At 47.6% G+C, this 60,888-nt stretch overlaps 6 protein-coding genes and 1 pseudogene across 8 annotated transcripts; 4 read left to right on the forward strand and 3 right to left on the reverse strand.

Moving 5' to 3' along the window:
* Positions 1-25,297: 25,297 nt before the first annotated feature.
* Positions 25,298-26,877, reverse strand: LOC136505768 (fatty acid elongase 3-like; annotated as a pseudogene).
* A 7,291-nt stretch (positions 26,878-34,168) lies between these two features.
* LOC136505228 (uncharacterized) lies at positions 34,169-36,589 on the forward strand. Its single transcript, XM_066500375.1, has 4 exons — positions 34,169-34,395; positions 35,284-35,373; positions 35,464-35,667; positions 36,297-36,589. Exons 1-4 carry the CDS (start codon positions 34,221-34,223, stop codon positions 36,383-36,385), a joined length of 558 nt encoding a protein of 185 aa, XP_066356472.1. The 5' UTR covers positions 34,169-34,220; the 3' UTR covers positions 36,386-36,589.
* Positions 36,590-37,127: 538 nt separating this feature from the next.
* On the reverse strand, positions 37,128-37,727 carry LOC136503937 (uncharacterized). Its single transcript, XM_066498855.1, has one exon. The coding sequence runs from the start codon at positions 37,725-37,727 to the stop codon at positions 37,128-37,130; it is 600 nt and encodes a 199-aa protein (XP_066354952.1).
* Positions 37,728-38,069: 342 nt separating this feature from the next.
* Positions 38,070-47,451, forward strand: LOC136505064 (uncharacterized). Of its 2 annotated transcripts, none has more exons than XM_066500155.1 (2): positions 38,070-38,184; positions 46,407-47,451. In XM_066500155.1, the coding sequence occupies exon 2, from the start codon at positions 46,438-46,440 to the stop codon at positions 47,143-47,145; it is 708 nt and encodes a 235-aa protein (XP_066356252.1). In that variant the 5' UTR covers positions 38,070-38,184; positions 46,407-46,437; the 3' UTR covers positions 47,146-47,451. The 2 variants fall into 2 exon arrangements, with proteins under 2 accessions (XP_066356252.1, XP_066356253.1); XM_066500156.1 differs by lacking the exon at positions 38,070-38,184 and adding an exon at positions 38,197-39,060.
* On the forward strand, positions 44,344-44,802 carry LOC136503938 (secreted RxLR effector protein 161-like). Its single transcript, XM_066498856.1, has one exon. It carries the CDS (start codon positions 44,344-44,346, stop codon positions 44,800-44,802), a length of 459 nt encoding a protein of 152 aa, XP_066354953.1.
* An 870-nt stretch (positions 47,452-48,321) lies between the features above and the next one.
* On the forward strand, positions 48,322-54,155 carry LOC136505873 (uncharacterized). Its single transcript, XM_066501008.1, has 11 exons — positions 48,322-48,476; positions 48,601-48,672; positions 49,667-49,969; positions 50,468-50,607; positions 51,100-51,186; positions 51,323-51,445; positions 52,089-52,241; positions 52,723-52,824; positions 53,289-53,459; positions 53,548-53,627; positions 53,795-54,155. Exons 1-11 carry the CDS (start codon positions 48,422-48,424, stop codon positions 53,820-53,822), a joined length of 1,314 nt encoding a protein of 437 aa, XP_066357105.1. The 5' UTR covers positions 48,322-48,421; the 3' UTR covers positions 53,823-54,155.
* Positions 54,156-54,878: 723 nt separating this feature from the next.
* LOC136505872 (BEL1-like homeodomain protein 7) lies at positions 54,879-59,706 on the reverse strand. 2 transcript variants are annotated; one of them, XM_066501006.1, is made up of 6 exons: positions 59,182-59,706; positions 58,193-58,261; positions 56,648-57,646; positions 56,057-56,433; positions 55,905-55,965; positions 54,879-55,599 (listed from the first exon to the last, which is right to left on the reverse strand). In XM_066501006.1, the coding sequence occupies exons 3-6, from the start codon at positions 57,521-57,523 to the stop codon at positions 54,943-54,945; spliced, it is 1,971 nt and encodes a 656-aa protein (XP_066357103.1). In that variant the 5' UTR covers positions 57,524-57,646; positions 58,193-58,261; positions 59,182-59,706; the 3' UTR covers positions 54,879-54,942. The 2 variants fall into 2 exon arrangements, with proteins under 2 accessions (XP_066357103.1, XP_066357104.1); XM_066501007.1 differs by lacking the exon at positions 58,193-58,261.
* Positions 59,707-60,888: the final 1,182 nt, after the last annotated feature.

Consider the following 60,888-nt stretch of genomic DNA (forward strand, 5'->3'; position numbering starts at 1 on the left):
ACCGATCGCCTACCTAAGTATCGGGGTAACAAATATGGTCTTGTTATTATTGATGACTATTCCCATTTCACTTGGGTATTTTTCTTGCATGACAAGTACCAAGTTCAAGAGAAGGTGAAGATATTTGTTAGAAGAGCTCAAAAGGAGTTCGGTCTTCCCATCAAGAAAGTAAGAAGTGACAATGGGACCAAATTCAAGAATACTCTAGTTGAGGAGTTTCTTGATGAAGAGGGCATCAAGCATGAGTTTTCAACTCCATACACCCATCAACAAAATAGTGTAGTAGAGAGGAAGAACCGTACACTCATGGACATGGCAAGGATAATGCTAGATGAGTACAAGACGCCGGACATCTTTTGGTGTGATGCCGTCAACACCGCTTGCCATGCCATCAACCGCCTCTACCTACACAAGAAGTTGAAGAAAACTCCATATGAGCTTCTAACCGGTAACAAGCCTAAGGTGTCTTACTTTAGAGTGTTTGGGTGCAAGTGTTTCATACTTAACAAGAAACCTAAAACCTCTAAGTTTGTACCTAAAGTTGATAAAGGTTTTCTTCTTGGTTATGGATCAAATGAACATCCCTACAGTGTCTGCAACAAAACCTCCAGGAGAGTTGAGACTGCGGTAGACGTGACATTTGATGAATCTAATGGCTCTCAAGTGGAGCAAGTTGATTAAAGTGTTATAAGAAAGGAGGATCCACCATGTGAAGCAATCAAGCAATTGGCTATTAGTGATATTAGACCATAAGAAGATGAAGTCACTGAAATGGAGGTTCCTCAAGTTGCTGCTGCACCTATTTTCGATGATGTACCTGATGCTAAACAATAGTAGACACCTGCTGCAACACCTGCACGTGGCAGTGCCGCGCTTGAGAGCGGCAGTGCCGCACCTACACAGTTAGTAGCAGCTGATTCGACTCTAGCTCGTGGACAAAACCTACAACCCATATTTGAGCAAGATGATGATGAAGATCCAAAAGATGAACAAGAGGCCATTGAGCATCCAAGGCTAAGGCAAACAATACAACAGGATCATCCCGTTGATAACATCCTTGGGAGTCTTCGAAAGGGGGTAACAACTTATTCACATTTAGCAAACTTTTGTCAATATTACTCATTTGTTTCCTCTTTGGAGCCTCTTAAGGTAGAACAAGCACTTGGAGACCCGGATTGGGTGATGGCCATGCAAGAAGAGCTCAATAACTTCGAAATAAACCAAGTGTGGACTTTGGTAGAACGACCCAATACCAATGTCATTGGCACCAAGTAGGTTTTCTGCAACAAACAAGATGTTGACACCAAAATTTGGCAAGTTTACCCTGGCATAAAGGAGTCAGCTGATGGTGTCAAAGGCAGGAAAATCTCCTAATCAAAAGATATTTACGAACCGAGGCCAAAAAATATTCTTTAATACATTTGGAGATGTATTTGGGAAAGCTTGATGTCCAGGAGCTCTTCACCAGTCAAGAAACATTGTTTAATATATCTGGGAGAAGCAGATGTCCAGAAGCTCATCACGTGAAGGCAAAGGAAAGACAGGAAAGCCAAAAGATTGTTTAAGCTGAATCATCTCTGTTGCCGAGTAAGGAAAGATCTGATAATCTAGAGCTGAAGCAAGGCAAATTCTCTCTCAGCGGTTGGATGTTGGCACTTGGTATGGAAATCAAAGTTCAAGTTCAGCATGCCTCATGTAGGTGCCATATTATGGAGTCATCAATTTAATATGGTACGGAATCAAATAATCAATGCAAGTTTAGGCCTAGTGCGTGGACTTGTCGGCTTATATACTTGGACACGTAGCCAGCTAACCACCTGGTGTACGTCATACATGGTTGGCTTTTGGATAGGACATGTTAAGCCGAGTTAGATTGGATTTGATTCGGCTATCTACGGAAGGAAGCTGATAAATATTATTGGAAGATGGTGGACTCTAGGATATATATCAAGGAAGAATACGTCAGCTAAGAAGCTTTATGAGCAAGGATTCTAAAAAGGGGAAATTAGAGTCCATGTACATTAGTATTTCTTTTTGATTGTCAGGCAAGTTACGTACATGGCTTGTTAGGAGTTATTAGCCTAGGGTATAAATATAAACCCCCGGCTATTGTATCAAGGATATACACACATCAATCAAAATTAGTCTTTACTTTTTTTGCTTTACGCTAACACTTAGGAGTAGGAGTAATATAGCTTTTCGGTGAGTTCTTTAGCAAACAGGGCTGCATCGACTGATCGACCTCTAGCTTGTTTGTGAGTACCGTCACGACTTGTATTGTGCTTGTAAAGCTGCATTAGTTGATTGATCTTTTATGAGCCATAATATAAGTTAGTTATCGATCTGTATCATAGTTTGTAAGGCTGCATTAGCTGATTGATCTCTTATGAATCATAATATAGATCAAAGTTATCGATCTTGTGTTAAATAACTTATTGTTTAATACAATATGACCAGTTATCGAATCTGCCAAGATTAGTAAGATTTTCCTTGCTATTTTTGGTTGATTCACCAGTTATTGATCTTGTTATAATTAATATTTTATTAATTATAACAAATCACCTGATTGAGATTGAGATAGATCGGCATCATATCATCTTAATTAGTCGTCCTTTGATCTGGACATGCTTTAAATCTCATAATTGATGACTTAATTCCGCTAGATCGACTGTTTTATCTCTATTACAATCAAACATAGTATGCATCTAAAGACATGTTTCAATCTAGAATAAACTCACTAGTTAATGAGATCTAATCTAATGACACTATCATAGCTGCATCGATCCGGTCGAACCTCACTAGTAAGACTTTAGATTATAAATTATCGACTATTGGTTTTGTTCATGGTCGAGATATGTACTATGTTTGTTTGTTATGCCTGCATCGGCTATTTTAGCCGATTGCCTATGCTCTCACACATATGGCATGTTTCCATAAATCTGTTGACATATAGATGGTTTTATAGATTCTTTGGCTTTAGTTTATGTAGGGGGTATGACCCCGGATACCCATGGTAGACTACATGGGCTGTGCTACCAGGGGCGGTCCAGCCCACAAGACGAAGGCTTACGATGCACGGTACTGCTCGGCGTGTACCGCAAGACATCAAGGGCGATATCCTAAAGATGCTACGAGATCTATTAGGATATGTTCGATCACATAATTCCTGTAATATGTTATTACTTACCGGTTATCTTCTAGATCTAACCGACTTGTAACCCTACCCCCAGCTATATAAGGCGGATAGGGTACCTCCTCAAAACACATGCAATATCATACGATAGCCAATACAAACCAATAGACCATAGGAGTAGGGTATTACATCACGTTGATGGTCCGAACCTGTCCAACTCTTGTGTCTCTATTGCCTTCTTGTTCTAGATTACGTGCATCTCTGCCGATCAATCTACCTTTGTGGGATACCCCTCGGAGGACTGCCGATGATATTCTGTCGACAGTTTGTTATCATTATCATAACTACATCGATCCGATCGAACCTCACTGTTGATGATAATAGATTAGATTCAGATTGTTTATGGATTTATTTATGGTAAACAGTTGATTGTTCACATGTTATACTCTTTTCATCAAACTTATCGGCTCAATGTTTTATATCGATCATGTTCTATTTAGCCGATGATGTTTTTTGATGTTCTATGAGCATCGGTTATTTTGATTCGTATCATTATTGTTTAATATTAGCCAATAATCCTTGATTCAAAGATCTTCATTCCATGAATACGTTGGATATCGACTATTTAGTCGATAGCCTCATTCAATCGGCTATTTGGCCCCATATTGGAACTGTCTGGTGCATCACCGACATGTTCCACCTTAAACAGATCTTTAGGTTCACTCCGTCAAGATCATTCGGCTTGATGTGTGTTGATCATATTGCCACATTTTTGTGTCAACACAAGATGAGAATGGAGTGCTGATAAGGAACAAGGCAAAGGTTGGTTTCTCAAGGTTTCACTCAAGTAGAGGGCTTGGATTTTGAAGAAACATATGCACTGGTGGCAAGGCTTGAAGTAATCCAAATGCTTCTAGCCTATGCCGCTCATCATGACTTCAAGCTATATCAAATAGATGTGAAGAGTGCATTTCTCAATGGCCATATTCAAAAACTTGTCTATGTTGAGCAACCACTGGGCTTTGAAGATCACAAGTTTCCCAACCATGTCTACAAACTTCAAAAGGCACTCTATGGGCTTAAGCAAGCACCAAGAGCATGGTATGAATGCCTTAAGGAATTCTTACTTAAATAAGACTTTGAAATAGGCAAAGCTGATCCTACCCTTTTCAATCAAAAAGTTGATAAAGATATATTTGTGTGCCAAATATATGTCGATGACATAATATTTGGTAGTACTAATTATTCTTTTTGTGAGGAATTTAGTACAATCATGACCAAGAGATTTGAGATGTCCATGATGGGTGAATTAAAGTTCTTCCTCGGATTTCAAATCAAGCAAGTGAAGGATGGAACTTTCATTAGCCAAATAAAGTACACCCATGATATGCTCAAGAAATTTGACATGGTGAATGCCAAGTCTATAAAAACTCTCATGGCAACCAATGGACATCTAGATCTCAATGATGAAGGGAAAGCCATGGATACTAAGGTATATCGCTCCATGATCGGCTCTCTAGTTTATTTGTGGGCATCTAGGCTCGATATTATGCTTAGTGTGTGCATGTGTGCTAGATTTCAAGCTAACCCGAAAGAGTGCCACATAGTGGCCGTTAAGAGAATCTTGAGATATTTAGTACACACTCCTAACCTTGGTTTGTGGTATTCTAAGGGCTCTAGGTTTGATCTACTTGGGTATTCAGATTCCGATTATGCTGGTTGCAAAGTAGATTGAAAAGGCACTTCAGGGACATGTCAATTTCTTGAACGGTCTCTAGTGTCTTGGAGTTCTAAAAAGCAAAATTATGTAGCCCTTTCCACCACCGAGGCCGAGTAAGTTGTAGCCGGTGCATGTTGTGCTCAACTACTTTGGATGAGGCAAACCCTTCAAGATTTCGGATGTCACTTCACTAAAATCCCACTCTTGTGTGATAACGAAAGTGCCATAAAGTTAGCCAACAATCCCATAAGTCACTCAAGAACTAAGCACATAGACATCCTACATCATTTCTTGAGAGACCACGAAGTCAAAGGAGATATCGAAATTCGCCATGTGAACACCGAAAAGCAACTAGCCGATATCATCACTAAGCCTCTTGATGAGTCAAGGTTTTGTGCTTTGCGTAGTGAGCTAAATATACTTGATTCTCGTAATGTGGTTTGAACTAAAGCACACCTTGATTGATGAACTAGCGTGGATAGGAGAAATGAATTGCAAAATTTTAAATATTGTGCTTAAAAATGTTTATCGTAAGAAACAAGTGCATTATGATCATTGTTTGTATTGATTATTTGTTGCTGATCATAGTGTGCTTGAGATATGTGTCCACATCCTATATACATAGAGATATTTAGTTAGCAGCTAAATTTGTTGTACTGGGGAGTACAGTAGTGTCGCGTGTGGTGAGCGGCAGTGCCGCACTTTGAATTCCAACTAGAATTTGGCCAAAAACAACAGTTACTATGGGGGCTTGTCTTACCTCTCTACTTCACCTGGCCCCCAGGGTAACTTCCCTTCTCCCTTATTCATCGCAGCCGCCGCCGCCGCCTCTTCTTTCCCGCACGCACGCACGTAGCCGTCGCCGTTGCCGTCGCCGCTCTGTCCAGCGCCGTGCTACCGCCTCTAGCACTGTCGCGGCCTGCCGGTGCTCTTCCTCATCATCACCAGCAGCAGCCAAAGTTCATGGATGGAGCCATTCTCTTCCTTTCCTCAATCCACGTAAATTAGGGTGAAACCCTAACCTAGTTTCGATCTATGCCATGGAGCTCTATCTTTGTTGAATGATGGTTTCTAGTGACTACATAATTAGGGTAGAAACTAGTTTTATGAATGAATTGAATCAAAACAAAAATTCATTTGTTGAGCCTCATCTGTACCCGCAGCAGTGCCGCATGTTGGGTGTGGCAGTGCCACACTCAATAGAATGAATATGTAAATACAGATGTTGTTCCATCGATGACTCTTTGTTTTGGTTGGATTTGTGCACCAGATGTATTTCTATCTTAAACATGTAGCTACTTTACTACATTGTAGACAACTCCATGTATTTGTTTAGGTCTACTCATTTTGAGATTATCTAGTGGTCTAGGAGAATGGTTGATAAATAGTCTAAATAGTTGAGAAGAAATGAATCGTGGAAGAGGTGAAGCACTAGGTGTGGCAGTGTCGCTCCTAGAGTGCGGCAGTGTCGTACCCTCTGACCAAATTGGTTCAGGGTGCTTTTCTAACCCGAGAATTGAATCATCTCATCTATCCAGAGTGTTTTACAAGTGTTCTTCTATACCCCTTATGTATAGTTTCTCATTTGGACCTATATTTGTTTGCATAGATGGCCTCTGGAGGTGATGATGATCGGAGGGGGAAGAGGAAGTGACCAAGCCTCGGGATAAGAAGATGCCTCGTCGTGGTCATGGCAGGACCACAGGGGACAGCAGCAGTGCGGTAGGTAGAGGGGCTCCTAGTGACAGGAGGAGAAAGGATCAGTTGATTCAGGAGGAGAACTTAGAGAGGAATGGTCGCACCATTCCTTTAGGTGCTTGCCTAGATACTCTACCTCACCTTGAGGAGTTTGACAGAGGTTATATCAGAGAGTATTCTGAGGATGTGGTTATGAGGTGTCTTGTTGACACGCGTGCTCATCCCGTGCTCAATTATGCGGGAAAGCTGAAGATGGTGAAAGAAGCACATGAGAATAATCCCTATGAACAGCCAAAGGATTTGGGGATTAACTACAGATTTTGGAATGAGTTTCATTCCAACTTCTATGCATGTGTGAACTTCAACTCCAAGAAATCCAAGGTTGTGAAGATGCAATATGTTGATTGGGAGGAGATGAAGGGAAAGAATGAGCCTGAGTTCAATAAGGTGATCAAGGCTTGTGAGTTGTTTGGCCTCACTGATATTATGAGCTTCAGATATAATTGGAATGAGGAAGTGCTAGCCCAGTTCCATGCCACTTTCTTCTATAGCATCTACACTGATAAGATTTACTGGATGACTGAGGGATGGCTTTACAGAGTTGACTTTGTGACTTTCAGTCGGATCCTTAGTTTTGGAGAGGAGGAGCAGGGCTTCACTTACATTCATGATGAGGCTAGAGCTGAGATCCGTGACATAGCTTATATGTGGATTGATAGGAGAGGTGCAGATGGGAAGGTCAGTGGCCTGAAGAGCTATTATTACATTCTGAACAATTTGATTAGGCACACAATCACTCCTAAGGATGGAGCAGCCTCTGATCTTAATGGATATGTCAGGAATGTGCTTGCTAGATTTGCTCTAGGAGGTGATAGGTTTAATGTCCCTCGCTTCATGTGGCGTGAGCTGAGGAACGCCATGGAGGATGGGAGAAAGGGGATACCCTATGCCCCCTATCTCATGTTTATGATTGAGAGGGTCACTGGCTACAGATTTGAGAAAGATGGTCTTCACACCGTCTACAAGATTGAGAAGACCCAGGGAGCAGGTGCTAGCAGGGCAGTGAGATGCTCTCCATCAGTTGTGGACGTGCCTGAGTCATCCCGCTCTAGGCATCGCAAGGAAAAGAAGATGGAGAAGTTTGGGAAGTGGATCAAGGCTATTTTCACCACATGCACCTATGCAGCGAGGACCGCATATCAAGACCGGTTAGAGAACCATGAAGCCAACTGGGAGGCTAGAGAGCGTGTAGGGCTGCCACCTCTTTCTCCAGTTTAGTCACTGCCGAGATTTGATGACCTCCCTAGTCTTTCTGAGATAGATTTAGAGGATGAGGAGGAGGAGGAATAGGAGCGGCCAAAGCTTGATCCTCACACGAGTTTGAGGTCCACCTTGTAGTCCATGAGGAGGAGCACAAGGCATGAGCGCCACACTTTGACCACTCATCGTCAAGGGAGGGTGGTGGTGTCTTCTTCTTCCTCCTCCTCCTCTGACGACGATGATGATGGTGGAGAGAAGGACGTTGCAGGTGCTAGTGGAGCTGCTGGTGGGGATGATGTTGATTGGGACACCATCCAAGAGGATAAGGAGTGAGTGTTGGTCTTTCTTCTTTTCTTTTCTTTTTGGTGCTTTATGCCAAAGGGGGAGAAAATTAAAAGGGTCAACAACTTTTTCGACGCCATGGAGAGGAGGTTGCTGCAGCTAGAGTCATGTTCGTATCCGTTTAGAGTAGTCTTCGTTAGGTGAGAGTTTGAGAGTCCATTAGAAACTCTATTTATGTACTAATGCTACTTAAGTAATTTATATATGTGTAGGATATGGACATATATTAATCTATGCTGTCGCTTGTGATATAATTATGCTAGAATGCATATCTTTATATGTATCACATGTTGTGTGGTGTCTGTTTTGATATGTGCTATTACAGCAAGTGCGGCAGTGCCGCACCCAGCTGTAATAGCAAAACATGTTGTGCATAAACTATCATTTGCATCATATTTTACATACCTGACACAGTATGCAGCACCCCACAGGAGTATGGATGTAGGGGGAGCCCCATCACTTTCACTAAAATCTGAATCTTGGCTTCTTATGCCAATTTGAGAATTCAATTCTCTATTCACATATTTAGGGGGAGGCTCTACACCCATGGCTCAAAAAATCTCAGTATTTATTTTATATCTTTTGTAAGCTCTAATTGGGTTGTCATCAATCACAAAAAAAGGAGAGATTAAAAGTGCAATCAAGCCCTAATTGTGGGTTTTGGTGATAATGACCATGCAATTAGAGAACTAATAAGATTTATAGATATGACAAGCAGGGAATTTATATTCGAGGATGCTACAAGAAATGGAGGAGTCTCCAATTACAAATGTTGATGGCTTCAAACTCAAAGGAAGTTCAAATTCTTTTATATTTTAAATTTGAGTATAGGAAAAGCCATACTATAAAGGGGGACACAATGCTTAAGCTAACATGTGCTACCAAGTGCTCAAACATACACATGCATCCTCAGATTCACAGCCAAGACAGCCTAAACTTCACTCTTACCCTTACTGTCTTGACTAGTGCGGCACTGCCGCACTTGAAGAGAGGCTCTGCCGCGACTTAAATGACTATTGGGGCTGAGGGGGTATTTATAACCATCCTCTTCCTCCCCAATGGCTATCTTCTTCCTCTTGCTCATTCCAGCACGCCCAAAACAGAAAAGGAGCCTTCTCTCTCTTTCTCCATTAGTGACCTTGAGCCCTCAAGCAAATCTATTGATTTCTCCATCAATCCTTGAGAGAAAAGGGTCCAAAACTCTATTAGAGAGCAGCTCCATTGATTCCCCAACTCAAAAGGGCACTTGGTTCACGTTTTGGCAGGCGGTTGTGTTTGTTACTCTTGGAGCTTGGCTCCTAGCCGGCTAGAGCATCGCCCGTGGAGCTTGCCAACTTGTGTGGCAGCCCGGGAGGTTTGTAACCATCTCTTGAAGTTAGTATACTCACCCCTTATCTCAAGAGTTAAGTCTCTTGACTTGAGAATGAGAAAGGGTTGAAAAGCCCTAAACCTTAGTGGCTAACCTCAACAACGTAGAGGTAGGCAAGCCTTGGTGACAAGCCGAACCACGGGATAAAGCATTGTGTCACTTGTGCATAATTTACATTACTTGCATTTCATATTGTTGTTTGGGGTGATTTCTAGGGTTTTTAGTCGATCTACTTGTGTGTGGTATTCCTACAACTTCTAGCTCTTGATTTATGACTATCATACCTGCAGTAGGCTAAAAAATTTCTCCGATCTAAGTTTCCCTTCACTGGTTTTGAACTGACTCGAAGTTGTCTGCAGGTGCGGCAGTGCCGCCATTCTGGTCCAGCAGTGCCACAGTCCGGCAGTGCCGCCCTCCAGAGCGGCAATGCTGTAGGGTGAATTTGATAAAAGTTTATGTGTTTGTTTTGACAGGCCTATTCAACCCCCCCCTCTTGGCCAACCAAAGATCCTATATAAGGCTTGCCATTGACACCCTTCCCCAGACTCCGCACAGAGCGGGAGCTCTCTGCACTGGGTACACCATTTTTTTGTGGTCTTGGGGAATCCTGGAGGTACTCCATCAACAGATTTTCATTGCAAGATCGTAGCTGCCTAGCTAGATCATCATCGGCAATCTAGCAGCATCGTGTCACCGCTCAACATTAGGCTACCAATGCATTAATCTGCACCTGATCGCATTGAAATGAATCTGACAGCGCCATCTCTTTTCTGGAGTCTCAGCATCCAAGGCTGTGTTTAGTTGGGTGAAATTTGGGAATTTGGCTACTGTAGCACTTTTTGTTTTTATTTGGTAATTAGTATTTAATCATGGACTAATTAGGCTTAAAACGTTCGTCTCGCGATTTCCAACCAAACTGTGCAATTAGTTTTTTTTCGTCAACATTTCATGCTCCATGCACGTATCGCAAGATTCGATGTGATGGCTACTATAGCATTTTTTTAGAAAAGTTTTTGGAACTAAACAAGGCTCAATTCTCAGCAAGTGCCCATTTCAGCTTCAGCTGGTTAGGTGGCTTAGCTCCTAGCAAGGCTTCCCAGATGCGGCCTCCGGTTATTTGGTTTCCTATTTGGCTCTCTAGCCAGGCTTAGCTAAGACAAAAAGGCTCCTTCAGGGTGGCTCGCTGGAAACGCGAGACAGCTCCGTTTTCCTGGAGCCAGGCTTGTGCCAGGCTCGAGCACAAGTTCGCTCACCCCCTCGCTCGCGAGTCTGCTCCTCACCCCGCCGGCCTGCGTGCCTGCTCCTCCTCCTCCACCACCGTCTGCTGCCGCCATCGTGGGCTCGCCCCGCTCCCTGCCAGCGTCGGCGTGGGCTCGCGCTACAACCACGAGGAGCTAGATGTGGTGGAAGCGGAGAAGTGCTCCACGGGCGGCGTGTCCATCAGGAGCTCGACGCGGTGGAGGAGGAGGAGCTAGACGGCCGTGTGCGGAGGAGCGAGGTGGGCGCGCGGAGGACCACCTCGTATGGCCGGGTGCCCTTCAACCTCGGTGGGGACAAATCGCGCAACCGCGAGCTCGTCGTCCTCCTTCACCGCGAGCTCGTCATTCTCCTTCGCTGCGAATCGCGTGACCTCGTGGGGTTGCGATTCAGCGGCAGGCGCATCCGCTCGTCCTCCTCTGCGGCGATTCGACGACCCTGCTCCCCTCCTCCGCCACCCCACCCGCCGGATTTGGTGCTCCTCATTCAAGGCAAATCGGCGGCGGACGCATCTGTTGCTCCTCGCCTGTTGGCCTCCCGTTCTTTTCCAAGGTCCTGCCATGCTCGCCGCCCAAGGTGGGATGAAGGAGGAGGTTCGCCGGCCAAGGTGCTGCCATGCTCGCATGCCCACCGCCTGTTCGACTAAAAGCCTCAAAGGGTTAAACTTACCCGTTGAAGAAAGAGGTGATTTTATACGAACGAAACCAGGGAACCAAACCCATCGATTCCGTACAGGCAACCAAACATGTGTTGTTTGCATTATCTAGAGCTAGCCTGTCTTAGTTTGCTAGCTTGTCTAGGAAACGAACCAAACACACCCTACACAACATAAAGCTAGCATTTTTATCATCATTTACTATATACATCGGGCGAAAAACTATTAGCTCAGAATGATTACGTATTCACATAGCAACAGGATAAAAAATCATGCATTCTTTTCGTTGGTTGGGCGATCCAGTGGCGAATCTAGGATTTTAGATCAGGGTATGCCGCCTAAAAATTTTTATATATAATTTGGTAAATCCATATTAGTAATTCAGTAATAATTATAAAATCGACTACATGATTCGGTATAAGTGCACTAAATAATACAATAAGGCTTAAATTTATGGATTAGTTAAGTTAAAATCATCCACTAAATACAATATAAATAGTTCAAAAGTCATACCGATAATTGAAATATAGGAGTAAAAGAGTACAAGAGACTTACAACTCTATTTCTGACTATTTTATTTGACATTTTTGAAGGGACATAAATATCTTGATTATATCATCTTCACCAACTTCAAAGAAAATATTCCGCTCAGTGAAAGTGACTAGTCAATCATCTAAGAGACTATCTCCACCATATTTCGTAACTTTGTTGTCACTAAAACCATTGCAGAAAATACTTTCAACACTTGTCGTTGCCATGGGTAGAAGCAACACCAATTTGAGATGCTCATAAACCATTGATACACTTTGTGCCTCTTTATTTCGAAAAGTTTAACTGAGAGAGTTTCTCTTCAGAAGAGCATAAATATTAAAAAACACAATGCTAAATAATTAATCAATTTGTTGTTTGTGATGTTAGCAAATACTCCCCCTATTTTAAATTATAAGACGTTTTGGCTTTTCGAGATACATAAGTTTTGCTATGCACTTATATATACACTACGTCTAGATTATGCATAATAAAAGTAATGTATCTAAAACATCAAAATATCTTATAAATTGGAATGGAGGGAGTAGCTATGAAAGTAGATAATAATTTTCTATAATAAGACGAAGAGTAGAAGATTAAATTTTACCAGGGAGAAATAGTGAATCAGCGAGCCTCTGTGACTGCGTGGTCGTGCAAACTGCACATGAGGGACCGGAGGCAGCAGGGCATCGGCCACCAAACCAGGGCGTCACCGTCACGCCGGCATCAACAGTCAGTCAGGGGGCGGCAGGGGGTGGCATGTTCCGTGAACCGTGACTCCTCAGCTCCGATCGACGGATCGAGATTTTTTTTAACAAATCGACGGATCGAGATAACAGCCAAAAAGTGAAAGGTCCGATGATAACCTTGCCGCGAACTGGCCTCCTGGGCCTTCTAACTTCCTGCTTCCGTGATGGATATAGCGTCATCTGTGATCCAAGTGATTTCTTTCCTTTTTTAATACAAATACAGATATATAATACATATATGTTATTAGTACATGCCGGTCAGACAGGATATGCCGATGCATACCCGACATACCCTGTGCCTCCGCCACTGGGGCGATCAGGGCGTGTTACTGGTCCTTAGACTGTTGTCCCAACGAATATATTCTCCGCCAATAACATATATATTTACTGTAATATCTCTCTGATCAGTCCCATTGGATGATGATGATGATGATAAACTTTCAGCCTCAAGCAGATGATGGCCGCCTGCTGCAATATTTTTCTATTCATAATCAGCATGCATATATATTTATCGATGAAAAGACATGACGTGTCACAGGCGAGATGCATATGCAAGAAGCAAAAGGAAAACGAATATGGCTGCCAGGTACACTAGGACTCCACAGCACCGTCCCCAAATAAATCATGTCCTAGATCTATGTCCATCAAACTTTTTTAAGTTCGACTAACTTTATAGAAAAGAGTAATAACATCTCTGAAATAAAATAAGCATCTTATAAAAATATATTCTAGATAAATCTAATGATACTAATTTGATGTCATAAATCTTAATGAATTTTTTTTCTAAAAATTCAGTCAAAATTTAAAAAGTTTAACTTAAGATAACTCTAAAAATCTATTTATTCAGTAGCAGATGGAGTACATGCATGTTTAGCTTTTTTTAGACGGATGGAAGATGCTAGGAAATTTAATGAAGATGTAAAAAAAACTCAAACTTCATGCAACAAACATTGATATGATGCACCGGTCGAGTGTAATTTTATTCAACATATAGAAACCTTGAACATGCCATTTGGAGAATCCACTTGTCGGGTTCATAAATCCGGGGTCCCTTAGGGACCGGCTTCCGCGCCAAGGCTCGGCCCAAGAGTCTAAATACAACAGACCGGAAGGACAGCCCAGTCGCCGACCAAAAGGTCTGGACCGAAAGGAGCGGCGCCCGCTCGTCGACCCTTTGGGTCCACCACTCCGATCAAAGCACTCGCTTCGGCCTCTAACCGTCTCCGGACGCCCTCTCCGATCGGAAGGTCTGGCCCAAAGCGCTACTTCCGACTCTGACCCCACGTCCCTCTGACCGGGGCTCGTGGGAACCCTGCTCACCGCTCTTCTCCGACCGACGCACTCAGAGCCGATTGGAGCCATCCGACCGGGGACGCTCGCTCGGTAGGAACCAGAAGACGTGCGGAGAAAGGCAAGGCAAGGCAAGGCTCACAAGTCAAAACCACTGTACCAGGGACCATACCCTGCACGGAACAGTACTCTGTAGCCACCTAACACAAATAGTATTGTAGGCGCCGACATCTCCCTCTACAGTATTGTAGGGGCCGCTAAAACTCCCATACGGTAAGGCCCTCCACGTGCCTCTGGGCATCAATAGTGGTATGGGCGCCAGGATTTACCGTACCGGGTGAACATAGCGAGACTCCTCACATGCCTCTAGGCATCAAACAGTATTTGCAGGTACCGACGTCCACCATCCCTGAAAAGGCAGCACGACCCACCATATGCATCTGACATTCTACAGTGACATCAACAGTGTTGTAGGCGCCTACCATTATCTGGTACCCGTCGGTGTGGACAACAAGGCTCGGTAGCATACGCACCCTTTCCCTCTCACTTGTAAAGTTGTCCCCTTCATCTATAAAAGGGGGTGTGCATCCTCCAACAAAGGGGGAGATCGATTCCAGTTGATCAGAGTTCCTTGGATCGATAGCTCTCAACCACAGAACCGCTAGGTTCGGACCTTAAGCATCCGCTTGAACACTTAGCTCATAGCGAAGTTCCTATCACTCTCGACCCCGAGTGGACGTAGGGCACGTTGCCTGAACCAGTATAAATCCTGTCATTGAGTGCTAGGACACCTATGATCACAACATACAGCAAAACTACAAATATTTACTAGTTGGTCATATTCTGCACCGACAGTTGGCGCCGTCCGTGGGGAAGACGCTGTACGTTCAACACTTTTTGGTCATCGGATGACCCATTTTTCGGCCACCCCCGTCGTGGCGGGCTCGAGCGATACGATTCGCTTCGGCTCGTTGGAGTTTCCCACACCCTCGCCCACCGGGATGCGGGTTCCACCCATCTTTGAGCCATCCTAGGCCTTCCTCTTCAGAAGCCTAGACTTCGTCGCCGACTGACTCGGCGTACTACACCTCCGCGAGAAGGCTCGCGACCCGGCACCCGTTGGAGGGACGTCCTCCATTGACTCCGGGACGCGTGACTTCGACGACGCGGCATCTACGCTTCATTCTTAGCAAACTCTCTGCTCAAACCCCACTGTAAGTAATATGCGTACTATTGTTCGCTCTTTATTTACTATCTCCCACCGATCACCCAAAGGGAATGTACCGCCCACGCCACAAACATCGTACGATCGGTTCCCCTACGGCCTCGTGTCCTCCATAGATGCATACGCTTGGGGGCTCCAAAGGATGCTGGTACCATCCCCCTCACGTCCAAATTCGTGGGAATGGCAGGCTGTGTTCCTGCCGTTTCCCATGAACTTCCAGATGGCGAGGGCGAGAGCGATGGTTCCAGCATCGGTGACGTGGCACCCCGCCACCGTCCGTCCCGGGAGTGCTCTATGGCGGACGCTCCGGGATAGCCGCCGGTGGTTGTGGAGTCTACGCAAACTCACACCCCTCCGGACCCGCATGGGGTGGCCCTCGCGTCTGCGCAAGCATACGCCGAGGAATTACGACAACAACGGCAGAACCAGCCGCCGCCTACGCCGGCGCAGTCGGTGCGACATGTTGCACCCCACAAGCCTGGCCCGGTGGGTGGCGCCCGGGGTCGCGCCCGTTAGGTCCAACACGACATCATGAATGAGGGGAGCGATCTCCCACAATTCGCTCGGGCCGGCCAGAACATTGCTGCTACGGCAATGCATCTACACGGCGTTCCCAAGCCCGTCGACCCCCAGGAACGCGCGGTCTCCCGAAACCTCCAGGTTCTGGTAGAAGCCACCGACGTCCAACAGGCGGAAAGCTCCATGTCGCAACTCTGACCCGTGCCCTCTCTCCCCATTGGGGGAGTGGGGATGCACCGGACGGGTCACTCCATCCGCTCGCCACTACAACCGTCAGGCGCGGCTCAAGACGCGGCAGTCGCGCCATGATCCAACCCGGCGCCCACTCCACACCAACCGCCGATACACGAGCGGCCCGATCTGCACCAGGACGCTCATAGCATCGTCAGCAACTAGCATCGGGCCCGACACGATGGTGATCTCCGCTGAACGACGGCAACCGACACGGATCTCGGCCGAACCGTCGAGGAGAGCGGTGAAACGCACCCCAGGCGCGGTCATCGGCTTGACGATTGGAGCCCTAGCCCTGAGGGCTCAGGGCCACGGGCCTTCAGCTGGCGCATCCGGAGAGTGCCATTCCCGCAGCATTTCCGACCGCCCACCAACATCACCAAATACACCGGGGAGACAAACCCAGGCATTTGGCTCGAAGACTTCTGACTCGCCTGTCGGGCCGGAGGAGTGGATGATGACCATTTTATCATTCGATACCTTCCTATTTGCATGGGGGAACATGTTCGAGCATGGCTTGAATTCCTTCTGCACGACAGCATCCGCGACTAGACAGACCTCAAGAGGGTCTTGGTTGGGAATTTCCAGGGGACGTACGTCTGCCCGGGGAACTCCTAGGACCTCAAGAGCTGTCAACAGGAGCCCAACGAGTTCCTATGGGATTACATCCGTAGGTTCTCCCAACGATGCAACTCCCTCCCCGATGTTATCGACGCAGACATCATCAGCGCGTTCCTCTCCAGGACGAACTGCGAGTCCCTGATCCACAAGCTTGACTGCTTGAAACCCCGTACCACCTGCGACCTGCTCGACATCGCCACCAACCACACCTTTGGTGAGGAGGTGGTCGAAGCGGTCTTTAGCGGAGGCCAGGACAAGGTCAAAGCCAAGTGCACAGACCCAGACGAAGACCCCTCCACACAGAGGGGCAAGAAAAACAAAAAAGATCGACGCCGGTCGAACAGCTCCGCGCTGGTTGCCGTGGCCGATCGCACGGCCAAGCAGACCCAACAGGGACTGCCTAACCACTTCAACAAACTCATGGACGGTCCATGCACCAACCACGCCTACCCCGTCAAGCACCTCTACAAGGAATGCGAGCTCCTCAAACGCTTCCTCTGATAGGCCGGCAGGCCAAAGGAGGGAGATGGCAAAGAGGTGGCAGCCAAGAAGGGGGGCGCGGCAGGCAAGGACGGAGATGGCTTCCCGAGCCTAAGGAGTGCATCATGATCTTCGGTGGATCCGACGCTGTCTGGTCCAAGCGCCAGCACAAGGTTCGCTATAGAGAGGCATGCGCCGCCGAGACGGCCGTCCCCTCCTTCCTCGGCTTGTCAGAATCTCCGATCACCTTCGATCAGAGGGATCGTCCCTCCCACGTTGTGAGACCAGGACACTACCCGCTCATTGTCGACCCCATCGTCTACAAGAAGCGCCTTACCAAGGTGCTGATGGACGGAGGCAGTGACCTCAACATCCTATACGTCAATACCCTCGATGCCATGCGCATCCCCCGATCGGAGCTCTGCCTGGTGGGCTCCCCCTTTCATGGGGTAATCCTAGGAGCGCAGGCATACCCGCTCGGACAGATCAATCTATCGGTCACGTTCGGTAGTCGGGCCAACTTTCGCTCAGAGATCCTCACCTTCGAGGTGGTGGACTTTCCAGGGTCCTACCACACCATCGTGGGGCGGCCATGCTATGCAAGATTCATGGTGATCCCCAACTACACCTACCTCAAGCTAAAGATGCCGGAACCAAACAGCATCATCACCATGAGCAGAACCTTTTCGCATGCCCTCACGTGCGACCACGAGCACTATGAGCTCGCCACCATGGTTGTCAACTCGTCCGAGCTCCTGTAGCTCGGGGAGTCATCGGCTTCAGCAGTCCCAGACTACAACAAACCAACTTCATAGATGGCCTTCCGCCTGCTTGAAGAAACCAAGGCGGTGAGGATTGACCCCACCAACCCAACCAAGACGGTTCAGATCGGGACCCAGCTCCTGACCAAATAGGAATGCGAGCTCGTCGACTTCCTGTGCGACAATCACGATGTCTTCGCATGGCAGCCCTCTGACATGCCAGGGATACCGTGGGAGGTCACCAAGCACGCGTTGCGTCTTATCCCGGGCTCAAAGCCCACAAGCAGCATCTACGTCGCTTCGACGACGAGAGGCACAGGGCCATAGGCGAAGAAATCACTAAGCTCCTGGCAGCATGATTCATCAGAGAGGTCTTCCACTCTGACTGGCTCGCCAATCCCGTCCTTGTCAGGAAAAAGATAGGAAAGTGGACAATGTGCGTTGATTATACTGGACTCAACAAAGTATGTCCGAAGGATCACTTTCCTTTGTCACGCATAGACCAGATAATCGACTCCACCTCGGGTTGCGAGATCCTCTCCTTTCTGGATGCCTACTCAGGCTACCACCAGATCGCGATGAAAGAATCCGATCAGCTCGCAACCTCGTTCATCACCCCGTATGGTACGTACTGCTACATGACCATGCCCTTCGGCCTGAAGAATGCTGGCGCCACCTACCAAAGGTGCATGCAGCAATGCTTCGCCGACTAAATCGACCCTCCCGATCGGTCTGATCAGGCCGAACGACCGAAACCAACAATCGCCGTCTATGTTGATGACATAGTGGTCAAAACGGCTCAAGCTTGTGACCTGATCGTGAACTTGGCCACGACATTCGCAAAGCTCCAAAGGAAAAACACAAGCTCTCTCCACCATGGGAAGGGCCCTATACGGTGATCGAAGTAATCCGACCGGGCACCTACCGACTGAAGGACAACAACGGCAATGCTCTCACCAACACTTGGAACATTGAACAGCTATGTTGTTTTTCACCTAAATTGGGTCTAACCACCTTTTCTTTTTACTATCACATAATAAACAACTTTGTCCCCAAACAAAAACACAATTCATGTCTTTGATTACCCTATGTAACTCTGTTCTTACTCCCAACCGAACGCACCCCGCCTTTCCCTACGGATACAAGCAGCCGAGCCCCGCGGGCCATGCCCTGGACTCCCAAGCTCACACCCTATAGGATAAACGGGTAGGTACGAGAGAGAGCGGATAAAAAACAAAGATTATGCTAGGATATAAATAGAGAACGGATATCGTGGTTCTGTCACAAGGGCAGTACTGATGTATTCATTGATACAAAAAATTGTTCACACGGGGACTCACCCACAAACTTAACTTTTACATTTTCTACTACTGTGACCGCAAGGGATCCGCTCGGTTTCGCTCCCTCGGCTTCGACAAGCGCAACGGGTACCTCAAGGGTGTCGCACCCATAGATGCTTAGTAGAAGAACATGGAGCTCCTGACCTTCTCATGCAATCAAGGCAGCTCCTGGGAAGAGGCGTAGCCACCAAGGCCATACCGACTCTGTCACGAATGACGAGCATGGGTCCCACTCGGACATTTCCGACTGAAGCTCTCTGAACCTCGTCACTCAGGTCATCAAGGTGAGCATGTGTTCATTAATACAAAAACTATTCACACAAGGGCTCACCCATGATTGACGAGCGCAGGTCCCGGTCGGACATTTCCGACTGAAGCTCTCCAAACCCTGTCACTTAAGCCATCAAGGTGAGCACTACCGAACCCCTCTATTTCCTTATAAATCATTTCATACATCCATATGCACATCTCATTCCATACGCCTGTGCCTCCCGGACGATTCGGGCCCCAAACCGCCCGGGGGCTCAGGAACTAAGCATCGCACGTGCAGCGAAATGCACCACAACGCTCCGTGTTGCGTCACGAAGTGGTGGTTGCCTCATTCGACATGAGCAACCAATAAATCCATGGGAGAAAACCATAGATGAGCCCCGTGCGGCCCTCGCCCGGTCTGGCAGACCAGATCATCTCAACCTTCTCGTTCGAACCTGAACCTCTCACTAGGCCCACAGAATCTCCATCGAGGGGAGGCTGTTAGGCCACCCGGTTCGGTCTCCGGAATGACCTAGGCATCTGCCAGGTTGTAGGTAAAGGAGTAGTGGAATGCCACAAGGGGGCTATGCCGACCCCGTCACGAACGACGGACCCGGATTCCGCTCGATCACACCCATTAGCGAACTCACCGAGCTAGTCTTCAAGCCTGAGCGATCGGGACAAGCGACGAAACTCAGCCCCTCCGGTTGTGAGGAACCGAGGATGGGGTAACACACACAACTCACATTGACCCCCATGAAGGCCCGACAGGGCTCGGGGGCTCAAGACAAACGCCAAAAATCCAGGGACCGTGACTCCAAACTCGCGTAACGGCTTCACTTTCGACTGCGCTCCAAAAATCTAGGGACCGCGACTCCAAACTCGCGTAACGACTTCACTTCCGACTGCGCTCTAAAAAATCTAGGGACCGCGACTCCAAACTCGTGTAACGGCTTCACTTCCGACTGCGCTCCAAAAAATCTAGGGACCGCAACTTCGAACTCGCGTAACGGCTTCACTTCCGACTGCGCTCCAAAAAATCTGGGGACCGCGACTCCGAACTCGCGTAATGGCTTAACTTCCAACTGCGCTCCAAAAATCCAGGGACCACGACTTTGAACTTGCATGAAAACTAACTACCTCGGCTGCCCAGGCTGCGCCGAGGCCGAGATCCACGACCCTAACCCGCTCGATCGCACGGCGCGCACCGACGCCAGGACCCACGGTCTCGGTCTCGTCCGACCCCTAAAACTAACTATTTAGAAACCACGGCACGCACCGACGCCAGGGTTTGTCTAAACTAACTCCCTCACCCGATCCCACGGCGCGCATCGATGCTAGGATCAGTGAGCTCTCTCACATCCGAAACTAACTGCCTCACCCGATCCCACGACGCGCATCGACGCGAGGATCAATGAGCTCTGTCTCATCTGAAACTAACTACCTCGGGCGCCCAGGCCGCGCCAAGGCCAAGATCCATGACTCCAACCCGCTCGGTCCCATGGCGCGCACCGACGCTAGGACCCACGGTCTCGGTCTCCTCCGACCCCTAAAACTAACTATTTAGAAACCACGGCACGCATCGATGCCAGGGTTTGTCCAAACTAACTCCCTCACCCGATCCCACGGCGTGCATCGACGTAAGGATCAGTGAGCTCTCTCACGTCTGAAACTAACTGCCTCACCCGATCCCACGGCGTGCATCGATGCCAGGATCAGTGAGCTCTGTCTCGCCCAAAACTAACTGCCTCACCCAATCCCACGGCGCGCATCGACGCTAGGATCAGTGAGCTCTGTCTCGTCCAAAACTAACTGCCTCACCCGATCCCATGGCGCGCATCGATGCTAAGATCAGTGAGCTTTGTCTCGTCCAGAACCCTTGATTAACTCCCTCGCTCGATCCCACGGCGCGCACCGACACCGGGATCCACAAGCTCCCTCTCACCCAATCTCTCAAAACAAACTAAAAACCGCCTCGGCTACACAACGATGCCTTGGGCGACAAAATTCCATCTCAGACTAAAAACACGCACACACGCCCACCAGAACAACACCCCCCAGACGGTTCTGCCCGAACCGCCCAGGGGCTCGGGGGCTACACCCGTGGGTGCGCTCGCGCGCACCCGTCGGCAAGACAAAAATCCCCCGGACGATTCGACTCGAATCGCCCGGGGGCTCAGGGGCTTCTGTCGGGTTCATAAACCCGGGGTCCCTCAGGGACCGGCTTCCGCGCCAAGGCTCGGCCCAAGAGTCTAAATACAACAGGCCAGAAAGATGGCCCAGTCGTCGACCAGAAGGTCTAGACCGAAAGGAGCGGCGCCCGCTCGTCGACCCCTTGGGCCCACCACTCCGATCAGAGCACTCGCTTCGGCCTCCAGCCGCCTCCGGACGCCCTCTCTGATCGGAAGGCCTGGCCCAAAGCGCTACTTTCGACTCCGACCCCGCGTCCCTCCGACCGGGGCTCGTGGGAATCCTGCTCACCGCTCTTCTCCGACCGGCGCACTCAGAGCCGACTGGAGCCATCCGATCGGGGACGCCCGCTCGGTAAGAACCAGAAGACGTGCGGAGAAAGTCAAGGCAAGGCTCACAAGTCAAAACCACTGTACCAGGGACCATACCCTGCATGGAACAGTACTCTGCAACCACCTAACACAAACAATATTGTAGGCGCCGACATCTCCCTCTACAGTATTGTAGGGGCCACTAAAACTCCCATACGGTAAGGCCCTCCACGTGCCTCTGGGCATCAATAACGGTATGGGCGTCAGGATTTACCGTACCGGATGAACATAGCGAGACTCCTCACATGCCTCTAGGCATCAAACAGTATTTGCAGGTACCGACGTCCATCATCCCTGAAAAAAGGTAGCACGACCTCCCGTATGCATCTGACATTCTACAGTGACATCAACGGTGTTGTAGGCGCCTACCATTATCTGGTACCCGCCAGTGTGGGCAACAAGGCTCGGTAGGCGTGGACAACAAGGCTCGGTAGCATACGCACCCTTTCTCTCTCACTTGTAAAGCCATCGCCTTCATCTATAAAAGGGGGTGCGCTTCCTCCAACAAAGGGGGAGACCGATTCCAGTTGATCAGAGTTCCTTGGATCGATAGCTCTCAACCACAGAACCGCCAGGTTCGGACCTTAAGCATCCGCTTGAACACATAGCTCATAGCGAAGTTCCTGTCACTCTCGGCCCTTCCGACCGGAGCCGACCGGACCTCTTGTACACCCCATTTTTCTCCTTTTCGTTTGTAACCCCACTGCAAACTTCGAGCACCTAGGCTCAGGAATTAAGTCACCGACCGACCCCGACTGGACGTAGGGCACGTTGCCTGTACCAGTATAAATCATGTGTCATTTAGTGCTAGGCCACCTCCGATCACAATGGACAGCAAAACTACAAATATTTACTAGTTGGTCACATTCTGTACTGACACCACTCAAATCGTAGCTTTCTCTATTGACGGTGGCATGCATGCATGCATCCGAAAGCATGCAATAAATTTGGAAAATCCTTGATTTTAGGAAGCCCACTTGCGCATATTACCGGGAGAAGCCAGTTAACAAACTTTAATCGAAATTTAAATGTCTCAAGCAGAGTCAAACTCACAATACAATAGATGAAATCAGTTGTGAAGTGAAACCAGCAGCCAGAACGTGTGGCCTGTTCGGCTGGTATTAAAGCCGGCTGATAAGCCGGCTGAAGCTGTCTTATTGTGAGAGAAAAATACTGTAGATTCTAGCTGATAAGCCAGCTGATAATACTGTGGAAAGAGCAGATCCAGATATGAATGTCCATGCCATGCATCCTAGGATGACCGAAAGCTGGAACAGGCTGCATTGGAGAGACGATTAAGGGCTGCAGTAGTTCATATCTATCTCGAGCAGGACGACCACACCTCCAGCGGAATATACTGCTGCCAATGAGCCTATTGCTAGGATCTGTAACAGACATAATTACATCATATTCTCATTTTTGAAGAAAAAGTGGAGCAATAATATGGCATTGCAGCATCCATTTTGAAACATATATATGCCCGAACAAGAAAATGGGTCTTTGATAATATATGTAATAATTACGTCCCTAATAAATGTCTAAAAGGAAATGGTTTCCGAACAGTTAATAAACAGAAGTGCCAACATTGGAATAGATGAAACAAACGAACTTACCAGTCACCTATGAGATACATCCATGCATTTCCAGTGTTGTGTAGATCCCAGTTTTTCATCAAAGAGAGGATATCTATGCCGCTAAGGGTTAAACCCCACAGAGACAACATTGTCATTTGATAAGAGAGGAAGCTGGAAAACAAAAGAATTATATATATTAGGATAATCTATCACGAGAAGGAAAATCTAATAAACACATATGTGACATATAATAATGCATGAAAATAAGATGACAAAGAAAAATAATGTGATACAATGCCTGAAAATAACAAAAAAAAAAGAAATTACGTGACAAGTTGCATGACATGTTGTTACAAAAGAATTAACATGACATAATAGATTAACTTGATATTTGTAAAATAATTGATTTTAGACTAAAGATGGGGACGTTTCAAGTCGACCCGATGGTTCATCGATCCGACCCATAAAATCGAACCTAACGGGCCCCTTTTACTATCCATGAAGCCTGCTTGGTCCAATGGTTCAGAGGCGCTCGAACCTTACGGCCGACTGGATCGATCCACCCTCGCGCTCGCTGGTCGTCACGGCCGCGTGGCCGATGCCGGGCCCGAAGTCGGAGTCGAGCGCCTCGATGTGGAAGAAGCTCTCGTCGGATCGACGACGTGGAGGAGAACAGAAGGACGAGAGCTTGCCGAGGTCGGGGCCGGCGTAGGAGATGCTCTCGCACGACAGCTTGTTGGACGACGGCAGGTAGTTGGTCGACGATGACGCCGACGAGAGCGCCGGCGACGCGGTGGGAGACGAGAAGGAGGTGTTGCTGCCGTGCTGGTGCGTGGGGCTCCTCGCGGCCGCAGGTGCAGGGCATATCCCGTTTCCAGCGCGGCTGCCGCCTCGGGCGTGGGCACCGGAGCCCTGATCCGTCCGGCGCCATTGGTACGAGCCGGCCGTGGTTACACCACTCGCGGTCGCGGCTCGCCGCCGTGCCCGCTTCGGGTCAAATCCACCGAGGGCGCCACGAATCTACGCCGGCTCGAGGGACCGAGGTAATTGGTGTCAGCAACTATCGAAGATCAATCTTGAACCACGGGCGGCTGTAGAAGCATGGCGTGGTGTTTTTTCGGCAGCCATGTAATAAGCAAGCTAGAAAATCGATCAGGCTGTTAAAGTGATGTTTTTTTGTTTGTAAGCTGTAAACAAGCTGCTTTAGGCAGTATATGATCAATACAAATTCAGGTGACATAGAAGTATGGCCAACTGAGTTCAAATTTGGAACCCAAATCCAGTGTGGGTCGATGTGCTCGGGGAGGCCTTTGGCTCTGTATTGTGTTGTTTGGTGCCTCCCTCCTGCTGGCTGGGAAGCCCCTGTGAAAGCTCTCTCCTCTTTGTAGATGATGAGACACTTGCTCGACCAGCGACCAGGCCCAGGCCCATGCATGGCCCATGTGCTGACAGGTCCTATCGCATTGAAATCAGTCTCTGACAGCGCCATTTCTGGCGTCTCAGCATCTGATTCATCAGTAAGTGCCATTTCAGCTTCACATCAGACGGTACGCGACGCAACCTACCCAGCCCAGCCGAGCCATAAAGCTAGCATTTTTACCATCCCTTATATATCCGGCGATCGATAAAATCACGCTTGCAAAAATTCGTGGCGTTTTTTTCTTTCTTTCTTTCTCTTCTCCCATTCTCATGTTCTTCGGTGTTTATCTGGCTTAGACTTATCAGCCGATCAACAATATTTTTTTCTCGCACCAAACCCAGCCAGCCTTACAAAAACGGTCCAGCCGAAACGAACCCACTGAAAACAAAAGAAAAAAGCAGGGATCTTTTGCATTCGATTCGATGATCTCCCTCCCGCTTGCAAAAACACCGCAAGCACGGAGGATCATCATCATACCTATCGAATCGATCGCAGTCATCCATCCCTTGTCTTGTTGTTCTTGTTTGGTTGGTTGTGGCTTAATTTCTCCTCCTTCCGTCGCCGGGCCGGGCCTATTTACAAAAATATTACAGCAGCAGCAAGAGCAGGGGATTTGGATTGTCTGGGGTGGGGGGAGGTCGCCGTCGTCAGCCATTGCCTGATTGAATTGATTCGATCACCGTCACATGCTGAATAACCGATCATCCAATTCATAGCTCCTTGGCTGTGGCAGCGCCGGCGGTAACGGCGCCACCGGCAACGCCGCCGTCGTCGTCGCAGACGCCGCGCTTGCCGTAGCAATGAAGGAAGACCCAGAGCAGCGCGGCGTTGAGCAGGGTGTTGAAGACCCAGGCGCCAATACCGCTGCACCCACCACCGACGGCGCCAAAGTGCATCCAGACGACGCCGACGTGGCAGGCGAGGTTGCACCCGAGGAGTCCGAGCTGGCAGGCGAGCGCAACGGGGCCGGCGCCAGACCTGGCGGCGGGGAGCCCCGCGCCGACCCAGAACCTGTACCCGAGCGCGACGGCGTGCGCGAGCGTGGAGGCGAGGATGGCGAGCACCTGGAACGACTGGGAGAACTCGAGCCACAGGAACGCCATGGCGACGGAGGCGGCGTGCGCGAACACCCGCGCCGCGGCGCCCCGCCTCCGGCGCAGCACCGCGAACACGCCCCGCGCCGCGTGGAGGTACCGGGAGAGGTAGTAGGCGTAGGACCAGAAGAAGACGCGGCCCGAGGAGCGTGTGCCTGGGGGGAAGCAGAGGAGCCACCGGAGCGGCGTCGTGCGGCTCCGCCCCCGCCACGACCACCGCGTGTCACGTATCTCGGCTACCGCCGATAGCAGCGTCCCCGCGAAGATGGCCGACGACGCGGCTGACATCAGCAGCGCGTGCGCCGCGGGCAGCGGGCCTAGAGGGACGGCGCACGGCGCGCGGCGGCGGTTGGGAGAGCAATGGGCGGCGGCGGCGGCGGCTGCGAGGCTCAGGGCGGCGTCCAGGGCGAGGCAGAGGAAGACGTAGGCGGCGAGGGAGCCTAGGAGGAAGGCCCAGGTGGAGAACCACAGGTGCGTGGGGCTCCACTGGAACCCCACGATGGCTGGGTGCTCCGCGAGCCAGTACGCGGCGGCCGCGGCCATGGGGGGGGGGGGGGGGGGGGGGGGGGGGGGGGGGGGGGAAGAACGGGGACGGGGACGGGAATGGTGGGAGGACGGTGGGGGTTGCTGTGGCTGGAGGTGGAGGAGACGTGTGGACGAGGATGGAAAGGGATTTGGGGAGGAGAGAGGCGGATATATATATAGCTGCCCGCCATTGAAGGAGGTTGCTCTGCTTTCTTTGTGCTTGAGAGATTCTTCAGCCTCGCCGTCGTCGTCCTCCTCTATGTCGGTCAACATGACAAGCCTCCTCTCCTCTCCGCGTTTTCTTTTTCTTTTTTTTTTCGTTCAATTTTTATTCAGAGCAAGCAGCATGTGAATGTGATTTTTTTCTTCCACATTCCGAGTCCAGTCAGCGCCGGTCCTAAGATTTTTTTTTACCTACAACGAAGCTAAAATTTTAGGCTTTTGATATAACCATGATAATAGTACTAGTACTATCATATATATACACATATATAAAATGTTACTAATAAGCAGTTAACCGAATGTAAAAGCAATATTCATATGAAATAATTTATACACATATTAAATTACCTCAAAAATTTCTTCTAACATTCCTTAATGCGAAGTCATCGATGATGGTGTCAATATCAATCTCCTTCTTAATGCACAATGTAGGGATTAAAACAATTAGTAACTATAATTTTATAAAGTAGGGATCGAAACAATTAGTACCTAAATTTCAGATTCCTACCCTATCTTGCTGGTTGCTACCGCCTGGCGCCTGCCTCCTCGGCTGGAACTGCCGATTGTTGCACAGGGAATCAGGGATCGGATCACGTAAGAGGTGAGATTAGGGCCCTTGTGAGGTGTGATTTGTCGTCCGCTCTGTCGCTCTGCTCTGCTGGGAGTGGACGTCGCGTCGCCGCCAGGCCCCGCCACGCGCCATGCGCCCACGCATGAAAAGGAAAGGCCAAAGGTCGTGTACTCGCATGACTCTAGGCTCGCGTCTTGCGTGCCGTGGTCACAGTAGTCGAGGAGTCGAGTCGAATTGTTGACTTTTGTTCTTCTCTTAATTATGAATCATTTTCTAGAACTACTAGTAGTAGTGCCCTTTCGTTAATTTTAGACCAAACAAACAAATGAATTCTAGATGAGACCCTTTTGTGGTCGTCTCTCTGTCTCTGTCTTTGAATATAGTGCGTCAAGATAGACGTATACATGACACCTATTCTTAGGCAAGAAAACACGGTTCGCATGTTATTTTTGAGTCTCCGTAATTACTTAATAAAAAAAAATAGAAACACACACGGGTTAGGGTCATGACAAGTTTGTGTATGGCCATCCGAGAGTTGTCCCTGGAGATGGAACACTGAATGTTGCTTCTTGAATCTTTAGGGCTAGAGAAGAAAAGTTTACAAATGGCGTCATGAGGTTCGGACTTGGACCCGATGCAAAGAGAGGTACACAAAGTTGTGTTTATGTTTTCTTTTGCCCTACATGAAGATACATTATTATATGAGCTCTGCATCCTTGAAGATATAATGTATAGAGAATAAATAAACAAGATCACAAAATCAGTTGGTAATAATGGATCAACATGGAATCTTCTCCAGGGACAGGAATATTTCCAACTCCAAGACGGCGGGCTACTGCTGCTGCAACTGCTAATACTATATTGTAGCTGATACTCCCTCCGTCGATAAAACAAAACAATTCTCGGTTTTTAACGAATCAAATGATCTCAAGTTTGAATAAAATTTTATAAAAAATACTAACAATTACTATATAAAATAAGTATCAATAAATTTATTATGAAATATTTTTTTGTAATAAACTTAGTTACAGACATAAATATTAATACTATATCCACTATAAATTCGGAAGTTAAACTAGTTTGATATGCATCCTATAGTTATATTCTTTGGTGGGCGAAGGGAGTATTGTTTAAGGAAATCGATCCAATCCAATCCAATCAGTAGGTGGTGAGGTGAGAGTGAAAGTAGAGTGAGAGGAGGAGAGGCTGTGGTCGGCGGCGGCGGCGCCTGTAAACTGCATTCTTTTCCCATACTACCCACTACTATAATCCCCTGCCCTCGGTTTAATGACCCGGCAAATTAAACTGCCGATGCTGATTAATAATTAAGTGCAACTCCAAGAGAGTAGCCATTTGTATCGTGAAATGCTATTTTAGACATTTTTGGAAGAATCACGGCTCCGACAGCTATTCTATCATGTTTTCTAAAATAACAAATCATCCACCCCGCACTTCTCGCTGGGTAAAAATAGCATGCCATAAAGGCTCGCTATATGCATGGTGGTGTGCAAGCAAGTGGCTGGAGTATAGAAAATGGAAAAATGAACCAATCTTAGCTTGGCATGTCAGCTTTAAAAAAATAGATAATGAGAAATTTAGAAAGGTGGTTGCATTACTCTACCCTTTTTAGATGATGTTCTATTTTAGAGAACGACTAAATCATGAATTTTAGACTCTTACTTTAGGCAATATCTTGGAGTTGCTATAATCCAACCCGTCACCATCAGCTGCCCTCCCTCCGTTACCAGTTTCCACAAATTAATTAAAAACAATTCAGCCGTTCTAGACGCCGCCTGACGTACGCCACACCAGACACAAGTACTACGTCAAGTCTGCATTGTATAGAATTTGTCAAACCAAACCAAAACATGCGTACGTGCAAATACTAATACGTAGTACTACATGGAATGGTAAAGATCTGTCTGAATGTTGAGCTCTGTTTGACCCTCCAGAAGAGCTAGTAGGAAAAGGACAGCAATGGAGGAGGCAAGCAAGGCAAGGCAACAGACATCTATCTATCTGTTGGCTTGGCTGCCTCCGACTCTCAATCTGCATCTCAAGGCAACAGAAATGAAGTACTCCCGTTTTTGTCCCAACACTCTTCATCATCATCTGTCCGATTCCGATCACTCTGTTTTTGTTTTCTTCTTCCCGTCCTTTTTTTATGCATCTATATATATATATACTCCACCTGAATCGTGTGCACATCAAGGGAAAAGAGGGCACAATCGATCCACTTGTTGTATTGTATGTATGCCACGGCGCCGTTGTAGAATATGGATAAAGGGTGCCGGAGCTTCAGTTCACTGGAAAGCTGGCCTGAAACATGAGGAATAAGGAATCCCCCCTCTCGTCGTCCTTTTGCTCGCTCACAAGTCACAAGTTTCTTCTTTGCTGCCTTTGTTAGTTGCTTTCTGCAGTAGAATATGTAACGAATGGAACAGGTCTCGACCTGACGAACCGGATGATATTTGCCAGCAGCACTGAGGATGATGTCTAAAATGCTGCTGCTAGCATGTTCGTTTAGCTGTGACTTGTCGTAAATGATCGTAAATTTCTAGCCGGAACAATATTTTTCTCTCACACAAACCAGCCAACAGTATTTCTTCATGAACCAACAACGATACGAACCAGCCAACCGAACAGGCTGTGGGTGGGTGGAAGGTACGGTCGACTGGTCATAGACCCAAACACTAAGTTTAAATTCTCCTATTGGCTTGAATTTCGATGGGTATTTTCTCTTTCTAATAATAAAAACCCACCTAGTTCCTCCTATGTTATTTTCTCTTCTTAATAAAAAAAAACACCTAGTCCTCTTAGGTTGGTTCTCGTTTTTTTTTACTCTCACTGTTACGGCAGTTAGCATACACCGCTGGTACAGGTACATACCTACCTGAAGAAAGATTATATGATGCTCCAGCTAGCTAGCTATCGTCCGTCTGGGTTTCAGTTTCAGTTTGATGCAAAGAGAATTGATGGAGACCCTGCAGCATCTCCATTACACATGCAATGGGGGTACTGGTACTACTCCTATTCATGCATGACATGACATGAACATTGAACAGTATGGATGGTGCTGCTCTACCAACCTTTATTTCATTCGCTAGAACTTTTCATGAGGAAAGGAAAGGAAAGGAACGGCGCCCAAACGGAAAGAAAAAGACCCTTAATTAGCTTGCCGGGATCCATTTGAGAAATAAAGCACATTGGCTTAACAGCTTGCTTTGGAATATTATTAGGTTGGTTGTGAACGAGGTCGACAATGCAAGCAGACAAAGTGTTAGATTACCGCAAACCGCAAAGTAAGCGTAGGGAATAATGGAACAATTTATCTTTTTCACATGCTTGGACTTGACTGGAGCATATATGATGTCTGCGTAGTGTCATTAATTAAGGTACCAACATGTGTCATTGGTTTCGTCTCAAAAAAAAAAAAACGAACTTGTAAGTGTCCTTTGGTGTGTGGTCTGTGGATGAACATTTTATCCATCCTACTAATTACTTTTGTGTCGACTATTAGAATAAATATTCATCCTAATGTATATAAGTACATAAAACAGTTGGTCTATATTGGGCACGTTTGGATTGCGTCGCCGCATAGTCCTGGAGTCATCCGAGCCTTTTGTTTCGTTTGGATTTTGATGCGGAATCATCTCGTCCATCACCCGTCGATCCTCTATAACTAATTTCGCAAGTCAATAGTGTTTGCTTCTTGGTTTCAGTCAGGGCTTATCAGCCAGCCAACAGTGTTTTTCTCTCACAATAAACCAGCATCAGCTAGGCCTATCAGTCCAGAAACCAACCAGCGAACAGAGACGGGGTCTACTCATCGGCGGAAAACAAGGCATGACCTCGTCCGGAATGAAATCGTTCTGCTGTGACTGAACCTGCAAACCAAACACGCTGATCATGTTCATGAGGAAACCAAAGGAAAGGAACAGCACCTGAACGGAAAGAAAAAGACCCTTAATTAGCTTGCTGGGATCCACTTGAGAAATAAAGCACATTGACTAATACAATTTGCCTTGCCGGAGCCTATTACAGCAGATGGTGACTGCCTGCCTGAGAGCAGTCGGATAGTGAGAGAAGCAGGATGAATAACAAACTGCTTCGCAATCCCAGAGAGTGTTCGGTCGGTATTAATTTTTTTACTGTTTATATTAAAATTTGGTGAGAGAAAAACACTACTCCGGCTAAAAAAAAAACCACTCAGCCAGCCGAAGCTGACCAGCCGAACACGCTGCCAGCTCCAACAGGCCACACAGCTTGTGTGCGTGGCGTGCTGCACATGCATGCATCACCAACCAGGCAACCACCAGGTTTGTATACGTTTACCAGGCAACCACCAGGTTTGTATACGTTTTTTCTTCGTTTTGCAAAAGCGACGACGTGTCCCTATCAAAAACACATAAAATAAAAAATCAACGTGTAAAATTTAGTATATCACGCTGGGCTGGTGTGTTTAGCGTGCATGATTCATTCGCGGATGTGTAAGAATGTCCTACATGCATGGATTTTGTCACAACCCAGCAGCATGTGTACGAATGTCGCGTTTCTTTCTTTTTGCTTGCATTGCCAAGGAAGAAACCAAATCATTCGTTGTTGTTTGTCGCAACTAATCCTGTCAATTTAGACAGCATGTAAAACACTCCCGTAAATTAAAACAGAATTCAGATTTTTTACAGATACATAAAACCAGGACAATAAATGCGTATATAGGAGAGTAGTATAAACGAATTAAACCATCGCTGATGTAGGGCCATTCGGTTATTATGGAATGGGGCTAGAAACCAATCCAGCTAATCAAACAAATTATTTTAGGTCTTGTTGGGATGTAGTCAGATTCGCATCAATTCATATGTGTTAGGATGGATTGGAGTTGAATTTAAATTAAATTCCACCCTAATCGACCCAAACACATATAAATTGAGATGAACCCAACGACATCCAGACAAGACCTCAGCTGGGATAGTTTGATTCCAGACAACTGAACAAGACCGTAGCCTGTTGTGAATTGCCTGTTCGCTTGCTCGTATACGATCGTGAATTATAAAAGCTAGAACAGTATTTTTTTCTTACACCAAATCAACCAGCAGTAAATAAATAATCTATGATCATTTACGACGAAACGAACAGGCTGTTGGCAATTCCAGCCGGCCGGATCGGAGCCGGTCCCGGTCCCGGTCCCGGTCAGACAAGGACGACTGCTGCAATTCTCTGCCAGTAGATGGTCTGGATTCACTGGACGGTCGTCGTTCAAGATCGTCGTCACAAACTTGTACTAACTGAAATTCGTTAGCCCGGCCCTGCCGTCATTGCTAACACACGCACATGACTAAGTCAACTCACTTTTTAATAAAAGGATATAACTAAGCTGATTTCTTTTCGGGCAGGCCACACTAGCGCTCTCTCCCTCCCCTTTTCATATTCTTCTTCTTTTCTTTTTTTAAGAACATTCTTTTCTTTTCTTTCCCTAATAACACGCCGTAGACTTGACTTATGTGGAGCTGCACGACTCGGTATATAATTAATAATAATATAATGCATGTATGGTTGCACATGTGACGGAGCGCGTTGCATAACTAATTAACATGGAGACGGTAAAAATTAAAGGATTATCCCTACCATGTCAACAACTAACTCCAGTGCATCATTCCAGGACTTTGTGGGGGAATCGGTAACTAGAATATATATGAGTTTTAATATATAAAAATTAGGGGGTTGATGTTTCATATTATTAATTCGCAAAGGAGAACAAAGCACCAAAAAAAGCATAATCTTCATCATAAAAGAATGTCCAACACAAAAGCAAAAAAATTATGCACAACAATAGGCCCTTGTTAGGATCAAGCAAAATCTAGATACAAATTCGGAAGGGATAATCAAGAATTTGGGAAGAACTAGAAGCAGGTCCTGAAGAAATTTGGGAACTCAATACACGGCCGTTTCTTCCGGTAGCAGTATACCATCACCGAACACACACCACACTAGGCGCCGTTTGAACCCCACTAGATTATGGGAATGGGAATCCGGATAAAAAGAATCCCAACAGGTTTATTGGATTTAGATATATTCTAAAAATCCATGAGCTAAAATCCCTCTAAAATATTACTACCTCCGTTTTCGTTTACTTGTCAGCAATTTTGTACTGTAGCAAATTTGACTATACGTTTTTTCTGTAAAAGATTTTTAGATACATCAAGTTTTCACATATATGATTCTTTATTGAACATACTTCATTAGTGTTATATACATTGAAGTATCTAAGATTTTTTTAGAAAAAAAAACATATGATCAAATTTGCTACAGTAAAAAATTGCTGACAAGTAAATAAAAACGGAGGTAAGTAGACCGTTTGGATGAGAATTAGTATTGTGGGATTTATTTCTATCCGCATTCTCAAATACAAACGGCGCCTTAGACCGAGGCCCACTATACATGTGTCAAGAGGCCCAATCCAATTGATTACATCTCCCCTTCGATACTCATGACAGCCCAGTAATAATCATGTCACCGCTTCACCGTCCGTGAGAACTTGTGGTCATAGTGAATCCAAAATTTTGATTTTTTTTTTGTTTTTTCTTTGAGTTTTTTTTTTATTAGGAGGCTGATCCTGAGTTATATCAGGTCTGTCCCAACCTCACAAAATCGGTTATCAAAAAAAAAAACTCACAAAATCTCGAGGTGCGTGAAACCAAAAAAGAAAAAAAAAAGAAAGGGGGAGAAAATGACAGAAAGGCCGGAGCCCACAAAAGAGGCCCATACAGTCCACACGACGCGGGGTAGAGGACGCGAGCGGATCGTCTCTGGGAAGAAGGCAGCAATGGCGACGCGGTGCCTCGCAGGGTCTCTTCCCCTACTCTCCGCATCCACAGCCGCCGCGGCGGCCAGGGCCCAGCCTCTCCCCTCCGCCGCCGCGCCCCGCCGCGTCCCAACACGCCTTTCGGTTGCCACGGGCGGGGAGCAGCAGCTCATCACCGCGCAGGATCCGGCGCATGGTGAGTCGTTATTGCTTCTTGCTGTCGCCTGCTACTATACAAAATGTTAGATCCAATCCAATTGATTATGTGACAAGGGATGGAGACTCTTTCTCTGCATAAATGAATTAGTATTACTTAGGTGATTCCGGTATTGGGTAATGGTTGGATTACTAATTTACTCTCTGGTTGCTGCTATTTTGCTCCAATTAGAATGGTCTCTGAATAAGCGATGGGTAACACTCAGACATCTGTTAACTTCGGAAATTTTGCCGTCACTCTGAACAACAAATTGTTGTTTGGTGGCAGGGAGAAATGTCTCCCTCTCTAACTGGGGCCTGCTCCGGTTCCAATAATCTTGTTGCATCATAATCGTGTGGCTAGCTCCGCACTAGCTCTATGAACTATTTCCTTACTGAACGAAAACTGGACATTAGATTTCTGTGGCTGCTCATCTTTTCCAGTAGGAGAGTTCGCAACCATTGTGTCCCATTAAGCTAGCTGTTCATGCTTTGAGGCGAATAAATGTCAACGTATACAATTTTTACATTTTCTAAATTATATTATATGTTTATGGAAAAGCACATCAAAATGTGTTATGTACTAGTATAATTCGTGACAGTGTCATACCTACTAACTCAGCCAGGCTGCTGAATTTACTGTTTTTAGTCTTCACAAATGAATGCACAAATGGAGTATTATTATGATGGTAGGCTAGTGCATCCATGATGATGATGTAACTTATGTAAGCGCTAACCAGGCCTTCACTTCTCTGTACAAGGCAACTATTATTAGCTTGTTGCATACGGTCATGGAGTTGGATCTGTCGAAGAAATGTATATTTTAATGAAGTTCCACTGACTAGATTCAATCCAAATTAACAAGATTGTTGTCTGCTCTTCGGTGCAGAACCTGACTATGGAGTCGTTAGCATTCATCATGTTGGAATTCTGTGCGAAAATCTTGAAAGGTCAATGGCATTCTACAAGGACCTCCTGGGTGAGTTAGCTTGCTTTCTGCTGTGTACGTTGTATTTCTGCTGTTCTGCCGTGGTTGCTTGTAAAGCAAACTGACGCATTGCTTAATCAGGTCTGAAGGTGAATCCAGCTAGGCCAAATGACAAGCTTCCATACAGGGGTGCTTGGCTGTGGGTTGGTTCGGAGATGATCCACTTGATGGAGCTACCAAATCCTGATCCACTGACAGGACGCCCCGAGCATGGTGGACGTGATCGTCACACCTGTATAGCAATTAAAGATGTTTTGAAGCTGAAAGAAATATTTGACAAAGCTGGTATGCCTGACTCTTTACTTTCCTTGCCTGCTACTTAAAAAATGCACACTAGGTAATCACTTTTTTTGTCTAATTGCACTCTGCTATGTGATATGATCTTTGTCGTGTGATTATATATGCCTTGCGCCATCCTAGAAGAGCTGCTTGTAATGTCAATGAAATAACTCTATTTATGGCTTTTTTGCAGCTGGCTTGCAAATCTCTCTCTCTCTCTCTCTCTCTCCAAAAACTAACAACCATGGTTTTACTCGCCATTTTCTTACAGCTGTTCAGAAGTAGCTATATTTTTACAGTCAGCTCAATAATGATGTGTGTATAATCTATCAGAAACCTGCTCCATAGATTTCTTATGATCGCTTTAAGTTAGATCCACATGACTTTATTTTTGTGTGTTGTGTCCGTTATATGCATGAGACTTGTTTCAGCTTTTATGTAGGACTTCTCTCTTGTACTAAACATAAACTCTTCAAACTTATGCCTTTATCATGATATGATCTGTGTTGTCGTCTGTTTTTCATCAAGCCAGATTATCATGAAAGTCTGACAACTGTAAGTCAGCATAACGTATGCCATTCTTTTACCAACCGTCTGAACATATGGTTGCCTTGCTACTAAACAAATAAATGCAGGAATCAGCTACACACTAAGCAAATCCGGGAGGCCAGCGATCTTTGCAAGAGACCCAGACGGGAATGCCTTGGAGTTCACCCAAGTGTAGCAACTGGAAGACTCCTTTCACGCTGTAGAACATCTCGTAGCCTTACGCAGTTACGCTTGTTAGGCTACAGTATACCTAGAGGTCCTAGACTTTGCTGCTAGTATTTCTTGTAGCTACAGAATAAAGACCTGGCAGATAAATACTGCTTGTACATATATGACATATCGATCAAGTATTTGAGGTTGACGGGTTTCATGGTAGTAATTTATACCTCCAGCAGATGCAAGTGTGCGAAAGGTCAAAAAATGGATTTCTGTTATCCAGGGCATCGAACTTGAGACCTGAATCTTGCAATCATACCTTGCATATTTGCTTTGTTGAGATGATGTGGCTCCACGCATCGAGCCCAGTAACCATCTGTCTGGGCCGGGCTCACAAAGGCCCAACATACATTGCACGTGTACTGGATACGCATACGCCCCGAGACCGAGAGCAGTTCACACTAAAGATGTCAACGGGGACCCGATCCCCGATTCCCCGTGGGGAATTCTTCCATTAGGGGATGGGGATGGGGGGAAATTAATCCCCACAGGGAAACATTTGGTAGGAAGGTTGTCCCCGTCGGGGATGGCGGGGACGGGGATGGTTGCCTGGTCCCCGACCCCGATCCCCGCCATCCCGCCCCGCGAGGCCGCGAAGCATGCAGCAGGCAGCGATGCCGGCCCATGTAAAGGCCCAGTCGTGGAGGTATATAACGCGCCGTCGGCCGTCCAAACCCTAATTCCTCACTCCAACACCCCGCTCACGCCACGCAGGCGCGTAGCTCCATGCCCGCCTCCTCGTCTCTGCTGGCCCTCCCTCCCTCTCGAGGCTGCCCCTCTCCCTCCGACGGCACAGGCGCACAGCTCTCTCTCGAGCCCATCGACGACGACGCAGGGAGGCTCTCCCTCCCTCCCGGATCCGACGGGGGAGCAGAGCGGTGGGCGGCGGTGAGCGCGGAGTAGAGAGGAAGAAGGGGAAGCAGAGAGAGAGAGAGAGGGAGCTCGGCGGCGCTCTGTGGAGGTGGAGCAGAGGAGGAGAGGAGAGGGCGGAGCAGAGGGAGAGCATGAGCGACGGTGGCAGCCTTGGCTCCGGGGAGGAGGATGCCAGATCCACCTGCGCTGGGGAGGAGGATGCCGGATCCGCCGCCGAGGACGAGGTGGGGGCTAGATCCGCCACTGGGGACGAGGTGGGGGCCGGATTCGCCGCCGGGGACGGGGTCGAGGCCAAATCCGCCGCCGGGGAGGAGGTGGGGGCGGATCCGCGCCCCCACGCGCGCCGCCGAGCGAGACGGGCCGCGCTCGCCGCCGTGGTCGAGCCGCGCCACCGTGGTTGGAGGGAGAGGGAGGAGGGGCGCCGCCATGGTGGGAGCGAGGAGGGTCGCCGGTGTGGTTGGAGGGAGAGGGAGAGACCACGTGGGAGACTGGGAGGGGGAGGGGTTGATGCGGGGATGGGGATCCCGTGGGGATTAAATCCCCGAGCAGGGACGGGAATGGGGAAGAAGCGCTTCCTGTGAGCTTTCACGGGGGCGGGGATGGGGAAAATTTGCCCCCACGGGGACGGAGATGGGACAGTAACCCTGACGGGAAATTCCCCGTTGACATTGCGAGTTCACACGTACTCACCGACACCGTGATTATCATTAATTTTAAACTAATTAATAAGTTCAGTTAAAAAAATGCTACTGTACTAATTAGTGGCGGCGCGTCCAGGTCCAGGCAAATCCCGTCCCCGTCTGCCTGCCCTCTCGTCGCACGCCTCGAAAAGCTTCTCGCATCTACTGGGTGTTCCGTCTCCGTCCGTCTCCCACGCCACCGCCGGTAACTTCCGCTGACACTCTCCCTCTCCTCCATCCCTCCCTCTGCTTGCTCCCGCACGGCTGGATTCCTCCTGCTGCTGCTACAGATTGACTAGCACTAGGACTAGGAGTAAGTCAGATCAGAACGCCGGCTCGCCGGATTTCTTGCGTTCCCCGCCCGATTCCGGTTCCGTCCGTCGGCTGTGCCTGGGCTGGGCGGGCACCAGCCGCTACGTTAGCTTTCTTGCTACTTGTTACTACGAGTCAGATCGGTCGCCTCGGCTGTTGTTTTTCCTCGATTCCTGCCGCGATGTCATCTCCTCGACAGGAATGGGATGGGATGGGGGTTTCAGATCTCTTCTGCTAGTGCTAGGGCTCCTTCCACTCCATCCATCTCTCCCTGGGTGGAGCGGAGCACTCACCCTCACTTGCGATTTCAGCTCTAATTTCCACCATACTGTAGTTTCCGTTCTACTCTAGTTGTTTGCTTCCTCCTCCATATGCGCAACAGCAGACGGCATCCATCATTTCTGCTTCGTTATGCTGCTGTTATAGTGCTCGTGCTCATGGAGTGCCAACTAGAGCTGATTGCAGGCCTCAGCCTCAGGTTGGGGACTGAAAGAAAAACAAAGCTCTGTTTCATCAGTAAAGTACGCAGTATTTCTGTCCTAGTCTTAGTAGTTCCTCTGCTTCCCTATTCTGTTCAAGTCGGTACACCAATGTGCATACAGTCCCTATGTGCCATCATGGTTCCAAAGGCAGCTAGACGGCCAGGTGTGTGTTGGGTCTGCCTGGATGCCTAGGCGGTGCCTGGGGGTGATGCCTAGGCGACAAGGTGACACTGTTTCACAAGGCGAGCTGAGTACGCTTGGATGCCTAGGCTACACCTTTGAAACAGGTGCGCCATACATTTGTTTTTACTCTTTTTGGACATGGACACACTTCTATATTTGCTTGCTACTGTCTCTAACGCAGGCAGTAGTTTGTACCGACAGAAGAAACAAAAAGAGGAAAGCAAAAGACCTCGAACAGTCTGTAAGACATAATCTGCTGTTGATCTCTCTCTCTTGCTGCAGTAGAGTTGGCATTTGGTCAACTCGGCTGTCCAGTCTCTACTGCTGTAGCAGTATGCCAATACGCCACCTCTAGTACATTAGTTGGTAGCTATTACATCAGTCATGTTTTGGTAGTGGGCTGATCTAAGCATTGTACTGCTAGTATTAGGAGTAGTTGGTGTACCTTAGGAGTAGGTAGTTGGTGTACTCACCAACAACTATGTACCTGGTAGAGGTATTAGCACTTGTATATATATCACACCTAAGGCAATGCAAAAGAGCAGTTCAGTTTGCCACATCCAGAAGCAGAGCTTTCGGTCAGCGCTGGACTTGTGCTGTGTGTGTGAGCTGTTCTCAATATCTTCTTCTACCTCTAGCCATAGTGAGTGAGTGTGCTGGTAAGCTTACGGCTTATCTGTGTAGGGCAGCTGAGGAACCAACAAGTGGTATCGGAGCCGTACAAGCGTCGTCGCCGGACAAACCGTTGGCGATGACGGACGGTTCGGAGATGGGTGACAGCAGTGTTGCTGCTGTGGCTGCCCAGCCACGATAGGAGGTCGTCGTGCGCACGGTGCAGGAGGTCAGCGGCACCAGTTGGGTAACGCTGACTCGCACCAACTATGGCGAGTGGGTGGTGACCAAGAAGGTCAAGCTCAGAGCCCGACGACTCTGGAATGCCATTGACAAGGGCACCGACAACGAAGAAGACATGTCAGCATTGGAGGCTATCCTCGCTGCTGTGCCAGCGGAATACAGGGAGCCGTTGGGGGTGAAGAACTCTACTAAGGAAGCGTGGAAGGCCATTACAGCGATGCGCGTCGGCTCCGACCGCGCAAAGAAGGCGACGGCCCAGCTGCTGAAGCAGGAGTACGTCAACCTCAAGTTCAAGGATGGTGAGTCGGTGGAGGACTTCTCCCTCCACCTATAGTCGCTCATCACCAAGCTGAGGAGCCACGGCGTCACCATCGACGAAGAAGAGACGGTCTCCAAGTACCTCCACTCCGTGCCGGTGAAGTACATCCAGATTGCTCTCTGCATAGAGACGATGCTGGACTTGTCCACCCTCACCATTGAGGATGTGACAGGCCGTCTGCGGGCGGTGGACGAGCGCATGGAGCAGGCCATAGCAACGACGGACAGCGGCAAGCTGCTGCTGACAGAGGAGGAGTGGGCTGCCCAGATGAAGGAGAAGAAGTCTGAGGAAGCCTCCTCCAGCCGCGGTGGTGATGGCAAGCGTCGCGACAAGGCTTCTTCGGAGAAGAAGAAGAAGGTCGAGCCCAACGTTTGTCGGCGCTGCGGGAAGACGGGCCATTAGGCAAAGGAGTGCCCAAATCGCAAACAGGAGAAGAAGGTCAAGGCTCATTTAGCGCAAGCTGATGAGGATGATGAGGCCACTCTCCTGATGGCGATGTTCTATGCACTGCACGACGTTGAGGCCAAGGAGAAGGGAGAGGTGATGGCGGTGGAAGGGCACGGCAAGGCTCTGAAGGCTGTCAACCTCGACGAACCGCGCGCCGAAGTCCACCTCGGACGTGTGGGCAGCGAGCAGGAGTAACGGTGGTACCTGGACTCCGGCGTCAGCAACCACATGACGGGCTCCAAGGAAGCCTTCTCTGAGCTCGACGGCAACGTGACCGGCACGGTGAAGTTCGGTGACGGCTCAAGGGTGGCGATCCGAGGGCGCGACACCATCATCTTCAGGTGTCAGAACGACGAGCACCGCGCGTTGACGGATGTATATTACATCCCGCAGCTACGTTCAAGCATCATCAGCATTGACCAGCTGGATGAGCGCGGCAGCGAGGTATTGATCAAGGACGACGTCCTTAGGTTCAGGGACCGGGAGCAACGACTTCTCGCCAAGGTGAAGAGGTCCCGGAACCGGCTGTATCTGCTCGACTTGAAGGTGGAGCAGCCCATCTGCTTTGCTGCACGGCACACGGAGGAGCCGTGTGAAAGGTTCTTGTGTGATTTTGGTAATTGAGTGACAACCTAGGTGGGCTAATTGTGTTTATGTGAGATACACAGGTGATTAGTCCACATGTACATATATGTGAGCAACATATGCTATGAAGGTGAAAATTGCTTGGAGATGTTGCAATGCTCACACATGTGATGATGAAGGAGCTCATTGCACATGAGACATGACATTGAGTCATGTGATCAAGGTAGAGAAGATCAAGACATGACTTAGCTTGATGGACCGGTTGCAAGCGTGAAGTACAAGTTGGAGGCTTTGGAGCGATGGACCGCGTGGCGGTGAAGCTTGAGCAAGACTTGGTGTCGATGGACGAAGGCAACGGTGAAAAGTAAGTGAAGTCAAGATCGATGAACCAATATGATCACGTGATGATATAAAGTGGATCATCTCATTGTTGATCGTGTTGTTGCATGTGTTGCATCGACATTGGAGGAGATGGAATGGAATACGCAAGTCAAAGGTATAACCTAGGGTATTTTATTTCACCGGTCATAGGTGTGTAGATAAGTTGATGACCGGGTTTGGAATAGATGGCCGTACTATCAAGAGGGACAAACTTGTTTGTATATAGGTTATCTAGTGCCAATCGAGTGATCTAATTTTTCATTGTCGTTAGGATCGAGTGACGTGGCAAGTTGAGTGGCTAATCCTTTGGAAAATGATTGTGAAAATGCTAACACACATACACATGGTGGTGTACAATTGGTGGTGTTGGCACATTTACAAAGGAGAAAAAGTTGGAGTTGATATTGATCAACTCGGTGAAGAAACCAGTGTTTTTAAGGCGTTGCTTAAGCGCCAAGGCGCTGCACGCACGACGCCTTAGCAGACGACTCGCCTTAGATTCGTGTGGCGTCCGCCTTACAGCCGAGGCGTGCAAAAAACGTCGCTTTGGCATCCAAATCGCGCATGGCGGGCGCCATACGAGGAAGCCTCTGCTCTGGACAGTGGGAAAACGCAGGAGAATCAACGCGAAAAAAAGGAAAGAGAGAGCGCGAGCGCATGAAAGAAACAGGCGCACGCAGAGAGAGAGCTAGCCCGCGGGAGAAACAGAGCGCAGAGAGAGCAGGCGCGCGGGGACCCTAGTGAGCGGGTGAGGAAGAGGAAGCCGTATCTCACCCGCGTCGCCGCATTCATCCTCGCTGCTGGTGCCGGGGGAAGTTGCCGCTCGGCCGTCCGCAGCCGAGCCATGCAGCCGTGCCCTCTTCCATCTCAGGAAGCCATGCAGCTGCGCCCGCATCTGGAAGAGAGGGAGGGAAGAGATAGAGGGAGGGGCAGAGGCCGGAGGCGGAAGTCAGAAGTCAGGAGAGTTGCGGCGGCGCTGGAGTCTGGAGAGGATTGGGGATTTGGGAGCAGAGAGATGAAGACATGTATGGTGGGTGAGGGGCGCATGGGCTGGCTGATGGGCTGGGCCAGACCTATTCTTACTCCTCCTCCTTTCTTTTTCCTTTTTCCTTTTTTTTCTCTTCACCATCTACTGCTCTGAGCTGCTGTTTTAAATTTTTCTTAAGCTGTTAAGGCGTCGCCTCGCCTTACGCCTTACTCGCTTAAGCGTAAGGCGGTAGTTAGTCACCACGCCTCGCCTTACTGCCTTGAAAACATTGGAAGAAATGTAGGCGAAAGGAGGTTACTGTGAGTGACCGGACGCTAGCCTTAATTGGACCGGCGCGTCCGGTTAGTGGCAGCAGTGAACGCGCGGTCTCGGTCTTGTGACCGAACGCTGGCGCGAAGAGTGACCGGACGCTCAGGGTCTGCGTCCGGTCAGTGCTGACGTACGCTGACATGTTGGCGTGAGGAACAACAGTGACGCGTGGCAGTCGGAGAATGACCGGACTCAGGTGCTGCGTCCGGTCGTGAGGGAGCGGACGCGTCCGGTCGCAAAACAGAGACTCGGGGAGCTCTCTGGAAACGACTGGACTCTGGCTGGTCTGTGTACGGTCGTGCAAGAGCGGACGCGTCCGGTCGCGTGTGAGTGGTGCCGAGCACTTCAGCAGCAGTCCAGCAGCAATGCCGACCACTCCAGAGGGGGTGCCGAGTTCTCCAGCAGTGGAGCCGACCACTCTAGGAGTGATGCGGACCACTTCAGCAGTGGATCCGACTACTCCGGCAGTGGTGCCGAGCGGTCCAGCAGCGATGCCGACCACTCCGGCAGAACAGGGAGGCCATGGACCACCGATCGAGTTCACCTCTCCACCCACCGACATCGACGAGTACATGGACGCTTTCCATGACGGCGAGGAGGTTCGGTTTAGGTGGGTGGGCAACATCGTCGGCAAAGGGGGAGCTCCTGGGTTGGCGAGTCGGCTGCTCGACGATCCAGAGCCGCTTCTCATCAGTGCAGAGGAGCCACCGATGTTTGCAGTGGCCGAACGCGACACCAATTGGCGCCGGGCGATGTTGGAAGAAATGAAGACCATCGAGGACAACGGGACATGGGAGCTAGTGGATCCACCGTTGGGCTGCAGGCCGACGGGTTGAAGTGGGTCTACAAGGTGAAGCGGGACGAGCGCGGCGCCATTGTCAAATACAAGGCTTGGCTCGTCGCCCGCGGCTTCATGCAGCGTGAGGGCATTGACTTCGAGGAAGTCTTTGCTCCGGTGGCGTGAATGGAGTCCGTTCGCTTGCTGTTGGCCATGGCAGCAGCGAAGGATTGACGCATCCACCACCTCGACGTCAAGTCTGCGTTCCTCAACGGCGAGCTTGCGGAGACGGTCTTCGTCAAGCAAGCTCTGGGCTTCGCCGTCATGGGCGCTGAGCACAAGGTGCTCAAGCTGTGCAAGGCGTTCTACGGGCTGCGGCAGGTCCCTCGGGCGTGGAACGCCAAGCTCGACGCCACCTTGGGCGAGCTTGGGTTCACTCGCTGCGCCACAAAGCACGCGTTGTACATGCGGCGACGAGGGAAGGAGCTCGTCGTCGGCGTGTATGTGGACGACTTGATCGTCACTGGAGCGCGGGCGGAGGACATTGATGGCTTCAAGCGCGAGATGGCTGCTCGTTTCAAAATAAGCGATATCGGCGCGCTCTCCTACTACCTCGGCATTGAGGTGAGGCAGGGGAAGGAGCACATCTCCCTGGCCAGTGCGCCTATGCGGAGAAGCTGCTGGAGCGCAGCGGCATGGCGGAATACAAGCCGTGAGTAACTCCAATGGAGGAGCGGCTGAAGCTGTCCAAGCACAGCATGGCGGCGAAGGTGGACGCGACACGCTACCGGAGCATCGTCGGAGGGCTGCGCTACCTCATGCACACTCGGCCGGACATCGCATTCGCGGTCGTGTACGTCAGCCGCTTCATGGAGGACCCGCACGGGGATCACTGGACGGCGGTGAAAAGGTTGCTGCGCTACGTCAAGGGGATGCTCGATCAAGCTTTCATCTTCCCCAAGAGTGGCGGCAAGGGTGGGTTGCGGCTCACGGTCTTCAGTGAGGCACCCCCCGAGACAAAGGAAGGTGAGCCGGAGCTCACTGTCTTCAGCGATGCGGACATGGCAGACGACATTGATGGACGACGGAGCATCTCCGGCGTGCTCGTCTTCCTTGGAGCGACCCCCATTGCTTGGCAGTCGCTGAAGCAAAAGATCGTGGCGCTGTCGATGTGTGAGGTGTAGTACGTCGCAGCAGCCACGGCGATGTGCTAGGCTGTCTGGCTGCACCGGCTCCTGGGTGAGCTAACCGGCGAGGAAGCTAACCCGTCAGCTCTGATGGTGGACAACCAGCCCGCCATCGCCCTCGCCAAGAACCCTGTCCTCCACGATCGGAGCAAGCACATTGACATCAAGTTCTACTTCCTCCGGGACTGCATCGATGGAGGGTAGATCGTCATCGAGTTCGTCGAGACCGGCAGACAGCTCGCTGACATGCTCACCAAGTCACTCGGGCGCCTGCGGTTCATGGAGCTGAGGAAGATGATTGGCATGGATGAGGTCAAGGCATCGATTTAGCAGCTGGATTAGGGGAAGAATTGTAATACATAATCTGCTGCTGATCTCTCTCTCTCTTGCTGCAGCAGAGTTTGCATTTGGTTAGCTCGGCTGTCCAGTCTCTACTATTGTAGCAGTATGGCAATAGACCACCTCTAGTACATTTTTTCTGGAATATGCAGGAGAGTTGCCTCTAGTACATTTTTTCTAGAATACGCAGGAGAGTTGCGTATCATTGCATTAAGAAAGGGGATAAAAGGCTTATATAGCCATACAACAGCATACACACCAACTTTACACACCGTCTCTAGGTTACCACCTCTAGTACATTAGTTGGTAGCTATTACATCAGCCATGTGTTGTTAGTGGGCTGATCGAAGGTTTGTACTGCTAATACTAGGAGTAGTTGGTGTATCTTAGGAATAGGTAGTTGGTATACTCACCAACAACTATGTACCTGGTAGAGGTACTAGCACTTGTATATATATCACACCTAAGGTAATGCAAAAGAGTAGTTCAGTTTGTCACATCCAGAAGCAGAGTTTTTGGTCAGCGCTGGGCTTGCGCTGTGTGTGTGAGTTATTCTCAATATCTTTTTCTGCCTCTAGTCATAGTGAGTGAGTGTGCTGGTAAGCTTACTACTGACTTGTGTAGGACAGCCTGGGACCAACACAGTCTACTACCGTTATTTGTACTCAGTTCTACCTTTTTTGTATGAACCAAACAACTAGGAACATGTAAACATAGCTCTTCCTTTCCACCTATTATCGGCCAAGTAGACTCGTTGTACGGATGGCATGCATGCGCTCTAGGAAGTGTAAATAGTTGTCTGGGTATATCTTAAGACAAGAGTATGGGCCATGGAGCTCCTAGCTCTCCAGTACTAGCATAAACTGCTCTGATGGATGCCAAGACAATTGTTCTTCAAGAAATATGCTCCTGATTGGTTGGTTGGGCGGCTGATTTCCGAAAACATCTAGATTTTTTATGGTCTAACTAGTGGGTTCACTGTGGCTAATCAACTTCCCGGATGGCTTTTAAGAGCTTTGCCTCTAAAATACACACTGGATGGTAAATTCCAGTTCAAAACCAACACATTACATACATGGTACTATGACTGTATAGGACAACACCTAAAAATAGAACGGATGAGTATGTTAGCTGCCGATCACTGCAAATACCCTGAGCGAACCTCCCTGACAATATATGTACTTCTGAATTTTGCAATTCGATTCCTGTCTTCCAAGAGGAATTGTGTGCCTGACAATTGTGGCAATTTCCATCTGTTGCAGGTAGGTAATATCAGTTCCAAGAGCACTCGACATGGCGGCCAATGTTGGGGAATCAACAAGCGGTAGCAGCAGTGGCGCTGATGCTGGGGGTAGCTTCGAGTGCAACATATGCTTCGAGCTGCCACAGGAGCCGATCGTGACGCTGTGTGGGCACCTCTTCTGCTGGCCGTGCCTTTACAAATGGTTGCACATCCACTCGCACTCCCCCGAGTGCCCAGTGTGCAAGGCCATCGTCGAGGAGGACAAGCTCGTCCCCCTTTACGGCCGTGGCAAGGACCGTGTCGACCCGAGGTCCAAGAACGCCCCCGGGGCAGACATCCCCGACCGTCCGGCTGGACAGAGGCCTGCCACGGCTCCGCAGGCCGATCCCAACACCCACTTCCCCAACGCCAACCCGAACCCGTGGTTCATGGACGGGGGCATCCCACCGGCGAACGCGCGGTGGGGGAACTACACCTTCTCGGCTGCGTTCGGGGGGCTGTTCCCGCTGCTCAGCTTCCAGGTGCATGGGTTCCCGGATGCCACCGCCTATGGCCAGCCAGCCGGGTTCCCTTATGGATACGGTCACGGCCATGGCCACGCGTTTCATGGCGGGCACGCTGGAGGGCATGCCCACGCCGCCGCCGCTCCTCGGCACGGTCAGCACGGACAGCAGCAGCAGCAGCAGGCGGATGTGTACCTCAAGGCGCTGCTCATCCTGGTCGGCGTTCTGGTGATTGCGAGCCTCATCACGTTCTAGGCTTTGCCTGTTGGTTGGTGTCATATTGTTGTTGCCTTCCTGGTAACAAGGAGTAGTAAGAGAGAGACAATTGCAGATACGTTGTGATGCTGCTGTGTGCATTTATCTTGCCCTCTCCATATACAACACGACTGAAACTGAATTATTCAGAGCAGCGCGTTTACATGGAAGTGTTGATAGCAGAATTGTTGTTGTACATACTGTTTGGATGTGGTTCAGTGGACACCTACATGTATACTGTGGTTTTGAACATACATTTACATTGTAATGAATAATAATTTGGAGGCTGTGTTCGAATGACATGTAGCAAAGGCTTTTCTTTTTTCTTTTGGCCACCGGACGGGGAGGGTATGCAATTGTTGAGAGGAGGGGATAAATTTCAACCTCTGGTAAGTTATTCGGGCCAGCGTTTATAGTCGCAGTTGTTTTTGTGTGAAATGGCGCTAGCTAAAGCCCTGAGCTTAGGTGTTTGCGTATTTTGTTTAGTCATAGGCAAATGGTTTTGCAGCAGAGTGCATGATCCTCATCCCAGCTGCTGCTGATGGCAGGAAGTAATTTGTATTTGTTTGTTTTTTATTTTTAAACTGGGCATCACTTCATTACTCATTGGCTAACAAATCGTTAGCGATAATTACATGTATTTGTTTTGGTACAAAGAAACAATGAAAACATTCGTGTCAAATGCGATTTGATCCCAGTACCCAAAAAACAATGAAAACATTCGTGTCAAACGCGATTTGATCCCAATTTGAAAGGATGAATGCAACACCTTCCTTGAGTTTGTTTGGCTTGTGGGCCACGCAACTCGAAACTTTTTTAAATAATATTTTTTAATGATTAATAGCAAATCTAGATATTGTTATATAAAAATTTAATATATAACAGCTTGTCGGCTGCCCAACGGTCCTTGGAAGGCCGACAGGTCAGGCGGGCCGCTCCCTGTCGGCAAGGCCGAGCACAGGTGCCACTGGGTACGGAGGTATCGACAGGATCCTATCGGCTCACCAGATGCCGATAGGTACTTAGGCTTACGATTAATCATTAAAAACTATTATTTAAAAAAAATCGCTAACCCCCTGTTCCAGAGGCAGAGCCACAGAGGGTGGGAGCACACGTGTCGAGCTCGCACTGCCCTCCCGCCTGTCTCCTCCTTTTAACTCACTGCCCACCCCCATACCCCAACCACTCTCTTCTCCGCTCGCTCGATCGATCCATTCGAGGCCGCCCCGCCTGAGCCAACCCTAGCTTGCCGTACCGCTACCGGAGAGGAGAGAGGATGCCGCGCCGGGAGGTGTCGCTGCCGGACGCCTTCGACCTCGTCCTCGGCAAAGGTTCGTCGTGTGCTTTGCTTTTGCCTTGCTCCCCCGATCGATTTTTTTCTTCTTCGGAATCCGCTAAACCCTCCCCATCTCACTCACTGACTGCTGCTGCATTTGCGATTCTGGTTCCGAGCAGATTGGGATAACTGGCCTCCCGAGGCGGGCCTCCTCGTCGCCGCCTACTACGGTGACATCCGCCGCCTCAAGGGTACGTGCTGCCTGCGTAAACCCCCTCACCCCCCGGTACACCGCGCCACGGCTCAGGGTTTTGCCTTTTTTGCCTTTTGCGTTAGGGGAAGTGTTGCTGTCAGATTAGGGGGTTTAATCTTTACACGGATCGATCGATCCATGTGCTGTGTTGGGACTTACCTAATTCCAAGCACACGGCTTGGTGCATCTCCAGTTCTCCACCACAAGTTATATGGCCGCAATGTAGGAAATGAAATGAACAAGTTTGCTAGTTATATACGGTCATACATACAGATGTTTTCTTTTGATCATGTATGGTTCAGTTATTGCAAAAAAAAAAAAAAAAAAAAAAAAAAAATCACAGCTTGTACTGCAAACCACAAATGCATCTTAGCTACTACAGTGATTGCCTTGAACCTAGCTCTGCTCCTCGACATGGGACTTAGGAGAGTTTCATTTTGATTGAATGAAAATGGGGTCTTCAAACAAAAAGTTAGGGCTTTCTGGTTTGTATGCTCTTTCCATGATTCGTCCCTAAAAGTTAGGGGGGAAATGCATTGGATTCGTTCCATCTGTGTGTTACTGTCAGATTAGGTGTTTAATCGTTACACTGATCAATTGGTGCATGTGTTTGGACTTTCCTAATTCTAAGCACATGGCTTGGTGCGTCTCCACCAAAATTTGCATGGCTATCATGAAGGGAATGAAATGGAGAAGTTTGTTAGTTATATATGGTCATATGGATGTTTTTCTTTTGCTCATGTATGCTTCAGTTACTGTAAATTTGACAGCTTGTACTGCCAATCACAAAAGCATCTTAACTACTAATTACCTCGATGCTAGCTCTGGTGCTGCACATGGCAGAGTTTCGTTCATTTTGATTTGAATAAAATTGTGATGTTTAAAGAAAATGTTAGTGCTTCCTGATTTACATGCTCTTACCATGATTCGTAACTAAATTATTCCCTTTTCCTGTTTTCTCCCCCTCCATCTCATTCTTTTCATCACTGAAGAGATCGCAAAGATCATTGACACTGAGGGGAAAGGGCTTCAGGACACCTTGGCCAACACCCACTTCCTCGGCACGTACGCCCTCCACGCCGCTTGTGACAGTGGCTGCATGCCTGTCCTCCAGTATCTGGTCAAGGATCTCAAAATTGACGTCAACAAGGCTGATACCCTGCGAGGCTTCACGCCCGTGATGCATGCCATGCTATATGGGAACCTGCCAGCCTTGCGGTTTCTTGTTGATCACGGCGCTGATGTTCATCATCAGCATAAAGGAATGAGTCTTTTTCATTCAGCTGCAGAGGGCGGTATGGACTTTACAAGCTTTTGTCAATTAATGTGTGCATGCTATATTGTCTTCAGAAAGTGTTTTTCATATTTGTCACAGCATTTCAAATTGTCTGCCCTCAATTACATAAAATATTCTGTTTGAAATCTATGTATCATCATTTGTAAGCACTGTATTTCTCAATTAATTCATGTGTCTTCCGTCAGGATATTATTTTTCATGTGCTTGGTTCTAGTTACTGAAGCTATAACTTTCTCTTTCACCCTCAAAGAAAAAAAAGCTATAGCTTTCTCTTTGCTTTGAGAAAAAAGATGCCTTTTCTGTAGATATAATTCATAATTTGTTAATCTAGTAGGATAATCATTGGTTTCCATCATTCCATGTATGTCCTTCAAGGAATTGTGATCGAAAACAGCTTATTTGTTGTAGCGCCATTGAAATTTGAAACTTATTTCCCCAGAAATCCTTTATTAACTATACATTCTGTGACCATCTGTTTTTTCATATGTTTCTTCAGGGCGGTCTGAAATAGCCAAATTCCTGCTTTCTAAAGGAGTTAGTGTTGATGGGGAATCAAGTCGCTTGACCCCACTGCTCATTGCTACTTTCAGAGGATATCCTAGCATTGTGAAGATTTTATTGGAGCATGGTGCAGATGTATGTGCTAACTATAACTCTTATTTTTATTTGCTCTGGAAGCTGCACGGTTCACTGCTCTCTCCCATTGTTCCCAGTTGTATTCTCAGTTTCTCTGAGCTGCTGATGTGTGACCCTGATCAAAGACATGGGTAACTGGGCACCCAGACATAAGCAGCTCTGAGGTCCTGAAACTCAAATAGGACATTAGGAACATATAACCTACACTTCAATAGGATACTATTGTTTTTTTCATCTGAAATTTTATGCTTCTTTGAAGGGCGGGCCTGGTGCAAGCGGTAGAGTCTTATCGCCTGTGACCGGAAGGTCCCGGGTTCGAGTCGCGGTCTCCTCGCATTGCACAGGCGAGGGTAAGGCTTGCCACTAACACCCTTCCCCAGACCCCGCACAGAGCGGGAGCTCTCTGCACTGGGTACGCCCTTTTTAAATTCTTTGCTTCTCAAGTGCGGGTTTTTATTTTAGAATTGATATTGATTTTTTTTGTTCTTGCAGCCCAATGAGCGTATGAATGATGAAGTTACACCATTAAGCATGGCATTAAAACACTCTTCTATGCCTTGTTTGAAACTTTTGGTTCAGGTAAGCTGTTTGCTGCATTCTGACTGCAATAGAATTTCCGTAACTGATGCTGGGTCTAGTTATGTAATTAAGTCTGTGTTAGTCATCGGTTTATGGAGAAAGCGTATGATTGCCTTGTCTTAAATTACGTTTGTAGGCTGGAGCTGATGTGAATGGTTTTGGATCTTATAATCCTTTGGCAAAAGCTGCAGAGAAAGGTTTGACTGAAGCTATCAAGTGCTTGTTGGAAGCTGGTGCAAATCCAAATGTTCCTGACACAGTGAGATTTGCTTCTTGTTGCATGCATCACTATAGTGATCTGCTTGATTTTATATCTTCCATAGCGCTGTCTAATACACATATGCAATGCTGGTATGATGTAATACGCAAACATGATGCCATGCAAAAGTGCTCTTATGACGGAACAAGGTCTATGTGTTATTAGAGCTTAGAAGTAAATAGTAAGGTGTGGTCTGACTGTTTTGCTGGCTTACCTATTTTCTGCATAACCTCATTACTGTTTTGGCGAGTCTTTTATTTTAGTATGTCAGGAATATATAGATGGTTGCAGCATAATAGGTTTCCTTAACCTGCTATGGCGGTAGTGAATTAATAGTCATTGCATTGGTCTGCGTATGGAATGGATTCAGAAGTGCTTGCATTCTGGATCAGTAAGTACTTTGTTAGGCGATTACTTTGATTGTGTTCAGGATTTAGAGTTGCTGCTGCTGGAGCATAGTTCTTCAAGAATTAATAGTATTTAGGGCGATTACTTTGATTTTGTTCAGGATTTAGTGTAGCTGCTGCTGGAGCATAGTTCTTCAATAATTAATAGTATTTAGTTGGAGAAGGCTCAATTTGTTATTCTTTTTCTTTTAAAAATTCTATACTTCATCCCCTCAATATGTTTGTTTGCTCAACAGTTTGGCAGGCTGCCAATAGAATTGGCTGCTGAGTATGGTACATGGGAAGATGTTGAACTTCTATTTCCTGTCACTTCCAAAATTCCAACAGTGGCAGATTGGAGTGTTAACGGAGTAATTAGGCATGTATACATGGAAGTCATGCAACTAGAGGTATGCCATCAACAAGACCATGCATCATCAACACTCATGTGCACATTCATTCCCTGTACAATTATGGTCATAACTTTGCATACTTGAGAAATCAACAATCAATGAGTTTCCATTGACCTGTCAAATGTGCTATGCATGTGTGTTTAATAGCATGAGAGATGTATCTGAGCTGCTCCCTAAACTCCTATTTGATTGAATGATGCTTTCTTGAATAGGTTTAGGAGATTCCTTAACTCTGATACTATTCAAAGGACCATGTAGACCAGTTTTCTTTCTTACACATACTCAAATGATTATTTTTCTGTCTGGAATTGGAAAGTAAGAACTGGGACTGTTACAGCGATAAGCAATACAATGATAAAAAATGTTTCCCTTATCGTTCCACTTCACCTTAACAACTTGTTATACCATTGACTCTTCTTGTCTACATGCACTGGATTGTTTGACCTATGTCTGACTCAGTTTGCTGTGAGCTGTTTAGGATGATGCATTTGTCAAAAAGAAGAAGTCCGAGCTGAAAAGACAAGGAGCTGATGCATTTAGTAAGGAGGATTATCTAAACGCGTCAGTATTCTACACACAGGTATGTTCTTACACATCACTTTCATTTGGAGGTAGATCCATGGATCATGTTCTTCCTTTGGTGTTTCGTTGCCTAGTGCCCTCAATGTACGATTTCCTGTGTTTGTCCTGCCTTTTTTTTTGGTGGGGGTCCAAAGCTGTTCATCTTGACTCCCTTTCCCTTTGTTTGGGTGATCTTGTTATAAGTTGACTTATCGAAACTTCCCCAGTCACATCTTTATATTTATACTATACTACCCATGCGGCTCCTTAAAAAGACTAGAATCACCTCAGCAATACATGATACCTGATACCTGCTCTGGTTTCTTTTGGAGCAATTCTGCATTTGAGTTGCCATTCTACATGGCATTTCAATTTTGTCCATCCTACCTACAGAGCAAATGGCAAATGACTGTTCTAAATTAAGTGGTGGTTTCTAGGATGTGGCGACAGCAAAAGAACTTGATACTGTCTTGTTGACTGCAGGCCTTGAAGGTTGATCAGTTCGACGCTACATTGTTCTCAAACAGGAGCCTTTGCTGGCTTCGCCTGGGTGATGGAAAGAAGGCTTTGCTTGATGCTATGAAATGCAAACATCTGCGCCCGAAGTGGGGGAAGGCCTACTACCGGCAAGGAGCTGCCCTGATGTTTCTGGAGGTCCAACAACCGAAGATTACATACAGATTAACAATCTCTGCTGTTCCTTATCTGCTATCTAAATGGACTACGCACTTGCCTTGCTCAGGATTATGACAGTGCTTATGATGCATTCAATCGTGGCTTGGAGTTGGACCCTGAAAGTGAAGAGATGGAGAAATTGCTTTGGTAGGAGATCCAATCCATGTTTTCCTCCTAATTTCCTAGAATGATATGGATGTGTCTGGATAGTATGTAGCTACTAGCTGTTGCTCCACTGTGCTCCAATACCTTGTCTGAGTCTAGGCATCCTCTTTTGCTTCATGTCCTTATGGTCAACTAACTGGTTGTTGCAGGGAGGCGATGGACCTCAAGACCACCTGAAGTAGTTGATGCCTTCAAGAAGCTGACGCAGAACTGGAAGCTCTTCAATTTTGTTGTCGTAGAATTGACAAAACACTCGGATGGTTGCCTACTTTTACATCGACCTAGGTTGCTAGACCTGAAACGATGCTACTTATTTTCTGTAGTGTATAATTCACGGAGGGTAGCGGCAGTTTAGACCACCATATGCTGCTAACTATCTTGATATGATTGGGGTAGCCGCAGCTACAACGTTCTCACGCCCTGCTTGTGTACGGAAGCATGCCAGTGCAGGTGCAGTGCTTGATGAAGCTGTTAACTGAAGTGATGAATTCACAGAGATGCTTTTGACGACATGCCTGACCGCCCTTTATATATTTTTTGCTTGCCTTAGTAGTTTTGTTTGATCGGAGCAAATTACAAGTAGGAAGTGTGCCAAGGGTAGCGTTATTGAACTTTTCTAGTGCAAACGAACTGCGCAAGGTGCGGCCTTTTCCTTTTGCTGAGGTGATAGAATTGACACGCAACAAGCTGGCCTGAAACTAGAAGCTCGTCAGTTTTGTTCTCATAAATATGGCCAAATGTTTTGCTTCTTGCATTTGCATAAATCTCATAGGTTGCTAGACTTGAAACAATTGCACCTTCTTCTGAGATATGCAACTCATAGATATGGCACAGCTTGGAGCAGTGCAGGTTTCTAGCAGCTGTTATCTGAACATGATTCTTGAGTCTGCAGCAGCTAGAACAATCGCACACTAGATGTGATGAATTCACAGAAATGCTTTTAAATCTTGATTGCTCCTCTAGCTGGCTCGGTCCCATTCGAACATTCATCATGTACCAATATATTCCTGGAGCCTAAGTAGCCATTACTTTACAGTATGGTGACCCCAAATCACAAGCTTTTACACGTATAGTATAGTGTGTTTCATCTTTACAAGATCCTTTTTTTACCCTATCACCCCAACCACCTACGCTATATTACATTTCCTGCTATACCTCCAATCTGTATCCAATTGAAACTACAGGCTACAACCCAACAACGCTCCTTTTCAGGCATATATATGTATATATATATTATTCACCCGGCCGGCCGGCCGGCAGGTGCTACAAATCATCTGATGTATGAGCAAATGAGCATTCAGGCCACAAAATCATGCAGAAGGGGTGACTGCGCGAACCGCTGCCGTTGATCCATCTGGTTCATCGACTCGTAGTCCGAAGACGCCACGCTGACACCGAGAGGAGCGGTGGCATTGTAGATGTCATCGTCTCCGACACCGACACCGGGGAAGCTCTGCTGGGCGTTCGGAACCGAGAGGCTGCTGCTGGAGTGCTGCAGCCCCAGGGTGAGCGATACATTGCCGTTCCCGTACCTCCCAAGTTCCGCCAGGTGGTACGCCATGAACCGGGCGTTCTCATCTTGGTGCTGCGCCACAGCATTGTGGAGGAGGAGGCCGCCATCTTCTTCGTTTGATCGTTGGTCCTTCAGCATCAGGTTCATGAAGCTGTCGTCAGGGTTCGGCTCATTCTGGAATCCCATGGGTGCTCCACCGCTGACGTTCATGGTCCTCATGCTGGCTCTTGACTCGCTCAGCTGGCTGCTCTCGCAGACCCGAGGCGTAGAACTTCTCAGGTCCTCCTTGTCTTCAGAAGATGCCATCTTGCCCTTGCTTCTTGACGCGTTGTCGGAGGAAGAATTGGAGTCTTGCTCGATATCTCCAATCTCTTCTTTGTACATGTCCTCGATCATCGGTTTCCAGAGGCGGACACGGGCATTGATGAACCAGTTTGAAATCTGGAGAGGCATGAAAGTACAGTCAGAATATAGAGATATTGAATAGTAAAACCCAAATAACTTAAGCAGATGTTAATCTAGTAAAAGGGTATGTTGTCCTCTGTCAAGATGCATCGATGAAATCATACAAGTAGCAACAGTTTCAGGATAGGAACATCAAAGGCAAGAATAACCATAATGCTGAACAGCCTCTGGCATTTGACTACATGTTTGAGGCGCATTCAGCATTCAGCAGTACTATATCAGCTGCTATGCACATGTGAACTGGAATATGGACCAGGAAAAATACGAATAAGAAACATTACCTGACTCCTTGTCAAGCCTGTTTGCCTTGCTAGCATCAATTTTTCAGAATCTTTAGGGTACCTGCAAGATAATGTCATGACAGATGGTGAGGAACAAGAAAAAGAAGAACACAAGGAATACTGAATAAAGCGCCACATGGGAAGCTGCTTACGGGTGAAGGAAATGCTCAAAGAGCCAAGCACGAAGAATGGTAACAGAGTTTTCAGGAAGCCCTCTCTGTGGCCTCCAAGCATTTTGTGGGATCATGCCATACTGTTGGAAAGCTCGTTGTTGCCTAAGCTGTTGATCGATGTACCGGAGACGAGTTAGTTTTCCCTCCTTGCCAGATGAATTTTCTTCCTCCCCGAGCTTCTTCCTGATGACATTAATCTCATCATTGATAGCATCCTTGAGGCACCGGAAGTGTCGTGAGATTGTTTGGAGAGCAACTGCAGTGTAAGGCTTGGCAGCTCCAGGCCCAGCTACCATATCAAAAGACGAAACCACACTTTGCATTTGGTGGTAGTAGTGCTTGTATTTCTGGTCCACCTGGAATATGTTTCCTCAGCATTAAATGGTTGTTAAATAAAAATAAATAAACGTTTTATCCAAAGTCTTACAGGATGAACTCTACGAATCCATGTTCTAATCTCACTAAGCTATGAAACGCTGTATCTACAGTAATAAAAAAGAAGTGATGTTGACTGTTGCAGTTTTATTGCAAAAGAAAAGCACGTGATAGTGGACAAATAGTGTCACCCACCTCATCCAACATTGCCATCAGCTTTGCCATCTTGTTCTGAAGCTCTTGCTTCTCAGCAGTAGAAAGCTCCGGTGCTGCATTGGCGCCAGATTCCTGCGGATTAGAGGACACACCCTCACTTTTCGGCCCTCCCTCGGTCTCTTTGCCATCCGTCTTTCCTGCTTCTACCTGTTCTCTCTGGGCTTTCTGCTTGATGTTCTTCCAAACGTTCACAACTTCATCAAGCAGCTCTTGAGCTGCTTTCAGATACCTTGAGTTCCGGATTGCCCGTGAGAACTCGGACTGCATACTCTTCATTCGGATGTCATCGACTCGAAGACTATCATGGTAAGAGTGTGGCGACAACATATCTGGTTTGACAGACCAGTATGACAAGGAAGGTGCCAGGATTTGTGTGTTGAGGCTGAGAGATAAACCTTGGCCTTGCACCGAGGGAATGTTCGACGAGCCGTGGTTGTTCAGAACACCAAAATCAAGCTGTATACCATTTTGGGCATCATCATGGATGAGATCAGCTGCACTGCTCTGTGATCCATCCATCATATGCATCAACATCTCGTTCTTCATATCTTTGACTAGGCCGAAAGAGCGCTGCCCCTGGTGGGAACCAAGCATGTCGGACTCCCTTGCAGATGAGTCTTGGGACATCACTGAAGGATGGCCAGGTTCAGGCATCTCTATGCAATTCTGCTGGGACTGTAGAATGCCACTGAACTCTGTGTATGGTCCAGAAGCTGGTCCAGAAGCAGGATTGTTCAGATAAAGCAAGTTCCCTAGAGCCGATGGCATCGGATAGGATGCATTGCCGGGGTCTCTAGAATACATGTTCTGTGAGTCCCTTTCACTGCCCTGGCTCGAGTAATAAGTAGCCATCATACAGTTCTGGCCGCTCGCTGATCAAGATTACTGCAAAAGATACTGCGTATGCAGAACCACCTTGGAAATTGACTGATGAATCAACTTTCAGCAGCCGACAGAAACCTTTCGCTTACAGCTTTCCTGCAATTGAGTGAAGCAAAGTGGGTCAGATAGGAAGCTTTAATAAAATTCAAGATTGATAAGGTTTATCTTCTCTGCGGTTTAAATAAAATGACACACCAATTTATTTGCAAAGCAGTTCAGTGAAACGGAAATGGATTCAACAGAAACTTTGTACGCAAAAGGGTTTAATACAAAATTTGCAGTAGAAGTGAGAACATATGGACTGAAAATTCGATGAGCCGATTGGCAGGCTGGAGGCACAGGTGGTCCTCTTTCACTTTTAGATTGGATCGAGAGCACTGCCTCCGTTATCATGATAAACAAGAGTATATGCTTGTGAATTCCATTTGTTATACCAAGATAGACAATCACACGTCGCAAGAAACCAAAATCAAATAATTGGGCCAATATTATTTAGAAACACGGCTGGATATAAACTTTTTTTTAATAACGGAACAAGAGGCTGGATATAAACTATATCTCATGGAAAGGAGAATTGAACGAATAGCTTGTTGGAGTTTGAAAAGCAGAATCTTGAGAGTACTGCTCATTTCTATGCAGTACCTTGTTTAATCAATAGACTGGGTCCTCACGGGCGTGTTACCAATTCGAACAAAGCCTTTTCTGATCAATCTGGGAGAAGAGATAAAATTGCTTAGCCTCCTAGTCCACAGTTTTGAGGCAAAAAAAAATCTTTCTAGTAGAGACTATATTTATTTACGACATAAAAGGGGGTGAAACCAGGAGAGAGCTCCAAGGCAAAAACTTTGCTGTTACAAGCTAGTACTAGTACTAGAGAACAAAAGCAGCAGTTAATTCTGATGAAAAGACGTAAGATTTCCTTGGTCGAAAAAGCACTTGGGGTGCAGTAATTCCAACACAACACAAGAAGTACCACAAAAAAGGTTAGGAGTAAAGGGAACAGAGCTTTAAGAGCTTGGCTTTCATTCATGCAAACATCCAAAGAGGAACGAGGAAAACTTGTAAAATTCAGTCATAAATCCAACTCGAAAGGACCAATAAGTTCAAATTATTAGCCAAGATACCCAACGAAACGAGTGGGTTGCCAGTTGGAAAAGAGGACGCTAGAAACAAAGAATTCAAACGAATCGGATATGTGGTTCGCGAGCATCAGTAGTAGTTGGTAGAGCAAGAAAGGGAAGAACTTTGGTGAACGCATGTCTCCTCAATGTAAAAAAGGAGCATCTTTTCTCCTTGGGAGCTTTGGATTCTACAAGAAAACTCAACGCCAGCACAAGAAAAGATCATCTTATCATCCGTATCCAACTAAAGTAAAATCAGAGCTCAATCTTTTCCTCCAAATTCAGAGAGAAGAAACAGCAGCACCCTACCAACTCTGCTAATCCAAGTAAGCAAGAGCAGCCCGGGAATCCAAGAACAGCAAGAGAACCAGAATTCAGAGTGTTTTTCATCCGCGAACCGGAGATAAGAAATTCGTCTGCTCCTGCTGCTGCGGCAGCATGGAGCCATGGAGGAGGTGCAGATGTTACAAGGCGAGGCAATAAGAAAATGGGAGGGAAGACGAGCTGGACCTGAAGGTGTGGTGTGCTCCTCTCATGGGGAGCACTGGAGGAGCAGGCAACAAGGCAGGCAGGCAGGGATTGCCTCCACAGCAAAGCTGATCTTGTTGAGGCTGAGGGTCGAGGGGAGGGTAAGAAGGGGAGAGCTGAGAAAGATAATCAATCCTCCCAATATGGGAACAAAATCAGATCCTTCCCAGGATAAAATAACAATTCCAGAAAGAAAATGGAGCTCCCTTCTCTCTCTGTTTCTCCCTCCTCTCCACCTCCTCCTCTGCAGCCAGCAAGAGTCTGAGCTCCCTCCTTCCCTCTCCTCCTTGAGTGATATGGAAAAGGGTGGGAGAAGAAGCTGAAGCTGTGCTTGGCTAGCAGCACCCACTAACAACAGCACCAAATATGGAATAATGCGTGCCTCCCTCCAAAAGAAATGTTTTTTCCTCCTTTTATTAAATGAATTGGTTGCTGTTGGGCTGAGCAGGCCAGGATTACACTGCCTTTAACTAACCCCCTTCCCTACTGTTCGCAGCTTGGAGTTATTTGCTGGTGTAACCACCACAGGAGTAGGAGCCCTCGGCAGCTACTTGCCGAGTTGTTTCTTTACGACAAAGCCTAGGGCCTAGGCATCTCTCATTTTCTCTCTATCTATCCAGCTCCAGCAGCACATAGCAACCCTTGTGCTGCCTGCTTATTTAGGTGGATTTGTCTTGTGCATTAAAAACAAAATCATTCAGTTACTGATCAAGGATGAAAACCTGCAGATTGCATTGGAAATTACTAATGACTTCTTCCATCAGTGCTCCTAGTGCATCTGGCTTTTTGGGGGGTTTTGATGCCAGCTAGCTGATGGGCGAGATACGCAGAATCATGACATCATTTGAGGACAAAGGCATGGAGGCAAGGGGATTTATCACGTGTGACATCAACGCCCCAATGAGAGAAGTCATTAGTGGTGGGGGCCAGCCGGCCAGGCCATCTCTCCCCCCCTCTTCCTTGCATTGCCTCCTTGGGTGGTTCATGTGGTCCACGAGCTTACGCGATGGCACGGGTCCACCAACCAAACCAAACCCCCCTCATTTCTTTCTGCACCAAATTGCAGAGCTGGCTTATTAGCCGCACAATATTGATGTAATGTTAAATTGGAGCTTACTAGTAGTAATTAGCATATGGGAACATGCACCACCCAGCAGCTGCATTGAACATTAACAAATTCACATGTTATAGATGCAAATAAAGGGGGGAAGATATTCCAAAGAAAAAAAGCTACTAGAGCTTATCATGAATACTACAACAAGAAAGGCAATATATATATATTCCACAGCTGTGGGTCCAGTATATATATATTCTCGAATACATTTCTAGTATAGGTAGCAAAAAAGTTGTTGAGCGGAAGGTGATGCAATATAAGAGTCACCTCTCAATTCCGCCCCTAACTATTACTAGATAGTTTTTACCAATTAACTTTCAGTGAAGTCATATAAGTGAAATACTAGCACCACCTTTTTTTTACCCTGTTATCACACATCTTAACAATGATACCTATATTTAATGACCTTAGCACACGTGAACTATAACTTGGACATAATCCCAAGGCAACGGATATGATGAACCAGGACAGAGATATAGCGCTAATCAAGTACTGTTAACGGTGGATGATTTGGTAACCTCTCTTCAAATCAAAGGTTGCATGGGGAAGGGGGCTTGCTATGCACACGTTGAGGT

This window comes from Miscanthus floridulus, chromosome 14, assembly GCF_019320115.1.
Source record: "Miscanthus floridulus cultivar M001 chromosome 14, ASM1932011v1, whole genome shotgun sequence".
Taxonomy (NCBI): Eukaryota; Viridiplantae; Streptophyta; class Magnoliopsida; order Poales; family Poaceae; genus Miscanthus; species Miscanthus floridulus.

Coding starts and splice junctions, on each gene's coding strand:
- LOC136505228 (XM_066500375.1), top strand. CDS start 34,221: ATGGCGACGCGGTGCCTCGCAGGGTCTCTTCCCCTACTCTCCGCATCC. Junction 34,396..35,283: donor CGCGCAGGATCCGGCGCATG/GTGAGTCGTTAT, acceptor TCTTCGGTGCAG/AACCTGACTATGGAGTCGTT. Junction 35,668..36,296: donor AGAAATATTTGACAAAGCTG/GTATGCCTGACT, acceptor AAATAAATGCAG/GAATCAGCTACACACTAAGC.
- LOC136503937 (XM_066498855.1), bottom strand. CDS start 37,727: ATGGCGGCGCCCCTCCTCCCTCTCCCTCCAACCACGGTGGCGCGGCTC.
- LOC136503938 (XM_066498856.1), top strand. CDS start 44,344: ATGGAGGAGCGGCTGAAGCTGTCCAAGCACAGCATGGCGGCGAAGGTG.
- LOC136505064 (XM_066500155.1), top strand. CDS start 46,438: ATGGCGGCCAATGTTGGGGAATCAACAAGCGGTAGCAGCAGTGGCGCT.
- LOC136505873 (XM_066501008.1), top strand. CDS start 48,422: ATGCCGCGCCGGGAGGTGTCGCTGCCGGACGCCTTCGACCTCGTCCTC. Junction 51,187..51,322: donor GTTTGAAACTTTTGGTTCAG/GTAAGCTGTTTG, acceptor TTACGTTTGTAG/GCTGGAGCTGATGTGAATGG. Junction 53,460..53,547: donor CTGCCCTGATGTTTCTGGAG/GTCCAACAACCG, acceptor TGCCTTGCTCAG/GATTATGACAGTGCTTATGA.
- LOC136505872 (XM_066501007.1), bottom strand. CDS start 57,523: ATGATGGCTACTTATTACTCGAGCCAGGGCAGTGAAAGGGACTCACAG. Junction 55,966..56,056: donor TTTGAGCATTTCCTTCACCC/GTAAGCAGCTTC, acceptor ATTATCTTGCAG/GTACCCTAAAGATTCTGAAA. Junction 55,600..55,904: donor CAGGCTTGACAAGGAGTCAG/GTAATGTTTCTT, acceptor ATGCCTCTCCAG/ATTTCAAACTGGTTCATCAA.